General features: G+C 42.7%; 3 protein-coding genes across 3 annotated transcripts; 2 read left to right on the forward strand and 1 right to left on the reverse strand.

Annotated features, from left to right (window-relative positions):
• The first annotated feature begins 1866 nt into the window (after positions 1-1866).
• On the forward strand, positions 1867-7961 carry MBOAT4 (membrane bound O-acyltransferase domain containing 4). Its single transcript, XM_037128938.2, has 3 exons — positions 1867-2023; positions 4609-4833; positions 6981-7961. Exons 1-3 carry the CDS (start codon positions 1905-1907, stop codon positions 7942-7944), a joined length of 1308 nt encoding a protein of 435 aa, XP_036984833.2. The 5' UTR covers positions 1867-1904; the 3' UTR covers positions 7945-7961.
• Positions 7962-15322: 7361 nt separating this feature from the next.
• LEPROTL1 (leptin receptor overlapping transcript like 1) lies at positions 15323-26490 on the reverse strand. The gene is made up of 4 exons (XM_037128813.2): positions 26261-26490; positions 20646-20721; positions 18269-18455; positions 15323-17611 (listed from the first exon to the last, which is right to left on the reverse strand). Exons 1-4 carry the CDS (start codon positions 26274-26276, stop codon positions 17495-17497), a joined length of 396 nt encoding a protein of 131 aa, XP_036984708.1. The 5' UTR covers positions 26277-26490; the 3' UTR covers positions 15323-17494.
• Positions 26491-29203: 2713 nt separating this feature from the next.
• Positions 29204-42751, forward strand: SARAF (store-operated calcium entry associated regulatory factor). Its single transcript, XM_037128875.2, has 6 exons — positions 29204-29476; positions 33606-33784; positions 37161-37578; positions 39373-39502; positions 40142-40296; positions 41950-42751. Exons 1-6 carry the CDS (start codon positions 29377-29379, stop codon positions 41973-41975), a joined length of 1008 nt encoding a protein of 335 aa, XP_036984770.2. The 5' UTR covers positions 29204-29376; the 3' UTR covers positions 41976-42751.
• The last annotated feature ends 28510 nt before the right edge of the window (positions 42752-71261 follow it).

Here is a 71261-nt window from a genome sequence, read left to right on the forward strand (position 1 = left end):
GAGCAAAGGATAAATAGATACGGATATAGACATACATATCGGGGCTGGCAAGTCTGAAATTTGTAGAACTGGACCCACCAGCTAGAAATTCAGGTAAGAATTGTTGCAATCTTAAGTCCAAAATCTGCAGGTGGGAAACTGGGACAGGGTTTCTATGTTACAATCTTGAGGCAGAATTGCTTCTTCTTTGGGAAACCTCTTTGCTCTTACAGCCTTCAACTGATCTGATGAGGCCCACCCACTGTTTTACTCAGTCTTCTGGTTTAAATGTTAATCTTAACATTGTTTGTCCAAACAACTGGGCAGCATAGATTAACTGAGCTGACACAAAATTAACCATCACAGCATGTTTATATAAAGGACCATTTTATTAACATTGGGTACAGTTTCTAGGGCTTACAAACTTTTCAGAGACCTACAAAATGATTGAGACCCCAAAATAAAATGTACCAATTTCAAAATCCAAAAAGAAAAGTACAAGTGGGAATTAACGAACATTTATTTTAGTGACAAAAAGCATAACTTTTTTTCCTAACAAATCAACTCCAACTCAATTCTTCTGTACCAAGCAACTATATTTAATGGAGAAGGTTGCATTTTAATATGTTTGATATGATGTGAGCTTACTGATTGCTTCGGGAGTCCTCTATTCCCCTTTAATTTTCCACTGTTTGTCTAGGTCTTTACACCATCTGTGACCTGGAATAAACTATCCATCTGTTTGGAAACATCCTTCCAGAGCCAACTGAAAAGCATTCTCACTTCTCTTGCTTCTGAAAAATTCCCTCTCTCTACTGACAATTGCTTCTTTATTTATCTGCAACAGCAGACTCATGACATCTCTAGTTCTTTAATGCAAGTATTTGTTGCCAGTTCTGTCTCCCTGGAAGACTGAGAGCTACTTGAGGGCAGGGGCCATGTCTTTCTTATTCATCCCCCCATTTCTATTATTCAGCACAGGTCTCCCAAGTCCTTGCCCTTAAGATGCTTTTGTACCAGGTTGCACTCCCCCCTGAGTGCAACCTAGTACAAAATTTATTTGAGGCTGTGTGCTCTTGCACGGGTCTTTGGAGATGAAAAATGGCCAATCATGGACAATGCTGTAAGGTGCTGGGCTCAGAAATGGACTCCATTAGCCAAGATATGGCCTCTTGTTCTTGTCTTGCCTCTAAGCATGTCTCCTGTATTTCTGCCTCTCCCTTAAAGGGAGAAGATTAAAGAAGCTTCTCTTTAAGTGTTTCCTCTCCACACTTTTACTTCCTTAAAACCTTTTAAACTTCAACAAGTACTTACTGGGTACATAGTATGTGCCTGGCACTGTTCATACAACAATGAGGTTGTATCCTCACAGAGCTCACATTTGCAGTGGGGGACAGGCAATGAGCTAAGTGAGAAATAGGTTTATAAGGACTGGTGGCAGAGACCATGGGGGAAAAGCAGCATAAGGAGGACAGTAGGGGTTGGGAGGAGGGATCGTCCCACCCTTTGAAAACCCACCTCCCTTCCTCATGGTCATGTTCTTGTCTCCCCTGACCCCTGGTCCACAGCTGGGAAGTAAGATTTTTCTTTGACTTAGAGAAGAAAATATGACAGTCAGGTGGCTGGAAAGACAAATATTGTGGTATGTAAACTAAACAAAACCAGAACTTCTGAAAGCAATGTTTTTAGTACAGGTCATTACAAAGTAATATAACCCCGCATGTGTTTTGGTTTCTATGGTGCATTTGCTTTATCAGAAAGCTAACTTTTGTGCTGCTATCGCTAGTGCTTTTATTTGCCTTTTGCTCGCCTAGGTCTTGCCGACCCTTTAAAAAAGGTCACAGAGAGCCTGGCTGAGGATTCTGCCGTAGGAAGGCGCCAGCTAAGGACTCTGGAAAGGACAGTATCTTTTGTTCCAGTTCATAATGGCTTGGCCTCAGCTGTTTTTCCTCCATCCTGTCTCACTTTATCAAGGGGCTGCCTTTCCTTTTGCACTTCTGTTTAATTATCTCTGCAACATGGATTCATTTCCCATTCCTGCCAGGTAGGTTTGATAGCTAATTTTGTTCCTGCATCTCTGAATGCTAGCAGGTCACAAAGCACAGACTGGGGTGCAGATGTGAAGATTAAATATACTGGTTGCTTTTAAGTTATCGCTGCCACTGATTATGATTACTTGATCATAGAAATTGGCATCATGTCTGTATTGGCTCAGCCAAAGTTTGATAGGTTCACATTAAATGGGAAAGTAGGAAAGGAAATGGGGAGAGCTGGATGCTGGGTGGTACAAGAATGCCCCGGATGGACGCATCTACACACCAACCGTGTGCCAAATATGTTCATGAACAATCCTAATTTCATGGAACACTATCATTTTCAATAAAATTGTTATTAAATATGTAGAACTGTGATTTTTAAAATGCCTACAAATTTTTTTTTTAGAGAAATGAAGTAAGTCAAAGCAAATTTTGTTAGATTAGCTCTATCTCAGTCTGGGGTTCAAATATGATTGTCACTAGGGAATTTATAACTTGATTGAAATGATTTCCTTATAGCTAATAAATTCAATACAGTAGAGACAGTTTCTTTCTCTTTTTTTTAAGATTTTATTTTTTAGAAAGAGCAGAAGGGAGGGAGAAAGAGAGGAAGAGAGACATTGATGTGTGAGAGAAACTGGGGATCTGGCCCACAACCCAGGCATGTGCCCTGACTGGGACTCGAACTGGAAACCTTTTGGCCGGCTCTCAGCTCACTAAGTCACAGCAGCCAGGGTATACGGTTTCTACCTTTAAAAAAATGTAGTGGAATATCCTTCTGTAAAGTGAAAATCCGTTGCCAAAGGGCTACCTCTGAACCACTTATTTTAGAAATTAGGATTTCACATATGGGGGTGTTTCTAAGTAAGATCTAGCTGTACCATAACTGGCTGATGGCCCCTGTCTTCATTCAGGAGATGGGGATGCAGTTGTAAAAAAAGCTTTCTGTTGAGGAAGAATCACAAACAATAAAGCAAAACAAGTGCAAGGTCAGGGTAAATTCCCATCAGATTCAGATTGCTGGCTGTGGAGTCAGCCTGGTGGTCCTCACTATGTGAGTATGCTTGTTTGCATGAATAAACTCTCTCAAGTTTATCTGTAAAATGGAAATAATAATACCTATCTTAAGGGGTTATTATAAGGACTCGATAAAAATATTTCCTATAAAGGGATTATTAGCACATTGCCTAGAATGAAATAAACACCGAAAAAATCATGCATTGCGTATTGTACAGGTATAGACAGTTCACTGTTTACAAATCCCCAGGGCAGTTGCCTCTGGGTAGATCATTGTCTGGCTTCCATGTCTGCTGCGTAAGGAGTAGCTGTTCCCCTTGTTTTCCGGTGGCAGGAATGTGAGGGCTTGGATGAGGGGTGGCTGAGCCCAGCATAGGCTCAGAGAAGCACAGGAATGGCCCAGGGCCTGTGTAATAGATTTCACACTGGAGCAACTGCCAGTCTCCCTCAAGAGAGAAATTGTCACCAGGGCATGTGCATCGCTGTGCCACGCTGCCATAGCGGCGTACGCCACGTGACGTCGGGAAAACATGGTCCTCATCGACTCTGTTTTCCTGTCCCCGACTAGCCAGTCCGTGTTTTGCACCTTTTCTGAACTTTTCATTCCGATTTATTAATTTGGCATGAATTAAAAACAAATGAGCCTCTTTATACTGTGAAATCTCCCAGGCCTCTGCAGATACTCCGGGCAACTCCTTGCTTAAGAGGGAGGCCTGCTCCACAAACCACTTCATTCATTGATGTGGGTATTTACAACGTCAAAAGCCATGAACTCGTGATATCTTTCAGTTGCTGCACAGAGGATTACGACAGATACAAAGAGTTTCTAATTGAGTTTTCAAACACTTATCAATGGAAGGCACTGAGTCTTTTTTGTCCTCTTGGAAACAGCCCAAGGCAATGCAACCCTGTGAAAGGGCAGAGATTCATCTTTTATTTTTTGGACTTTAAATAATTTTTAGTGTTCAGTTACAGTTGACATACAATATTATATTAGTTTTGGGTGCACAACCCAGTGATTAAACATCAATATAACTCACTGAGTTAGAACCCTGATAAATCTAGTACCCATCTGATTGACACCATCCATAGTTACCACGAAATCATGGACCGTATTCCCCGTGCTGTACTTTACCTCCCTGTGACTGTTCTGTAACTACCAATCGGTACTTCTTGATGAGATGACGTTCTAGAGAGATTTCCTAGATCCTCAATGTCACACCACTAGATGTGAAGAGGTTGCTAGTGGGAAACCTTCCGGACCTGTCACCTGCGGGATTGTTAGGGGCAGGTGTCCTTCCTATTTGAATGGTGAACATCAAAAAGAGGTTCCCAGGGACACTAAGGCAGGAATCAGGATTTGTTTCTTGAGGTAATTGTTCACAAATGGACTCTGGCTCTTTCTCCCTTGGTTCTTCCCTTCGGAAGAACAAAAGGAAGATTTGGAAGTGATAACGGTAAGATTCATTAGGTGTTCTGTGAAGCCTACTTCAATTGGGTAAGCCAGAGTGACATCTGAAGCGACTCTGGTGTCGCATGGCTCTAAGTCAGCCTCACGTTGCACTTTTTCTTCCAGGCACTTCTTCCTCTTGGCCGGAGGAGGCGTCCTGGCCTGGGCCGCCATGGGTCCCTTTGCCGTGCTGGTCTTCATCCCCGCTCTGTGTGCCGGGGCTCTGATCTGCTCCCTCGGCCCACGGGACGTCCACAGGTGCACTTTCTCCTTTCAGATGAGCTGGCAGACACTGTGTCACCTGGGACTGCACTACACTGAGTATTACCTGCAGGAACCTCCTTCTGAGAGGTAAAGCAGTCCCTCAGTTTTGTTGTACTGAGCTGACCAAGGGTTTGTTTGCACCCTGGCGAGAACTGGGAATTGAGTTTGAATCTGAATTCTTCCACATTCGAACAGTGTGACTAGAGCGAGTCACTTAACCTCTCCTGGCTTCAGTTTCTTTTTCTGAATAAAGGTCTGTGTGCTCATGGGGGTGGGGGTATAACAATACCTATCTTGCAAGACCCTGATGTTAGAGATAGTGAATTAAATGTAATTATATGACTGCTAACTACCACATGTACCTACAAAGCACAGCCTGGCACTTAGCTATAATTACCATTGTGCCAGAGAAGGGGGTTGACCCGGGAGTCGCAGGGCTCGCAGATGAGAGTCTTGCCTGGCTGTGATGAAGCACAGTTTATGAACCTCGTGTGGGTGGTTTGAACACACAGCCAGCAGCCTGCCCTCTTCTTTAGCAGGACAGGGAAGGTACAGATGCAGCGCAAAACTTTGCTGCCTTCCAGAGGCACCTGCTGTGCAAGAAAGAGTTGTGCTGCTGTCAACGAGACTCAGCTGTTCTGTCCTGGCAGAAGGAAGAATGTCACCCAGTCTAGGAAAGAAAAATCGGGCCCTAGTGACAGCCTAGAGAAGGGTTTTCATGAATCAGCAGCATCACCAAGATTGGGGGAGATGCGATCATGATGACGGAAGGAGGCCTATGACAGGGTCCCTCTGTCACCACAATTGATTTGGGTCCATGTGGTCACTCAGAGAAGTGGGGCTTTGACCTGTCGAGGTGAGTCACCTCTCTGACCCCAGCCTGCCATTGATTCACTCACTTTCCCATTCTACCAAACCTAGAATCCTTTGCTTCTATTTCACCAAAGCTTCGGGGTTTGCTTTTTTCCAGAAAAGGCAAGATGGCAGGTAGGTGGGGGAGGGGAGCACTGATGGGGATGCGATGGATGAGAGTTTCGGTAGGAGGAATAAGTCCAGCAGGATCTGACTGCCCAGGAGGAAGGCTGAGCCAGAGCTGAAAGGGAGGAGGGACTAGTTTGCTCTGCCATCACAAAGAACCACAGACCAGGTGGCTTCACCAACAGAAATCTTTTTGCTCTGGAGGCTGGAAGTCCACGGCCAAGGTGTCAGCAGGTTCAGCTTCTTCTGAAGTGTCTCTCCTTGGCTTGTAGATGGCCACCTTCTCCCTTCGTCTGCACATGGTCTTCCCCCAATGTGTGTTTGTGTCCTAATCTCCTCTTCTATAAAGACACCACTTGTATTAGATTAGGGCCCGTTCTAGTGACCTCATTTTAATTTACTTTCCTCTTTAACACCCTACCTCCAAATAGTCACGTTCTAAAGTACTGGCGGTTAGGACTTCGACATATGAATTTGTAGGGGACACATTCAGCCCTTAACAGAAGGTGAGTGAGCAGGGTCTGGTGGCATTTGGAGGTTACTTTGCTTACTGTTAAGTCAAGTGAAAAGGTCAGTTGTCCTTAAATCCCCAGACGCACAGTTAGAAACAGCCGTGATTGGGAAACATGCTATTTTCTCTCCAGAGGAGAGCACTCCTAATTGTAGAGTATGTCACTGTAATTCTCGTTTTCTCCACAATGATTTTGCCAGCGGGATCTTCTCTGCTTTGTGATGGTGAAGCCAGGACAGTCAGGTGATTGGTTAAGAACACACCTCACATTGCTAAGGACTCAGTGCACACCCTGACCCTCCGGCCTGAGTCACAGTCCCCCAGCGTGAATCCCTGACAAAAGTCAGGGACTGGTTCGTTTTTAAAATCTTCAACTTCCTATAATCTCTTCACTACTAAGCTTTTGTTTCTTCCATGGCAAATTTCTCCCAGGTCCCTGACCCTAATCTTTGTAAGCTAAGCCCACTAGAAATATCATTATTAGTATTTCCCCACAATATTCCTTGTCATCCTTCTGTTCACCTCTCTGGCTAATGATTAATTTTCCCGTTTATCTTTTGACCCTGCCTGGGGTAGCCTGTGCTTCTGAATTAACCCAGGAGTCTTGGTGGGGGCATTCCAGGAGGTGAGGTTGGTCTTGGTTGTTCAGAACCTTCCATTTGCTGCGAGGCCATGTGCGAGGGGCTGGAATGGGATAGAATAAACATGGAATGTTTTTTACATCAAAAAACCACATCTCTTTCAGGTTCTACATCACTCTGTCTTCCCTCATGCTCTTGACCCAGAGGGTCACGTCGCTGTCTCTGGACATTCGGGAGGGGAAAGTGAAGGCAGCGTCAGGAGGCCTCGGGAGCAGGAGCTCTTGGTCTGAGCATCTGTGTGAGGCGCTGCCCTATTTCAGCTACTTGCTCTTTTTTCCTGCTCTCCTAGGAGGTCCTCTGTGTTCTTTCCAGAGATTTCAGACTCGTGTGCAAGGGTCCAGCTCTCGGTGTCCCAGGCACTCTTTCCGGGCTCTGGCCTGGAGGGGTCTGCAGATTCTGGGACTAGAGTGCCTAACGGTGGCCGTGAGGGGCGTGGTCAGTGCAGGAGCGGGACTGGACGACTGCCGTCAGCTCCAGTGCGTCTACGCCATGTGGGCCACAGTGGGGTTCTTCAAACTCACCTACTACTCCCACTGGCTGCTGGATGACTCCCTCCTCTGTGCTGCGGGCTTTGCACCTGCGTTTGGCGAGAGCCCCGGCGAGGAGGGATACATCCCTGATGCGGACATTTGGACCCTGGAAACAACGCACAGGATATCCCTGTTCACGAGAAAGTGGAACCAAAGCACAGCTCGGTGGCTCAGGCGCCTCATATTCCAGCGAAGCAGGGCCTGGCCAGTGCTGCAGACATTCGCCTTCTCTGCCTGGTGGCACGGCCTGCACCCGGGGCAGGTGTTTGGTTTCCTTTGCTGGGCGGTGATGGTGGAAGCTGACTACCTGATTCACGCCTTCGCCAGGGGGGTTGTTCGGTCCTGGCCGGCGCGTCTGCTCTACAGAACGCTGGCCTGGGTCCACACCCAGCTCATCATTGCCTACGTAATGCTGGCCGTGGAGGTCAGGAGCCTCTCCTCACTCTGGTCGCTGTGTTATTCTTACAACAGTGTCTTTCCCATGGTCTACTGTGTTTTGCTCTTTCTGCTGGCGAAGAGAAAGCATAAATTTGACTGACCTTTTCCCCCAGCCTTCACCTCATACGTCCATGAAACAGAATTTAGACAGTGCTGGATGGTGTGTTGATGATGCAGATATTTGAACTTTTCCCTAATAAAATTTTTTTAAAAACTGGATGAAGGTACCAGATGTCCGGCTCTAGAAATTTGTGTGTCTACTTTGACAAGCTATGATCCTGGTACTGAGGGTCCACAAAAGAAAAAGACGGGACTTTTTCCCCTTAGGGGTTACCGTGTTGGTGTGGGAGCAAAGTTAAAGTAAAGCAATACATACAAACCTGAGGGGCTGTGAACACACGGACACCCACAAACTGAGTGTCCAACCAGCGCGCCTGATCCTGGAACGTGAGTTTAGGCAGACAACAAAGCAATTCCTAAATCACATGATACTGGTTTGCAACACGAACTGGAGCTCTTGTCCTGGCCCGCATCTTGGCCCAGGCAGGTTAGTATTTTGAACAAATCACGCCTGCCTGCTACAAATGCAAGGAAGGGGTCAGCAGCCTCTGTCCTACAGGCAGGAGGCCTGGACAAGTGAATTAGGTTCTGTGAGCCAAGTAAGCACTAGAGGCGAGCAATCCATGGAAACAGCCCCAGTGCGCATCCACCTCCTGACCCCTGGCCTCCTACCTTTTCTCAGTCAAACTACCCTGAAGAAATCCTCATAGACCCTCAGCAGACCTCAGCCAGTTGTTTGGAGGTATTGTGTGAGATTCTAGTGATTGAGAAATCCCTGAAAACAGGATAAACCACAATAACCGAAAAGCTCAGAATGCTGGCAAAGCCTCATTAGAAAATATTTAAGCCACAAAACTTGCCTTCCTAGGAGGACTAAGGAACTGTAGATACCATTCGTGTCCTGATACGGCATTCCCTAGTAACCATTCCATGAAATCTTCAGGTCATCTCTTGACCTATCACTTTGGAAAAGCCAGACTCACAGGGCACCCCTGTCCCCCTGACGCACAGGCAGCCACTCACCTGTGCTGGCCTTCCTCTGTGGCAGCAGCCATGACCAAGAGGCAGCCATGGCTCTCAACAGATAACCCCGGCTTAGCAACCCACATCTCTAACGGAGACGATCTGATCGTGGTGTTTTGTTCCTACCCATGGTGTTTTTATGCAGCAGGCACTGGGAGAGTTCACTGATACACATCCAACCTGTTGACTCACCAATCCTTATGCAATTCCATGAGAACATGGAAAGGGAGGCTCAGATGGAGAGTTTTAAGGAGTTTGTCCTGGCAGGTATCAGGTCTTTCAAACTAGGAAGGTGACAAGAAAGCCTGCTTTAAAATCTGCCCAAAGGATGCTACGCAGCCCATGCACCTGACCTGCTGGGAGCGATGAGCTGTCTCTCTGGTGACCTCAGAGGGCCTGGCAGCCAGCCTGTCCAGCCTGAGTAAAGGGCAAGGGGACCAGGTTGATGGGGAGGCAGCTTCTGTGGGGGTGAAAAAACAGACTGGGGGTGCTCTACAGTGACCAATAGATTCTGGGCTTTGCTATGGCCAATTGCTATAAAAGTATAAATGGCAGTCACTAGCAATTATCCTGATTAAACTGCTGAGTACTAGACTGCAGACTGAAATCACTTCCAACAGACTCCATGTCTGTAAGAGCAGATGGTGTGAAAACTTGGTTCTCTATCATTTCAGGGCTTGACAGTGAGAGGTGAAGGGGTAGTGATTATATTCTATGAAACCTTTCTCAACTGTGCCTATTTCCAAAACATCTCAAAAGAAATGGTCTAGTCAAATGGGTATTACTACATTAGTACTTGATTCCTAACCACTGTTGATTCTGAGGTCAGCGAGGCTGCCCTGTGGTGAAGTGGCCAGAACACTAATCCTGGAGGCAGAGGGTCTGCGTTAGTAGGGCTGACCAGCTGTGACCCCAGCCATTCCCTCTTTAGGCCCAAGTTCACTAGTGTGCCCAAACAAGAGATGGGTAAAATGTCCTTTACTTTTAAACCTGAAGGCATCATGACTGTGTAAAGTGCTTTGTCAATTTTTCAACACAGAAAAAGGTAAAGCATCTTTCTCCCAACCTGCATCTGTTTATTCAGGAAGAAATAAGTCTGCTTGACTGCCTAGGTTCTTTATAAAGAACTAGTATATTCTAGTTCTTACATTATTTCCCACCATATAAAAAGAACAAAGGGATTTTTGTGGCTCATTAAAAAAACCAAAAGAAAACATACTTCTCTAGCACTAATAAAACATCTTTAACTACCCTCTCTCTTCTGACTAATAGTTTTAACTTCTCAGTCTATATTTGGCAGCTAATAATTATTGAATACTGGTAATATTAATCTGCTTTGGGCCTTATGTCCTGGAACAAAAGAATAGCTAGAGATGCCAGATTATCTCTAAGGAAGTATCTTCCTCTCACTTGTTTTTTGCTGCATCTGTTTTTTAGAAACACCTGTTAAGCTACATCAGTCGAGTTACATATTTCTGTGTTTCTTCCTTGCAGGGCATCTGTACACTTCGTGTAACACAGGTGTTTCCTTGGTTTAGTTGCATGGCCAACCTGAGCGTGTTACATCAAGTGACTGAGATGAACCCGCTACTGTGATGACATGTGGGTGGCATTTCCTGGCGTCCTCAACTTACTGATAGGATATTTTCTACAACTTTGTTTCTAGGTTGTTTGAAACTTAAATTGCGTTTTCCTAGAGAAAGATCATCTGACTCAGTGTTATTCCTACTGGGTAACACATTGTAATGATCTGAAGTCAAGGTCATATTTAGGATAGGAGGAAAGAACAAAGATAATTTCCTCATTTCTTAGATGATAACTGAACCTAAGCACATATGACTTTTAAAAATTTTCCTATTTACATAGCTATGTAAGTGTGTGGATTTTGTTTAGATCTTGATTCAAATAACCCGACCCAAAAAGGACCATTTGTAGGGGAATTTGAACATTAACTGGATATTATAGCATTATTTTAATTTTTTCAGGTGTAATTACATTGTATTTGTTTAGAAGGGTCACATTTTAGAGATATACCCAAAGATGAAATGTCTTAGATTCGCATTAGGTAATCTGAGGTATGGCAAATGGGGGCACACGGATGAGACAGGCAGGACACACGTTTAAAGTTGCTGAAGGTAAATGATGGCACATGGGAGTTCAATACATTCTGCTTTTGTGTTAACTTTGAAAAGAAGTTTGCAAAAGAGTACTGGGTACATTTGACAGATGTACCAATTAAGGAAATCCCCTTCCTTATCTTATGAAAACTGTAAAAATCACTGTGATAAGTATCCTCCAAGATAACCCCCAGTGATCCCTCTTCTCTTCTTGGTATTCGCGTTCTCCCACATTCAAGCAAGTTGGTTTGTGTGACAACAGAGGTGATGGCATGCCAACTCTAAGATTATCGTATTTTGCTGTGTATGATGTGTTCCTACGTACAATGTGCACTCATGTTTTTGTGCATATTATACACGGGATTGTTTTACCCATGAATAACATGCATCCTTATTTTTCCCTCAAAAACTTGGGCAAAAATGTGCACAATATACACAGCAAAATACGGTAGTTTACAAAAGACAGTGCAGTTTACCTGCTAATCTTTGCAACTTCACCTTTTGGCATCTTCTTCACTGCAGTCTATGCACCTCTGACCTAGTTTCGATCTCCCTAAGACAGTTCGGTTTCTGAGCTTTTGAAATTGTGGTTTCCTCCATCTAATGTTCACGCTCAGATCTAGTTATGGCTGCTCCTTCACATCACTCATGTCTCTGCTCAAATGACACCTTCCCAGGAAGAACCGCCTTGTCTAAGTTAAACCCCCTCTCCACCTCATCGTTCCCTTCTCCTCTCCCTGCTTTGTTTGCTTCATATTTTTCACAAATTGACATCACAATTTTTAACTAAAGTTAAATCAGTTGAAGGCCCAGATAGAGTTTCCTAAACAGGAACAAGACCATGCAAACACGCTTTGTGCTTCAGGTTTGAGAGAATATGCTAGTACCTGACATCGGAAAACCTGAAACACCTGGGGACACAGTAAAATGAGTCCGAGACCTGTACAGTGAAAACTACATCTGCCAAGAAAAATTAAAAACCAAAACAGAGATATAATGTGCTCAGTTGAAATATTTACTAAATATTTCAACGAAATATTCAATATTCACTCAATATTTACTAAAGATGGACACAATACATTCCTTTCCACATGCTTTTTTACAAAATATTGACACTTTTCCCATTGAGTGGTCTATGGCTGTTTCCTTTGACCCTGGGTGAGGGGTGGGTAACTTTTTGACTAGCTTGACCACTAGACTAGAGCACACGGAAGTGATGCTATGTCACTCCCAATGTATGTATGTTATAAAATTGTCACACGCTTGTGACTAGTTTTCTTGGGACATTTACTCTTAGGAGTCCGGCCATCTGTTGTGAGGAAGCCAAATTTCCATGGTGAGTCAGAGGGTCACAGAGGGCAGAGGATCAGGGGCCCCTGACCCCCATCCTGGCTGAGCCCCCAGTCAACAACCAACAGCCATTTGCCAGCCACATAATGGACCCATCTTGTGTGGCGACCCACCAGTCCCCAGTGCAGCCACCTCAGCGGACACCACAGGGAGCAGAAGTGCACCTTTGCTGTTAAGCCCTGCCCAGACCGCGGATTTGTGAGCTAAACAAACGATCATTGGTTTAAGCCAACAGGTTTTGGGTGGCTCGTCATGCAGCAATGGATAACTTGTTCAGATTTCAATTATCCTCCAAACTGATCTACAGATTCAGTACAATCCCAATAAAAATCCAAGAGGCTTTTTAAAAATAGCAGGTGACAAGCTAACTCTAAAGTTTATATAAGTGTACCAAGAACTGAGCATAGACAATTTTGGGGGGAAACAAAAAAGAATAGGAAGGCTTACTATAAATCTATAGTAAATTCACACTTACATGGTCAATTAATCCTTTTACAAAAGTGCCAAAGTATTTGAAAAGGGAAAGGTCAGTCTTTACAATAAACAATGACAGAAGTGAATATTCACCTGGGAATAAAAATGAACTGCAACTCTCATTTCATACAACCCACAAACATAACCGGCAGTGAATCTTAATATTTAAGAGGCAAGACTACGAAACTTCTAGGGCACAGAGGAAAAATTTTCATGACCTTAGACGTACTCAAGAAATGCATAAAACTCATAAAAAGTGGGAACTACTTTTAAAAGAAAAAAATTGGTAACTGTTAAATCTGCTGTCTCAAAGACATTACAAAAGCAAAACACAAATTTCAGAGTGGGTGTAAACTAACTAACTAACTAACTAACTATATATAAAATATCCAACACAGGAAGGACTTTACAACTCAATAGGAAGAGCCCATACAATAAAAATGTGCAAAAAATTTGAACACATACTTCACAGAACACACTGCACTTTTTAGCTATTATAAACATTCATGTACGAGCTTCCGTGTAGGTATTTTCAATTCTCTTGGGTACATATGTAGGATTAGAATTGCTGGGTCATACAGTAAGTATTTAACTTTTTGAGAAACTGCAAAATGTGTTCCCCAACAGCTGCACCATTTTAAATCCCCACTAGTAATGTAGGAAAGATTCCAATTTTTCTGCATCCTTGCCAACGAATTATGTCTTTTTTATTCTAGCCATGGCAGGGGGTGTGAGGCGACATCTCACAGTGGTTTGCATTTGGATTTCCCTGGTGACTAATAATGTTGATCATCTTTTCACGTCCTGACTGGCATCGTATCTTCTCTGGAGAAACGGCTATTGGGATGCTTTGCCCATTTCTTAATTGGGTTGTCTTTCCACTGTTCAGTTATGAGTCATTTGTATACTTTGGATACTTAATCCTTATCAGATATATAACTTGCCAATATTTTCTATTCTGTAGGTTGTCTTCTCACTTTCCTGAGAGTGTCCTTTCGAGTACAAAAGGTTTACTTTTTTGATGAAGCACAGTCTAAGAAACCATTGCCAATCCAAGGTTTACGCTTATGTAAATTTCGGACTTTCATAGTGCAGCTCTTACAATGTAGGCCCATGATCCATTTTGAGTTAATTTTTTCATATTGTGCGATGTAAGGTTCCAACTTCATTCTTTTGCCATGTGGATATCCAGTTGTCTCAGCAACATCTGCTGAACACACTTTTCTTTCTCCACTGAATTGTCTTGGCACCTAAAGTTGACTGCTTTAAAAAAGTAAGAACAACAAAAGCACTGGGATGCTCGGGGGAGCAAAAGTTAAGGAGATCTCCAGGGGAAGTCCCCCATACTTGTAGCCCAGAGGTGAGGAAACCACTGCCAAGGTCACAGATCTCCTGCATCTGGTTAAAAGCAGGGGAATGAAAATCTCATCTGCCCCTGAAAACCTCTCATCTGCAAAAGCCTGCACACCACCGCTGGCAGACAATAAGTATCTTTTGCTTTCATTCAGGTTTCCAATTAGCAAATGTTAGTTCTTTTGGAGTTCAGCTTCAGTTACCTGGAATATTTATTTTACAGGATATGTTCGATCCCTGGGAATGACAGAAAATTAGGAGGTTTGCAATAGACTAAGAGCTTCCTAAACTTCCCCAAGAGAAACAATACAGGTTTATATGGGAGGTATATGAATTTGCATTTCCTACCAATTTTACGTATCATAAGGCTTCCTGAGATTTGAAACATACATATTACTTAACAGTAATGCTGCATGGCTGCTTGTTACAGTTGTTGCGTTGGTCGAAAGTTATCTGAAACTTATGAAATCTAGTCACATTTCATATAAATATTCTAGAGTTACTCTAGAAACCTGGACTATTCTGACAGTGTCCTCCAAATCATACAGACACTAAGAACCCATAATCTGAACTTTATACAGTAGATAATGAGATTAGAATTAGAATAATTTGGGAAAAGAGTCATGTCTGATAAAAGACAGTAGTACTTTTCTCTGTTCACATTGAACTGCAGATTTTTTACTTTTAACTGCTTTTAATGCTTGCAAAGAACAAAATACTCCAATAATAAATGGTGATAAAGATAGTAAAATATGGCAGTCATAAAAAAGTTCTAAAATTTAAGAACAAGTACAACCCTGACTTTAGATGATCAGTAATCTGTTTATGTCAACAAAACCTTCTATGGCTTTTCTAAAAAGTTGGGTAAAAATTCTACTTTCCTAGATTAGCAATCTTTTACTATAGCTCAACACTGCAGGGCTTCCTTGTAATATTTATTACTATGGTGTCCATTTCATGTTGGAAGTGAAACTCCTGCAAGTCTATCATTAGAGCTAATGTCACATTTTCTTTGTATCATACTATTAAATGGATAACATACTTCGGAAACTGAAGTGTGTAGCACATTTTCATTTCAAAAACACCCACAAACTAAAAATAGATATTTAAAATTTTTATTGTTTCATCACCAAAAGTTCTGTTTCCATAGAAGAATGGCAATGAAGTATCAGTGCACGTTCTATGGAAAATTCATACCTCAAGTAACCAGCCTAGAAATCAAAGACAGCACTATGTCAGGCCAGTGTGCAAGATCAAAACCACAATGCTGCCAATGCAATTAGTATACAGAAAGACTATGCGCTGTTAGAAAAAGAGGGTGTAGCTACGTGACTAAAACTGTTGCAGTGTCCTGCACTGACATTCTAGAACAGAAAACAGGGAAGGACCAGAAAATGCACTTCCTGCCAAAACAAAACAAAACCCCAAACCCAGTCCATCACAGGCCCTGAGCTCCCAGTGGTTTTACCAGCTAACTCACGTGGTCCTGAACCTTCTTCCTCTTTAAGTCTCAGCATGGTGATGTGCAGACACTTCACTCTGCCTCCCACCTCACGGCTACAAGCAACAACCTGGGTTCGGCTATAAAACCTGTGGCCTTGAGGCACCTTCAGTAAAAATATGAACCAGCCCAGAGTTTGTTCCCATTTTCTTGAGAAATACACTTTATAAAATAACTAAAGCCAGCTGTCATGATTACTGAGTTTTGTCTGAAGGCAAAACAATGTTTTATGTAACTATACTGAATAAACATACAAATCTATGTCCTTAACAAAATACTGCCAGGCCAATTTGAACATTTTCGTAACTAGCTCCTGAAAAAAGTATTGATAATTGTGAGCTACAAATAATCACTACAATTTGATCTGCCTGGTTATTGGGAATTTGGGGTCAGGTTTGTGTTCGAAGCTGCTGTACAGCTGGATTTGGCTGCTTTGCATTAATTCACACAATAAATGCCATTAAAGAGGAAACGGCAGCTCTATCGCGATGAAATAAAAATGAAAACAACTGAGAGGTATACAGGAAACTTGTCTTAAATAGTTTTAAATAACATAGGATGAAATCCTAGAGAGTAAGAACTACAATCACCACAGTCTAAATCTTAAATTGTTAACGCAGGAATCGCCTGCAGGACCAGCAAGTCGCTCGTCGATCACGTCAAGGCCTGTGGGGCAGAGGGCACGGCGGTGCCTGGTGCAGCAATTTCTCTCCAGGTGGGTCAAACACCTCTAACTTAAAGTGTTATTAAATGACACCAGAAAGTTATTTTACTTAACACAGACACTGTATAAAATAAGTTAAAAGCAGGGAAAGGTTTTCTGGTAAATATGATGCAAACATAAAACTTTCCCTTATCAGTAGTAGTTCCATGAATGACCATTTTACCCACGGTAGAACATGAAAGGCTGACAGAGGATCAGAAATTTCCCTTATAAATAGAAACGGGATTCAAAAAATGCAGTTTCAACATTGTTTCTTCCCACAATGCAACTCTTTAACTATCTGCAACTCTTTATCATAAATGTAAATAAAAATCGTATCTTAAAAATCTGTTTTTACACCCTTACCTTAAAGTTCAACAAAAAATTCCTCAAACAATTGAGAAGAAAAGCACTCTTTTGTAGCAATTCCATAAAATAATTTTCAATTCACAAAACACCTGCTCACTGGCAAAACCAGCAACCCTTATGGAGAGTGCGGGCATTAATACCTGGCCCTTCTGAGGTATAAATGCAGCTAGATTGGCGCTGAGTATATAATCTATAAGGTATGCCAACAGTCTAAATGTTTGCATAAAATTGGGAGTGATGTCATCCTGACTGATTGAAAACTTACTTTGTAACTTTTTGTAATAATGAAGGTTAAATAATTTTAAGAGAAAAGACATACTTTAGCCCAGTAAAGCCAGAAGAAATCTAATTTCTAACCAATGTGAACAGTTACTACATTTAAAAAATATGTAACATTGCATATTGATTTAAAACAAAAAGTGAACAAGGAAAACACATACATATTTAAATTCAGCAGGACACCACAAAAGCATACTATAGGTAAGTGTGAAATCAGTCAAACTTTCCAAAAGAGAAAATCCTTTTAATCCTTTAGCAAGTCTCTGTGGAAATAGTACGCTTACAATACAAGTGAGAGGGGAGCACCTAGAACACCCCGAGAGGCTTGCTACGCCATTCAGCGGTGCTGCCCCATCTCCTGTGTGCGTGGATGGCCAACCAGTGACGAGAAGTCCACCTGACAGCAGTTCCCCAGTCTCTTTCACCACTGCTGCCAGCTGAAGTCATCATTGCTTCCAAAGACCAAGAAAAAGCCCAGTATAGTTGCAAAGATGACTGTGTTTCCTGTCAGAACAAGTGCACAAGCTCCCCACTCAATCTACGGAAACAAGATATAAATACTCGGTTAACAGACATAGGAAAACCAAAGAAAATGAATAACAAATCAAGGCTCTAGTATGCCAATCATAATCTAAAACAATAAGATTTATAATAGTAACTCTCACATTATTGAGGGAAGTGAATCTAAAGTTTTATTTAAAGTATCACAGGTGAAAACACAGTCATGTACATTCTTTTAAAGGGGTAAGAGTGATCACTCTCTCCATAAGAATGGTGGCCAGTCCCCCTTCTCTGCTTCCCCGGAGATGGAAGAGTGAATCTGGTTGGGGAGTTTGAGAGGAAGAACTGAGCGTAAATAACCCGCCTTCTCTCTTGTACTTTCCCACCTGTGAAGAACCCTAGATCTCCCTGGATCTTCATGTTTGGAGCTGCCCAGGGCAGGCCTACGGTTGTTCAGCACCAGGCTGATGAGCTGTCACGCCCAATTCTGACAGCAAAGTATCAGTGAGCCAACGGTGCTGCAGACCCGAGCCATGCTCTCCAATATCATTTTTACCAGTTAAAAATAACAAAAGTTTTTTTTAAATCTCTATCCTCCAGGCTCCCATGTCTTTTATCTCTTTTTTTATGTCATTTTAACAAAAACGTTTTCCTGAGAAAAAACTTTACATTAGTGAAGAATGTATTGACTTACCAGGTGCGCTCTGGCAAATACAATAGGGAGTCCAAAAGCTGAGACAACGATGCCTGTTGTAAGAAATATGGCAAGTTCCTTACAAGCATTACTCATAGCATCTGTATCATCCACCAGTCTTCTCGCTATGCAGTATGGGATAGGTGAAAGGATGTAAAAAAACAGAACAAAGAGGGGCCAGTATTGGCTGGAAAAAGAAAAACAAGTTAATGTAGTTTTTGCTATGCCACTTCCCTACACATAAAACATGCTAAAAAAAAAATAATAAGGACCAAAGGAGTATTTCAATGTACAGAACATGATCTAGCTTAAAAATAAGCTATAACCTGAACATTACAACAAGGAACATTGAGAATCATAGCATTCCTATTGTCAATTATGATACAACTAGTGAAAGATTTCTTATATTAAAAGAAAATGCTTTAAAAATTACAAGAGTTGGACCCAAGGCCCTAAACTGAAAATATTTTTTTAGGTTATAAATAAAGAGACATATGGAAAATGGGGATATCATAGTGAGTTTTAAAATTCATAATTCATGCCCTTAACTTCAACGGTATCCTGCCTTAGCACAGAGCTGGAACCCCTCCGAGCTCTACATGGGTCACTAGGGACCCCCCAAAGCACCGAAATCCAGAGAGGGAAAATGAACTGAAAGCAATACTGCAAAGTTTCAGCCAGAATACAGAATCTGTCACAACAGAAATAGATGGCTTTTAGTTTATAGTCTTGCTATTGGAAGCCCATTTCCTCGTTATGGTAATATAACTCTAGTTAAGGTAAGAAGGCACCACTGGGGGGCACTGTGAAGAGTACAGGGGGCTGCTCTGTGCTGTTTTTGCAAATTCTGTATAGAGTTCGTAATTATCTCACAATAAGAAGTTAAAAAAGAAGAGACAGACTTTAAAATTACCATAAATAAAATGCACATTAGAGTGGAGATCTGCATATACTCACAAGCTTTTGACAAAGATTTATCTATGTTTTTACTAAAAATCTTTTCTTAAATATTTCGAGAATAGAAAAATTACAAGTGAACATACGTTTAAGAAAAAAAATTTAAACAGCAGAAAAGCACAAAAAATGAAAACTCGAAGTTGCCCACATATCCCGTTTTTTCTTTCTAACTCTCCTTTTGAGCTTTTGGTGGATCCTTCCGTACTCGCATACAGAAAAACTTTAAACCCAGACGGCATTTTTCAGACCATAAGACGCGCTCCTGCCCCCCTCCCAATTTGGGAGGAAAAGGGGGTACATCTTATACCCCAAGTATTTGTAGCTTACCTGGCTCGCTGTGGGGGGTTGGAGGTGCAGCAGTCTATGTTATTAAATATTTTGCCACATTTTTTTTGCTTCAAAATTTTTCCCCACATTTTCCCCCTCTAAATCCTGGGTGCGTCTTACAGTCCAAAAAATTCAGTAAATGAATCACTGTACTTTTTCATTCAACGATACAGCCTGAACTTTATATACCAGCGATTATAGCTCTTTCTCATCCTTTTCAAGACCACCTCATGTTTCCATGGATGGATGTACCATAATTTTACCATTTTCTTTCTGCTAGACCTTTAGGATGCTTCCAGCCTTTTCTGTTCCTGTAAAACGAGGCTGCCACAAATACCCATACTGTCCCCCAACTACACATCTCTGCAAACACCTGCAAGTAAATTTGTGTGAGAAATTCTAAGAAGTGGAAAGGTGAGTTTATAGGAAAAAAATATACATTTTGAGAGCTGCAGGCAAACTGGTCTCCAAAAAGACTGCTCTTCTTTGTTTATCCTTCTACTCACAGCACAGGACACTGACTGTTTGCCTACATCTTTTTTATTTTTGCCAATAAATTTAATTTTGAGTGAGGCTGAGCATATTTTCATGGACTTATAAGCAATCTGCAGTTCTTTTACGTACTTGTTGAAAATATACTTTCATTTTCCTTGTTTTATTTTTCTATTGCGCTGTCCACATTTTCCTTACTAATTTATCCTACTAACTTTTAAAATTCCTTGCTACCCTAGGGAAAGTAACTGCTTATACAATGTATTTTCTTAGTTAACTTCTCTTGACTCTGCCTATGGTATTTTTTGCTGAAAGGATTTTTTGACTTTCTTGCGTTTAATTCTGTCAGCAGGTGCCAGTGGGTCTGGGCCACCGTGTGGTAACAGGCTCAGCAGTCCTTTAGGAGCAGCAGTCCAAAGTCTCTTTCGCATCTTGGTGCCCTAAAATATTCACAAATTTTAAGTAAAGACTTTTTAAAAAAGTGCTGACCTTGGTAAATGAACATTTCTCAGGATTGCTTTTACAGTCACAAACATTTTTTAAGCTTTACAAGTAGGAAAATTTTATCTTATTTATGCAAAATGACAAAAATTTTACATACTTGTATATTGGAAGGGCACATCCAAGCATCAAAAACATCAGCCCAATTGCTCCTCCAAAGGACAAACTAATCAAAGCTGCAAAACAAAAAGTCAAGTAGAAATACTAATTAAAGTATTATTACTATTAGCAGTCTGAACATTACTTATAATCCCAGAAGCAAAGAGCAAAACTGCACAAAAATACAAATGTATTAAAAGTAAGTTATCTTTCAAAGCCTGAGTTTCCTAGTCTCAGAATAGGGCTTCTGTAGCATCTTCAAGGCAAAATGAAGCAATAATGATTTTCAAAGCCCTGACCTATGGCTAGCACACCACCAAATTCCCTTTACTGGCTCCACTTCTAATGAGTGCCTCAATCTGCAAGAGCAACGCTCCCCCAGACATTAGCATTACAGTTACTCCACAGAATATTACAATTTTGAAAAGCAGTATACGGAGAAACTCTGCACTGTCGGCTTTACTGGACTTTAGAATCCCCATCCTCTGGGAAAATCTCTCCCACTCAGCTTTTGCTTCTTCTTTTTTTAGATTTTATTTACTTACTTTTAGAGAGAGGGGAAAGGAGGGAGAAATAAGGGGAGAAACCTTTATGTACAAGAGATATGCCTCTCACACGTCCCCTATTGGGGACCTGGTCTGCAACCCTGGCATGTGCCCTGACTGGGAATTGAACCCCCAACATTTTGGTTCATAGGTAGGCAGGCGCCCAATCCACTGAGCCACAACAGCCAGGGTAGCTTTGGCTTCTTATACATATGTATACTCCCAATATGTACAAAACTGGTACGAAAAAAGTATCCAAAATGTACAGGATATTGGGTACATCCTTCTGTGGTATCACTATTTTAAGACATTATCACAAACAACAGATCCATTCTAAGTTGAAATATACTGTATATTTTGGACTATAATACACCCCCAAAAAACATTTGGGAGGAATTATAGTTGTTAATGCTGCTGTTGAGTTGTTTTACATTTCCACTGGTGAAATATTATGTTATTTATATTATTAAATATTTTACATTTTTGCTTCAAAATTTTTTTCCATTTTCCTCCTCTAAAACCTAGGTGTGCCTTATGGTCTGAAAATATGGTAGTTTCTTAGTTTATACACACATACAAAGTATTATATTTTACAAAGTATTTTCACATATATCAGTGAATAGGAACAACTTTCTTGAAGAGGCATAGTTAATCAACGGCCCAGAATTAAGCAAAGAAATGTGATCAATTTATTTCTAATTCTATATAGCCCATATTGCTGCAACTGCATGCCTAAGAGAATAACATACACAGGCCAAAATTAACTGTAAAGGGGGTAAATAAACTCTGAATTAAAATGGGCATAATCAAGGAAACCCATTGACGTGGTAGCTTGGCAGATTTAGTTTTCATTTAAAGCACTGATGTAGGTCATGTCAGCCCTGAACTCTTAGTGCTCAAAGCCATAATATTTTCAGTTATGGAAATAAAGGAGAAAGAAATATTTAAACTTTTATTTCATGGCAACTGAGGAAGTTGACAAGGGCATGCAATGCAAATGATCAGGAAAATACTGAGTATGCCATCTGCTTCGGTCAGTCCAAAACAGGTCCTCATTTCATTTTCCTTATTTGCCCTGTTTGCATCCCCGGCCACATACCAATCACAGCAGACTACTTACTAACCCTTGTCCTCTGCACTCTGGTGACACCGGCCCTCTCTCCTGTTCTAGAAATCGACAGGTTCCCTCACCCATATTGCACATGCTTTGTCACCTACCTCAGACACTTCTTTACTCATTCATTTCATTAAAAAATATTTACTGAGCACCAAATATGTAGCAGGTGCTGGGGATGTGTTAATAAATGAGATGCGGCCTTCTCACACTCGGGGAGCCTGCCCTCCTGTCCTACTCCTTATTCTTTCCTCCAACTTAATTTCTACTGTTCTTTCAGATTGCAGCTCAGTCATTTCTCCCTCAGTAATGTTTCTGCAAACCTACTAAGAGTAATTGTCCCTATCTCTCATTCATTCATTCAATCTCTACTAAGCACCTAATGTATGTCACACACTGTTCTTGATTCTGGAAATAGAGCAATGAAAAAAAAATATCAAAGCTCTTACTCTCATGAAGCTTATATCCTAGCCAGAGAATAATATGATTTTTTAAAAAGGCAGCAAATAAATGTTAAGTGCTATAAAAAAAATCATGCCTTGGCTGGTATGGTTCAGTGGACTGAGCACCGGCCTGTGAACCAAGGGGTTGCTGGTTCAAGGCACATGCTTGGGTTGCAGGCCAGGTTCCTGCTTGGGGGAGCACCAGAGGCAACCACACAGCGATGTTTCTCTCCCCCTCTTTCTCCCTCCCTTTCCCTCTGTCTAGAAATAAATAAATAAAATCTTTAAAACACCAAAAAAAAAATCAGGCAGGGTAAGAGGGAAGGAGTGCTGTTCTAGATACAGGAGGCTGGGAAGGCACCTCTGAGGAGGTGTCACCTGAGCAGGGATCTACAGGAAATGAGAAACTGGACCACGCGGGCGCCTGGGGGCGCATTCCAGGCAGAGGGACCTGCACATGCAGAGGCGCTCCTTCCACTCTACACCCACCCTCTGTTCAGCTACCACAGCTGTCACTTACATTGATTTGTATTTGTCTTTCCTTTTGTTCATTTCACAAAAGTTTTCCTGTTGTTGATGCTCACGCCCCACTCCTAACACTCAATATTAAATACCTATAGAATTAATGAAAGGAGCCAAAGGGGTGGGCGGAAGAAGGGAAGCGAGCAGAGAGGATGTGGAGGGGAAGATGCTGTGCCCTGAACTGAAAGTCAGGGTCCCATCTCCTATCAGCGTCCTACTAGCTGCCTAAATAATTACAATTGAGTGTCAGTTCTTTCTTCTATGAGTTGGACTAGATCCGAAATGCAAATATTCTCTGAACACTAAAGATATTTGTTATAAGGCATGCTGAAGAAGTAAAAAAACCCATCTCTACTTTTTTAATGTAGTTGACAAAGAGCTAGGTTCACCACTATAGATGCTATATAATATATAATAATACCTTACTTATTCAGAAGTCATTTACCCGGAATATAGCTTAGAATCCTGGAGGAAAGGAAGGTCATTAAAAGAGACAAAATGCATGTCACAGAGACTATACACTAAAGCCAACATTCTTTATACACAGACCCTTTGGCTCGTATTCAGAGGTTATTTGTTCATGTTTTGTAATACAATTAGTGTGTGAATTTCAGCATAATAAAACATTTATTTTAAAGAATCATCCATGCTCATTTATGAATACATTTCAGTAGAAAATCATGTACCCTGAACAAAATTAAGTAAAAAGTAACTTTTCTTCCCAGCAAAGATGTTACCTATAATTTATGACATAAAATTTTGTAAGTTTCATGATCTTGCTCCCCACACTGAAACAAATGAAAAAGAGATGAGATGAACTGCTTATAAGCAAGATCTGTCCTCTTGACAGACCACCTGACAGGGAGGAGACTGAAAATTTTTTAAACCAGGCAGAAAAATTCTCAAAAAGCATACCAGTGTTTGGTAATCTGGGCCAAGAGGCCAGTAGCTTTAGGAGTCAGTCTCTGAGGGTTAACTGTCCTGTGACAGAGAACAATGATTTCGTTCTTACCATCAGAAAGGAAAGAATCTAAATTCTTTGAGTATACTCTTCAAAAGGCAATGAAAGACAACTTCTTTAATAAACACAAGAAATTAAAGTGAGCTAAGATTCAGGTGTCAAAAATAATTTTATGTGACATCTCACTTCCCAGTTACATGGGACCAAAGCCTATGGGGTTAAGTCAATTGGTCAAAAGTGCTTTCCCAAGTCTTGTCAAGTTTCTCCAGTCTTATGAAATTAGCAACTAGGTTCATTTATATACAAATTTCATCATTTGTGTATAAATGCTTGTCCTAGATGACACATCAGCAAGACAAAAATTTATCCTGTAATTGAGTGATGCAACATTTGGAAACGAAACTTAGATGAGTCTGGTTTCTCTTCCCAAAGCCTCTACCCTAGGGACGGAGCAGCCCAATTTCCCCAAACTCTCAAGAGACAGGGTGCTGGTTCAGTGATTACAGAGAAATTACAGCAATAGAGGGGACCAGTTTCCTAACCTAGGCATTACCAGAAAAATCCATTATGTAGCAAAGGGTCTCGATAATAAGTAATGAACTCCAATTGTAGCAACACTCCTTAATATAAACAGGCCAACAAGAAGAAAATATCCTGATAAACAATCCTAGTCATAATAGCTATTACTGAAACCAAAATTGTTAAGTACAATTCCATCTGAGACACTTCCGCCCAGTAAATATTTATCCTGGTTTACAGGAAGAAATTACAGTTATTTTAAGAAAGAGACTCCTGCATTAATGAAGAAATGGGAACCTGGCAACATCCTAAAAACCACAGCCGTCTACCATAATGCCTTTCACACAAGAACTTTAAAAGGTCTATTATGGTTCAAAAGGAGATTATTAAGTGCTTCAGCTGCACAGACGACCACGTTTTACAGGGGAAACAAAATGTCTTCAGAAATTAAAAATAAACACGAAACAGTAAAAGAAAAATGTGGCTCTGGGAAAGATGCTCAAAGGTTCTCCATAGAGGATATAAAATACACACAAAAAAACACTGCTATCAAAGTTTTTCACTTCCTACTTTGCTGCCCCTTTTACAAAACCGCAGGTCAGGAAATCAGTGAAGTTTGTGGTCAAACTGAAAACGCTACTCATTGGCATCGGTTTCTAATCACAACAACAGAACTACCAGTTGAAAAGAACGCAATATTCCTATATTCCTATTTCTAAAGAAAATAATACACTCAAACGACGAATTGTTCCTTAAGTTTTAACATTATTTGATCTTTAAAAAAACTCAACTAAATAAAAACTTTCAAACGTGAAAAAGCCTCAACGTGCAAGGTGGGAAAGGGCAGAAAACAGGAACACTTTGGAGTCGCTTAGAGGGTTTTAGTCTACAGCACAAAACGCATCAAATCAAAATGCATGGTTTAGGAGCGCGGAAAGCCGCGAGCGCCGGTCCTGAAACCGATAGTGGTCGCCGAGGTTTCGGGACGAACCGACCTTAACCCTTCCAGGGCTAATCCTTCCTGAGCGACTCGATTCGGCTCAGCACCCTGAGATCGCATTTGTGCCTTTAAGTGGGAAATGACACTGATTTTCCGTAACTGGCATCTCTGGTCATCTCAACCCCCTCAAACTCCACACTCTGCTCCCCTCTTTCTCAAATGCAAACTCCTGCAAAAGGAGTTGCTGCGGGACTTTAAACGGACCACAGACCACTTCATTCTTTGCACGGGGGGCGATGGGTGGACAGAGGCTGCCGAGATGAGCTGAAAGTGTGGTCTGACGCAGGAGCCGCGGTCCTCTCGGTCCTTTCACGGAGAGTGCCGCGCCCCGCGCCCCGCGCCCACCGCGGCACCGGGAGCGGAGGCGGGGGTCAGGGGTCGGCCTCAGGCGCGGGACCCCGCAGCGCGTGCGTGCTCCGGCCGGGGCGGCGGCGTGCGGGGGCCGCGTGGGCCCCTCCGCCCCTGCGCCGGGCGGCCACTCGGCCCTTCCGCGCCCTGCATCCCAGGCCCACCTTTGATGCCGGCCATGGCGGTAACGTCCCTCCTGGCTCCGGGACCCGAGGCGGCGGCGGCTGCCGGGAGACTAGAGACGCGCGGCTGTGCAGCCACCAGACAACACCCGGAAGTGCGCGACGCAGCACTTCCGCCGGCGGCTCGCACGGGCGCAGGGGTGCGGGGGGCGCGGGGGACGCGCGGGACGCGCGGGCTTGGGGCTGGGAGGCCGACCCCTTCCTTCGCTTGTCAGCTACACGGCTGATCGCCGCCCACGGAGGCTGTCCTCCCCAGCCCCGCTTCCGGGGCGTGACGGCGCCATCCCCCTGACGCGTCTCGCGGTTGGCGGAAGCTCCATTCTGAAGCTCCTCCGGCATCCCGAGATGTCGCAGAGTCTTTGATGAGCGGGGATCGCCAGTAGCCTCCGACCTTCAGAAGGCGCGGTGTGATGTCTTTGGGGGAGAATTTTGCGATTCTCGAGGCGCATCCATTTCTTTCTCCTCCCAGCCTTGTAATAAAGTTGAAGTGAGGCTAGTTGGCTGGTCTGCTCGTGGCTCCTCGGTGTCCGACTCAGAACTAGGGCTCTGGTGAAACCCACCTCCGGAGAAAGCAGTGGGACCTAATAAAGGGTGGATTTAATACAAACCCAGTCCCTTGGGAGTCTGAGAATCGCCGGGTTTTTTGGGGGGTAGTAACAGGGCTAGAAATATAGGGAAAAAGCAGAGGTACAAATACACTCATTTTAACTCATCGTAGAAATTACTGAACATTGACTATGTGTTGGCACAGGGCAAGTCACTGAGGTCACCGAACTGGGTACGGTTTGTCCTATTCAGGAGCTTCTAGTTCAGTGAGACAGATACAAAAAGCGGGAAATTCAACAGTGATAATTGCTAGGGTAACGGGTGAATGGTTCTATGAAAGCCTTCAATTTAGATCAGTCAAAAGAGTTCCCGGAGGGAGGAGCAACAGAGGGAAGTACAGAAATGTCACTAGAGAAGAGGGAAAAGACATCCTGGGGAAGGAATTGTGTGTGAACCAGGTGGGGGTGATGAGTTTGGGCTGGGGACTGTGGGAGTATAGTACTTGGTCCACTGGAGGTCTGTGGGTTTGCTGGAGTTTAAGGTGGCAGTATGGTTACAAAGCAGGGTCCTATAGAATGAGGCCGCCCTCTCCCCATTCTGGGCAGTAAGAATCTTTTGAAGGGTTTTAAAAAGATACAAATGGAGGTGGGTAATGTAAAATTTGAATTTAAATCTTTTCCGTCACTGGACTAAGATAAGATGGGGTATTGTAGCATCCACCAATGCAAGCAACAAATGGTCAGAAGCTTTCAGGAGTTTAAGATGGAACTTTATTGGCCAAAGTTTTACCTGCGCAGGAGCGAACTCTTGAGGTGTCCGGAGACATGGTGCCAAAATGGCTGCAAATAAGAGTCGCGCCTGGTGCTTACAGCCTAGGGTTTTTATTGGGGTGAGCAAGCAAGCAAATACAGAAGCAGACATAGCTGTCAGCAATTGGCTATCTCGAGAGAACATACATGGCTATGTTCTCTGCTTGCAACAATGGATACTTTTCTGCAAAGACAAGGTCATGCACAAGGCGGTTATCTTTTTCAGCACTCTTTGTACTTTCTATCTTCCTTGCTGAGACGTCTGGAGCCTGCCTGGGGTTCTTCTGGGCTACTTTTATCTAATTCCGGGCCTAACATTCCCCCCTTCTCTTGTTTATGAATCAAACCGTTGATTCGGTCTCGTCCCCAGGTAGTATGGTATATGGCTGAGACAGGACCATTAGCTTGACTACTTCTACCCATTCTCTGATGAAGGCGAGGATCTTGTTGAGTATTATGGGCCCAATAGTTAATAATAATAATATTAATAGTGGCTCAGCTATGCCTGAGAGTAGGGTGGTCAGCCAGGGGGAGTTTCTGAACATTGAGGCATACTAGCTGGAGTCATTGTCTCGTTACTCCTGAGTGGTTGGCATAAAAACAGCATTCTTCTCTTAGTGCTGCACAAAGTCCCCCTTGCTATCACCTATAATTCCAGTTCTATTATTGTAAAAGAGCAGTCAGAAACCAAGTTTTTCAACCTAAAATACTTTCATGTCTTTGCTCCATACTTGCACTGTCCCAACTCCGGGTACTGTAAATCAAGAAAGAGCACACATCTGTGTTTCAGGTTGCTGGTACTGTCAGCTGTATCAGGCAGGATCTTTAGTTAAGCCAAAGTTATGTGGCATTCTTTTACGGTCTACTGGCAAGAGTTCTTCTGTATCAAATTCTAGTCAAAGTCTCTCTTGTTTTCTAGGCCATGTGGCCAGAGGGGGCACCCAAAGCCCTGTGGGCTTCTTCTACTTAGTTTTGTGTGTCCTATCCCACTTCAATGTAAGATGCCTGAGCACAGGGACCTTGGCTGTATCCTCCATGCGTAAAACAGTACCTGACATACATTAGGTATTCAGTCTATATAAGTTGAATAAATGAATGAGAGCCTCCTAGAATTGTTTCCTCTGGCTGATTCTTTATTTAGGCAGTAGTTTCTCCTCCTGATATTTTCTAAGCGCTTACTGCCACCACGCAGAAGGAATATGTGAAGGCTCTGAGCCTTTAAAACAAGACAGTGTATTTCCATGTTATCTTTTGGTTGAATTCTCTGTGTAGCCAACTAGGTGCTGAAAACAAAGTTGAGCAAAGCACATCAACTTCCCAGGGAAGGTTACTGAGGTTTTGGAGATGCCTGACTTGGCTGAGTACATACATCTTAGATTTCGCATTGCAATGGTTTCACTCTTCCAGAACATCAGCACCTACACGGAGAATCTCCCAGACAGCAGCCCTTGGCCCGGCCCGTAGATTGCGTCACTCCTTTCGCCCCGCCCTCAACCGCTGCGCCCGGTCCCCCGCCGCCTCAGGGGCGGGGCCGGCGGCGACCACTCAGGATCCTAAAAGCGCCTCAGCGGTAGTGACGTAAGGCAGGCTCACGGACGTCCATAGCTGTTGCGACTGTCGACCGACTGTCCCTTTCTCGAGGCCAGCGTTCTTGGCGTCCCTGTGCAGCTGCGCGCGGATTTCCACAGGTCTGATTCCAGTCCACGAGTGCCTGGCAGCCGCGCACCATCTTCGCCTAGTGCCATGGCCGTGGCGGGTGGGCCGGGCGCGGATAGACGCTGCCCTTTCCTCGGTCTCCTTTTGCTTCTGATCGTAGGCCCTGCTCAGGGCTGGAAAGACCCAGGTGAGTGCCGTCTTCACTTGCCCCTTCCTGTCGCCTTTTTACATTACGAGGCCCCGTGGGCGACGATTTCTGTTCGCCGCCCCGCCGCCCCTTGAACTTTTCCGCCCTAATTCCTCTTTTTCAGCCCCTTCGCTATTCATCTGTGCCCTTCTGGCGCCTTCTCGCCTCCCAGGCGTCAGCCGGGAGAGTGGGGACTGTTGCGGAGTTGGTGCAGCGGGTGGCAACTCAGTGTTCCTAACGTCCCCGCTTTCACCTTCCTCGGCCACGGCCCTGATCCCGGGAGTCTGGCCGGAAAGCTCGACGCTCACCTGCGCCTCTCGCTTTGTTGTCCTGACTGTCTGACGTCTCCGACTCCCGCTGTTGTCATGGCTGCCTGTTGCTATGGCTGGCAGTTGCTTTGACACCTGCAGCGTCTGAGTCACACTCGTGGGACAGGGCCGCAGGCCGGTAGGTAGGTGGGTTAGCAGATTCATGTTTACGTGAACCGAACTCATGCTTCTTTTTCTGACCGTTCCAGTGAAGTACATTGAGTTACGCCAGCTTTTCTCATTGTTTTTCACCGTACTCTTGAACTTAAGAAATATTTTCATCTTACTATTATTTTTTTTGTGATGGGACATGATAAATTATTTTTAGGGAAAAGTTTCTTTTATAATACTAGAAGTTTCTTTTATATTACTTTTATGTTACTAGAATTATCTAAAGAATTTTTAGGGAAAAGTTTCTTTTATATTACTATAAAAGTTTCTTTTTTATTACTTTTATGTTACTGGAATTATCTAAAGATTTTTTAAATTTTTTATTTATTTATTTATTTTTAGAGAGGGGAAAGGAAGGAGAGAGGGAGTGAAACATCAATATATGGTTGTGTCTCGCGCGTGTCCCCTACTGGGGACCTGGCCTACAACCCAGGCATGGGCCCTGACTGAGAATGGAACCAGCAACCCTTTGGTTCGCAGGCCTGCGCTCAGTCCACTGAGCTACACCAATCCAGGCTATCTAATGAATTTTTTTATGGGATCAATAATATTACTTGTAATTAATATATATATGTCTGTATACAGCACAAATATACTGACTTCCTTTTAATAAGTGATGTGTGCTATTAAATTAGAATAAAAATTATTTCAAAACATTTAAATTTTTTTTGTTCTGAGGAGCAAAGATGTTAAGGCCTGGTGGAAAGTGTACCAATATCACATATTTGTGATTATTGTGATAGGTGATTTGGTGATAGGAAATGCCTATGTTTTTAAACTTAAGCAACAGGTTTATTTCTGTAGTCTCTTATTTTATCCTTAAATGCTGAAGTGAGAGAGAGGTGTATTTACAAGTACTTGAGTGATCCATTTGATGTGGATGTTTTATTACTGCTAAATAAAATGCCAAGTTGGATTTAAATGTCTGCACATTTTCCTTATGTGGTCTTAGAAAGTTGTATATAAATAGACATTAATTAGAATTATAATTTAAAAACTGTAATGAAAAATGAATTAGTTGAGTCCTAACGAATTCTTAAATATAAAAAGGAAGTTTACAGATGGAGACTCAGGGGAATAAAAAAACAACTTTATTTAATACTTAAATAAGATTCAAGTATACATTTCTCTGATACATGATAGAAATGAACAGTTCTAGTTTTTACTTATTTCTATGGTACGTGATCTGTATATCACATTATGTGCCTACTACCCGAAGTCAAATCATCTTCTGTCACCATATATTTGGCTTCCTTTATCCTTTACTATTCTCCCACTCTCTTCCCTCTTGGTAACCACCATGCTGTTGTCTGTCTGTGTCTATGAATTTCAGCTGTTGTCTGTCTGTGTCTATGAATTTCAATTTTATATTCTACATATGAGTGAAATTATATGGTTCTTAGCTTTTTCTGACTGGCTTGTTTCACTTATTGTAATATTCTCAAGGTCCATCCATGTTGTCGCAAATGTCATTCTGCTTCTTAAGATTTTACTTATTTTTTAGAGTTGGGGGGAGGGAGAAAGAGAGGGAGAGATCCACCTGCTGGGGATCTGGCCTGCAACCCATGCATGTGCCTTGACTGGGAATTGAACCAGGCCCCTTTGGTTCACAGGCCAGCGCTCAGTCCACTGAGCTGCACCAGCCAGGGCGGTATTGTTACACCTTTTCTTATGGCTGAGTAGTGCTCCAAATAATACAAACCACATCTTTATCTATTCCTCTGTCGAAGGGCACTTGGATTATCTTTGTGTCTTGGCCACTGTGAGTAATGCTGCAGTGAACAGAGGGGAGCATAAATCTTTGTGAGTAACTGTTGTCAAGTTTTTCAGGTAGATAGCAGAAGAAGGATTGCTGGGTCATATGGTAACTCTAATTTTAGTGTTTTGAGGACTTGCCATGTTGTATTCCATAGTGTCTGTACTAGTTTACATTCCCACCAGCAGTGAGTGAAGTTTCCTTTTTGTCCACAGTCTCTCCAGCACTCATTCACTTGTCTTGTTGGTAATGGCCATTCTGACAGCTGTGAGGTGGTAGAGGTGGTATTGCATTGTAGTTTTGATTTGCATTTCCCCAGTAGCTAGTGAAGTTCAACATCTTGTCATAGATCTGATGGCCATTTGTATGGCTTCATGGGAGAGGTGTCTGTTCAGGTCCTCAGCACATTTTTCTAATGGGATTGTTTGGTGTTGAGTATCAGAGCTGCTGAATTTTTAAAGACATTTCTTCATTTTCTTTTTCTAGCCTGTTGAGATGTTGGAAGCTTTTCTAATTCTTTATCTTTTGTATGTGACCTATTTTCCCCTTTTCTTCTGGCAGTTATTGTCTCCAGTGCTCTAAGATTTCCCTGTGAGAGGCCTTTGTGCGGTTCTGCTTTGAGGCCATTTTCTTTTACCATGACGGCTCTCATCCTTTGGTTGTGGGAGCTTTCCTTGAAGTGTATCACTGAAGCTTGTTCCATCTGATTTCTCCAGCCTTTCTTTCTGGAACCCCTGTTGGCTTTTTAGAGTTCCTGAACCAGTCCTGTAATCCACCTCCCTGCCCGCTTTCTGTCTTTTTGCTCTGCTTTCTAGGAGATTTCCTTACCCTTAACTTCCAATAGTTCTATTGCATTTTTCATCTCAAGCTGCCATGATTTTAATTCCCAGAAGGTCTTGTTTTGTTCTCTGAGTATTTCCTTTAAAAATGATTGCTTTATATCTTTGAGGATATCATAGATTTAAAAATATATTTAAAAAATTTCTTGTCCCTATATAGTTTCTCTTTTCTCCAGCTTGCTTTTGTGGTTTGTTTGGGCCTGGTTATAGTATTCCACGTTAGGGACTTTCCTCATGCTTTTAGTAATTTCTTGGCTCTCTGCTCGTAATGAAGGGTGTGAACCCAAAAGCGAGTTGGAAGCTATCATTCTATGGTTGGTGCTTTTGGACTTTGAATTTTACTGTGAGATGATCTGGCGACTGTAGGGTTACTTGGGTGGTTCTTTTTTGGGAAAACTTCTGATGTTGGTATATTTAAGTATTTTTTTTAAGGAATTTATTCATTTTTAGAGAGAGGGGATGGGAGGAAGAAAGAAAGGGAGAGAAACAGATGCGAGAGAGAAATATACATTGGTTGCCTCTCACATGTGCTGTGACCCCACCCTGAGCAAGACCAAACCCATAATCAAGGCTCGTGCCCTGACCAGCAACTTTTTGCTTTGTGGGAGGACACCCAACCTACTGAGCCACACTGGTCAGGGCGAAAACTTTAATCCATTCATCTGCTGACAGACATTTAAGTCATTAAATATGCTTCAGGAACATTGATGTATATTTTCTGCCATTTTAATTAACCACTAATGTGCAGCAGGACATGTCAGGATAATGAACTTTTTGGGCCTATTTTGCAAGATTTATGTAGCACTTATGATATAGAAGCAGTTTGGGAGGTGAGCATCCAGCCTGAAATGAAGGGAGGCCTTAACAGTGTGACCACCTGAAATTTGTGCGAGAGACTGAATGCAGTTGGTACAGCTTTGGGGGCTGTTTCATCTTCACTTAGTCGTCCTCAGAAGGCGAGAATGACTGCGTATAGATAGAATGACAAGAGTTTTGCTAGGGCGACTTTCGGTGTTTGCCAAGATGTTTACTCTGCTCTGTTCTTCCTGTTTCAGACAGAGTATTGTTGCGGGACGTGAAAGCTCTTACCCTCCACCATGACCGCTATACCACCTCCCGGAGGCTGGATCCGATCCCACAGCTGAGATGTGTCGGGGGCACCGCTGGGTGTGATGCTTATACGCCGAGAGTCGTTCAGTGTCAGAACAACGGCTGGGATGGTTACGATGTGCAGGTAACATTCATTACATTGATGGCGGTCTAAATGGAATTGTTGTTCAATAAAGTGTTTATTGGGCCATTATCAGTAATTTTGGGAAGCACATATAGAAAAATCTCAGGTTAACCTAAACCATGTAAATATAAATAAGTTGTTCATTCTTCAGAGGAAACAGCTTCCGAAAGAAATGAACTGATTTTAAAGCCTGGAAGTATTCATTGTGATTTTCATTCCATAACTTCTTTCTAAGACAGTAGTAAATTTTCAAAACTCTTCGTATACTCTGGGAGAATACAGGATTTCTGCTGGTTGTCATTTTTTTTGTCTTTCTTCAAAGAATACCAACCTGCCCTTAAGAAATAAAGTTAAGGTGGTAAGGGGTGGTAGTCTGTAAACAGTGGGTGTACACGTGTCCCTTCTGTGCTTCAGACACTTGATTTTAAAGTTGTTTTAGAACTGAGGGCGGCCACTTCTGAACAGAAACATTTCAGTGGGCTTTATTTGTTTTGTCTCTGGGACTCTGGCGTTTTGTACTTAGGGTGGACCATCCTCTGGAAGTTCCAAAATGTGTTATTTAGAAATGGAATAGATTTTATTAAATGAATTCAGTTAAAATTAATACTAATATATTTTTACTTTGTACTCTGCCTGCTTTCAAAAAGGATTTAAGGCAGCTAATCAATCATTTGCAAGAAACCTCTGTTGATGGTTCCCCTTCCATCAGTGTGGTCACCTGTGTGCATGGTCTGTGCAGTGCAGAGAGAGTGTTTATTGCCTGATAGTTCACATCATTCTCCCCCAGTGTTGTTAACTGAATCACAGAATCTCCAGGTTAAAGAAGAATCCCACTCATTTTACTTTTATAGTCTTTAAAAAAAAGATTTCATTTATTTATTTTTAAATGGGAAGGGAGAGGGAGGAAGAGAGAAACATCAATGTGTGGTTGCCCTTTGTGCATCCCTCAACTTGGGACCTGGCTTGTAACAGAGGCATGTGCCATGACTGGGAATTGAACCAGCGACCTTTCCGTTCACAGGCCGATGCTCAATCCACTGAGCCACACCAGCCAGGGCAACCTTTTTTTCTTGATGGAAAGAAAAGATGCTAATGGTAAAGGCATTCATTAAACACATGAAATTGTACACAAAAATGGATTACTAAAGAAACTTCCTAGTAGAAGAGCTAAGATACACATTCAAATTACATGTAGGTGCCAACAAAGTGTTATAAAGTCATGTCATTTATAACATTGGAGGGACTGGGGAAGACTTAGAGAAGGTACGTGCTGTGTTAGGAAGGAAGGGCGAGACTTTCAGAGCTGAAGAGGTGGAGAAGGGGAGAGCATGAGCAGAGACCCGTGGGCGATACCATACACTGACTTACGTTTAGTAGCAGGAGAGAGCCTGCTCTGATTCCAAAAATTTAATTTGGCCACTTTTAGTATGCACTATTAAGTGTGTATTAACACTTAACATGAAGTGAAAATTAACATGAAATACCAGTAGAAATTTAGCTTTCTTTATTTACCTAAATCAGCAAGCTTATAAATCTTCCTCCAAATATAACTATTTAAAAAATAAAATGATATAGCGACAAGAACAAGGACATCAAAATAAAAAAATTGCATTATCCAAATGTAATACTTTTGGGCTTCAAAGGACACCATCAAAAAAATGAAAAGACAGCTACACAGTGGGTGAAAGCTGCTCAAATCATGCATCTGATAGGCAACTTGTATCTGGAGTATAGAAAGAATTACTACAACTCACTGGGAAGACAGCCAAGTTTGAAAGTGGGCAAAACATCTGACTGGACATTTCTTCAAAGGTAGCAGATGACCAACAAATGCATGAAAAAATGTTCAGCATCATTAGCCACCAGGGAAAAACAAGTCAAAACCACTATAAGGTACCGGTTATCACCCAATGGGAAGTTATAATCTAAAAGACATAATAACAAATGTTGATGAGGATGTGTAGAAACTCTCCTTACATTGCTGTTAGGAAGTAAAATAGCGCAATTTGGATAACTGGCAGTTCTTCTAAAGGTTAAATGTAGAATTACCATATGCCCCAACCATTACAGTCCTAGGAATATGCCCCAGAGACTTGAAAACATGTCCACACAAAAATTTATACGTAAATGTTTGTAGCAGCATCATTGATAATGGCCAAAAAGTAGAAACAACTCAAATGTCCATCATGATGAATGAATAAACAAAATATGGCACATCCCCACAGTGGAGTGTTATTCAGCCATAGAAAGGAGTGAAGTACTGAAATGCTGCAACATGGGGTTAACCTTGAAAATACTATGCTAAGTCAAAGAAGCCAGTCATTTAGGACCACATGAAATGTCCAGAATAGGGAAATCCGTACAGACTGATTGGTGGCTGCTTCGGGCTGGGAGATTTGGGGGAAATGGGGAGTGACTGCCGATGGATATGGGATTTCTTTGGGGGAGCAATAAAAATATTCCCAAATTGATTGTGGTGATAGTTTTAGTATATTCAACTGTGGGAATGTACTAAAAACCATGGAAATGGGTGAATTATATGTGAATTATATCTCAATAAAGCTGTTATAAAAATGAAAATGGTGTATCTGAAGTTTGAGAGAAGATAATTTGTTTTCCTCTTATAGAAAAACTTACAGAAAGGCAGTAGAACCAATCAAATCTGTTTTAGCTTGTATCTCTTTAAATGTTGTTGAAGAGGCATATTACCTATTCAGTTCAAAATGTAGTTATAGAATTTAAATTAAACCTGGGCTTCTTTCAAGTTGGAAATTTTAGAGACTAGTGTGGATTCTTTTTGCATTTTTTGAAATATCTTAAAAAACCTTAAGAGAATTACTTATAGTATTGGACCCTGGAAAGTTAGTCCATGGTTTTAAAAAATTTGTGTAGAAAAGTTTTTTCTCAGAAGGTTATATACTATCTCTGACACTGTATGTAGTTATGAGATCTTCACATATGATGCTGATTTTTGAGCCTCAACATTAAAAATACCCATTTTGAAAGAAAGCATCTTGAACAATAGTGGTAAAAAGTTGACATTTAGAATACTTGCTGAAATGCGTAAATTAGGGAATACTTAGTATGTACAAAGTAATTCCTACATCTATATGTAAAGAATAAGGAACAGCGATAAAATGAGCAGTCAGGTACCCACCGCCGAGCTGAAGAAGTAGAACATTAACGTCATTGGTATCTTGGAGGCTGCTAGCTTCCCTTCTTCCATTGTCCTGAATTTAATTTATCATTCCTCATTTTGTACAATTTATCATTGCCTCATTTTGTAGTTTTATGACAGCTAGATAGCACAAGTGATATATATGAAGAGAAAACAAATCTTTTGGTTCTAATAACCCACTTCTGTTCTTTTTCATAGTGGGAATGTAAGACCGATTTAGATGTTGCGTACAGATTTGGAAAAACGGTGGTGAGCTGTGAAGGCTATGAGTCCTCTGAAGACCAGTATGTACTAAGGGGTTCCTGTGGCTTGGAGTACCACTTAGATTACACAGAGCACGGCCTCAAGAAACCGAGAGAGTCTGGATGGAACCATGGCTCTAACGCCTTCTCCGATTATTATAAAAAGCTGTACACCTCAGGCTCCGGTGGCGTCAGTGGATTGGTTACCATCGTGGTGTTACTTGCTGTTGCCTTTGGAGTTTATAAGTTGTTCCTCAGTGATGGTCAAGATTCTCCTCCACCATATTCTGAGCATCCTCCAAATTCACACCATTATCAGGGATTCACCAGCGCAGCAGGACCCCCTCCCCCAGGCTTCAAGCCAGGGTTCACAGGTATGGTCTGCCTAGGCGGCGGCGGTAAGGGGGGAGATGTGAGGTATGGATCCGTGCAGTTTCTGAAGTAGAACATGGTTGCACAGGGAACCAGGGCAGATTTGTCTTCTCGTTTTATTTTTCACTTTAAACTTCTTTTGCCTCTTCTGATCTTTTCTCTATACAAATATTTGTGATTACTATTTTAAGGGTGCACGATTAATGAATTGTAAATCATCTTAATCATTTCTGATCAGATTTGGTAATAAGTATTTATCTTAAACTGTCGCACACCATAGATAAATATTTATTCAAGTATTATAGACCTCAACATAAAAGATAAAAAAATAAGCCTCTAGTTAAAAATGTAGGAAAATATTTGTCATGACCTTGGGATAGGCAAAAATTTCTTAGAATATAAAAAACACCAGCCATGAAGTAAAAGATGGATAAATTAGACTTTATTTAAATTGATAATGTCTCATAATCGAAAGAAAACATTAAAAGAGTGAAAAGGCAAGCTATACACTTGAAGAACATATTTATAAGACCTCTGTCTGACAAAGGACCTGTATCTAGAGTGTATAAAGAACTCTCACAAACCTAAGACAGACAATCCAATTTTAAAAATGGACAGAGGACTTGAATAGCCATTTTATAATAAAAGATGATATCCAGATGTCCAATAAAAATATGAAAAGGTGCTTAGCATGATTAGTTTTCTAGAAAATGAAGATTACAACGGTAGGGAAGCCATATTAACCACTATAATGTTTACAAAGACAGAGTACCGAGTAGTTGACTGGAACTTGCTGGTAGGAGTTAGAATGGTAAAACACTTTGGAAAACGGTAGGTATCTCCTAAACACATGCCTACGCCATGACTCAGTAATTTCATTCCTGGATTCATACCGAAGAGAAAGTATGTGCACACAAAAAATCGTGCACAAGAGTGTTCATAGCAGTTTCATGCCCAATAGCCAAAAACTGGAGATAGGATGTCCATTAACATTATAATAAGACATCATGCTTTCTTTTAACCCCATGGAATACCACACATCAGTTTTAAAAAGCCCAAAACCTGATAGGTACAATAGTAGGATCAACTCTCATGGATAAGATGTACCAGACACAAAAGAATACCTGCCATATGACTCTATTTATAAAGAGTTCAAGTATGGACAGAACTATACAGTATGGTGAGAGAAGTCAGAAACACCTCTGATGTGGCTGATTATCTGTTGGGAATCGTTAATCCTTTCTAGCCTTCTGGGTGCTAGAAATGTTCAGTTGATGTGGGTAGTAGTTAACATGCATGGGTACATGTGTACAAACTGTTATGCTTCACCTGTTTGATGAGCACACTTCATGTGTATTATTCATCAGTTAAAAAAAGAACTTCCTCTGAGCAGAAGATACTTTTTTGGTCCCTTTAAGACTGGTCTTCCCACCAGATACGAGCATCCGGCTGTCTCCACTTGGATTTCTCCATTATATAGCTATCACTTGGAGTGTTCAGAGATGTTTATGATGCAGAAAGGAAGTAATTTGACAAGTGGGAGTCATCATCTAGTAGCTCATCTTAAACAAGGCAGTGTAACCCTATAGGAAGTCCCCTTCATCCCAAAATATATCCTTAGTTATAAACTCGTATTTTACAAATACACTTTTTGAATACAACTTGTTTGTAAGTTGAGAACTGAATACTATTAAAAATAGTACAGCTGAAATAATTGAAATTTTCCTATTATCTTTGGTTCTGTAGGCTGCGGTTTGTTTAGACGAGGATACGTAATAAATTGTCTTTATCTCTAGGACCCTTTGGTGCAACTTCTGGTTTTGGCAGCGCTTTCACCAGACAACAAGGACATGGAGATTCAGGACCAGGTTTCTGGACCGGCTTGGGAACGGGGGGAATCCTGGGATATTTGTTCGGCAGCAATAGGTAGGCTTTGCATTTATCTCACTTGGGCTTTTCTTTAAAGAGCTCTTTGTTTTGCTTACAATTTGACTAGATTTAGTTTTGTTAAGGAAAATAAATTAGGGTGACATTGCCCTTTTAAGTCAGATTCTTTGGGGATGGGGGAAGAATATATGCCTTTTTCCATATTGTGTATGTTATTTTCTTTCATTGTGTTTTTCCTTCTTGTGTCATCCTTATAGATAATATAATACAGGAAAAAGATTGTTTACTTGATATTTGAGTAAGAGATTAGGAAGAAATAGCACAATGTTTGGGGAACAATTAGCAGTTTGGTTTGGTAGGCGAATGGAAGAAGCAAGGCTGGACCAAACTTGGAGCCAGATTTTGGAATGTCTTCAATATTATCGGTAGTTTAAGTGTAGATTTTACTCAAGTGCAAATTCAGAAGGAAAGAGCCATTTCTCCATTTCACTTCCTTCCCCTATGGCAATGATTGTAACAGAAATATAGAACAGTATTTGTTTCATATTAATCCTAATGTACCAGAACAGTGAAGAAAAATTACTTGATAAAGACTTTTTTTCGATAGCTTAGGGATTGGAAGGTATTTAAAAATGAAAGGCACAAGAAGGATGCCTGACACACTTTCTGTCTTTATAGAGCGGCGACACCCTTTTCAGACTCCTGGTCCCACTCATCTTATCGCCCCTCATACTCCAGCACGTGGGGTAGCCAGGCTTACTCACCGTTTCGTGGAGGCTCAGGTTGCTCTTCAGCATGTTCAAGTTCAGAGACAAAAACCAGAACAGCATCAGGTAAGAGCAAAAATATAGAAGTTCCTGTCACATGGCAGTACAGTGTAGAAATAGTTTTGGAACTTAGGAAGATGATTACCTATATATTCAACAATCATGGTTTTAGTTAATATATACACCAGAAATACTAACAGCATGATTAACTGAGATTAAAATATAATTTAGACTCATTCTTTCCTGTCACTTCTAAACATTCTTTGAAAATCAAACAAGAATTTGGTTTAGACTGTTACCATTAACCAAGGTTTTATCTAAAACCTTCCTGGATGTTGGTTTCCATATCTGTTTAATTCTGTAATCGGGGGGTCCTTTAAGCTCTAAGATGGAATTTTCTAGGTAGAAGTTTGAACTTTTTAAATTCAGCAAAACTCAATAAAAATGTATTGAGCCATACTTTAAATAATTGTCAAAAATTTGATTATAATGGTTATTGCAGTTTTTAAAAGGATGTTTTGCAAAAAAGCAAAGATACTAAAAAACAAAAACTGCTGGGAGTTAAACACCCAGGTAATTAGCAGAGAATGGGAGGTGGTGGGTAACGAGGCACTAATGGGGTGCCGTGGATTGAGTTTGTTTTCTTCAGCAGGGGAAGTTACAGAACAAAGATTAAGTCTTGAAATTGGTACAGTATATCTAAATATGTTTTGAAATGTAGGAGTGACATTCTCATAGTGCTGCAGTAAATGTGAATTAACAGTCAGTTTGAAAAACTGTTTGCCATTCCTAATTGAACATAAGCATATCCAAGACTCCGCAGTTTCACTCTCAGATACATAGCAACAGAGGTGCCTGTGCTTGTACACCAAACAGTAAGCACAGGAATGTTCACAGCATCCCTGCTCATCACAGTCTCCACCTGGACTATCAGAAAGTGGACGAATAAACTGAGTTATGTTTATAACATGGAATACTGTGCAAAAGTGAGAATGAATAAACAGTTGTATCCAATAATGTGGGTAGTTCTGCCAAATAAAAATAAAAACTAGACACCAAAGAATATATACAACAATGATTACAACATTCATGTTTAAAAACAAGCAAAACTAACCCATGGTGTTAGATCGTATGACAGTGGTTACTTTGGGGAGAAAAGGAGAGGATGATATACAAGTATAAAAATACAACTACATAGGACATAGGACAAAAGAGAACATCAGAAAACATTACCAAATAACCTAAAGGGAAACTGAAAAAAACGGAGGCACTTTTCAGGTGGGAACACTGTCATTCTGTCACCTGTCGGCAGGTGCGCATGTGGGTGCACTGGGACGTCAGAAACTCCCCCCACGTTTCTGTATTTACTGCTGGAGCAGGGCACGGCTGGGGCTCCGCTGACCTACTGCTTTTGGCTTAGACCTTGAGTGTTGCTGGTGCCACATTGGCGCCACCATAGAATGCCTCTCCTTCGGTTTGCAGGACTAAAAGTTCTCTCGGCAAGCAGCAGGTTCGGGAGACTTGATGATTGCACAGTGGGGGCTGTGTGGGGGAGGCGCTGCAGTGTGTCTGTCCTGCACGGCCTGCTCCACCAGCACCCTCGTCCTCCTCCCTTCTCTCTCATTCATTTGTTAACAGTAATGTGTGTGATTGTTGCGACTTTATAAGCAATTCCAGGGCATTTTAAAAATTAATATAAATTTTACTCTTCTCATTTAGGATATGGTGGTACCAGAAGACGATAAGAAAGTCAAAGGTTGAAGTCAAACACTGGATGCAAAATTTCTGATATTTCATCGCTTTCTCTTAAAAAGCAGAGTGCTGCCAGCTAACAACTGGGGAAGGGGAATATTAAAAAATTCCATGGTGTTTTGTCTCGTACAGCTTTTTGCGTTTTATCACTTAGTGAGATTAAGAGTTGATAATATGACAAAATCCTTGTGTAGAAAATTGTGTTAGTGTAACATGCTGATGTTTATTACAACTTTTGAAAATGGTGATTACTGCAGAATGCTGAAAATGAATTGTTGGATTTCTAATACCTGTGATGCCATGGGTAGCATTAAGATGAAGGCTTCATAGGCACCGAGTAAAGAAAATTTAAATCTGACTTTTGTTCATGAATTATAACTTCATAGAAACAGTAATATATTTGGTGTTCAGTATTTGGTGCTTGCTGTTCTTCAAACATTTAAGCCAAGCTTCAGACTACTAATTATACTAATGTGGTGAGTTTTGGTCACTTTGAGCTCAGGAGCTTTGAATCCTTCAGTGGCGGGTGGGGTACAGGTGACAATTATCTAGAAAGTATCTAGAAGGTTGCTGTGAATGATCGTGTGCTCACAAAAATTCTTGAAATCTTCCTTATTCATTTCTTACGAGGTAAAGTTCAGATGTTTCTGCAATGGTCTTTAACAGCAAAAGCATGCGGTTCTCTGTGGAATCTGAAATATTGTAGCAGTCTGTCTCAATTACATTAAAATTACAGAACAAATAAAAACGAGGTTTTATTCTTTTTTTATCTGCTTTGGACATAAATCCACGTTACTGTTTTAAACCACTTTTCCCCAAGGTGAAGGGGTTTGTGCAGAAGTTCTGTCTCCCTAGACAATGATTTCCCACAGTAGTATGTTGCCTTAGTTACCAACCATTTGGTAAATGTTTTCTTTTCTTTCCTTTAAAAGATTTCATTTATTCATTTTTAGACAGAGGGGAAGAGAAGGAGAAAGAGGGAGAGAAATATAAGTGTGTGGTTGCCTCTCAAGCGCCCCATGCTGGGGACCTGGCCTGCAACCCAGACATGCACCCTGACTGAGAATCGAACTGGTGACCCTTTGGTTCATAGCCCACTGAGCTCCATCAGTCAGGGCTTGGTAAATGTTTTTTAAAAAGTAATTTAGAAATGGTGTGCAAGGAAGCCTTTGCTAAAAATTGCTTTTCAAAAAAAATTAAATATTCAAGGTTCCAAAATTGCACAATCTGTCTTGGTTGAGCTATGTAACCTGAAAGTCTCATTTTTACCATTTAGGGAACATTTAGACTCAATCTCACTTATAAAGTGAGTCTAATGAACAAAATAAACTAATGAGCAAAATGGAACCAGAGGCGTGGCATCATGGAACAGACGGACGCTGTAAAGGGGGAGCGGGGAGGTGGGGACCCGTGGAAAGAAGTGTAGCCGTGCTGCTGCTCCCTGTGGCCACTCCTCTGGGTGCTACAGAATGCGGTCTCTCCGCCTGGCAGGAATCTCTGTTAGCTGCTCTGGTTATTCCAGAAATAATACATCATACCCAGATTTTTTTCCACAAAGCATAGATGCGCTTTATTCTTTTAAAAGCTGCCTAGTATTCATCATATGGATATAGCATAATTTAAGCTGCCCATTCCTTTATGGTAAATGCCATACTTTCAAAATTTTTCCTATTTTCAACAAAGCAACGATGAACATCCAAAGATGCCTTCAGTACATGTGTTTGTGTCACTCTACAGAGACAGGACGGACCCCTTCCTGAACAAGAGAGTCATTTTTGTAGCTGGGACCTTTAATACACATATTTAGATTTGTAGGCTGTATTTCTAGAGGGATAGGATCTGTGCTTAAACATAGCGCACAGACTGAGCTTTGGATGTGGATGTAAGAGGAGCTTACCTTTGACAACACGGCCTCCCGTCTTTCTGCAGGGTGGACACAGTCACTCTGTGCAGACACAGTTTTGTGCAGGGAACACCCTTTGTGGTTCTTAAGTAAGTTAGTACACAGTAAGGAGCCATCCACTGCTCTTGGGGAATTGTATAATGGGACTTTAAAAAGTGGCTTGATGGAGGCCAATTTTTTAATACCTTTAATATGTAGAGATCAAAGTTTGCTTCAGAGCAAGTAATTCGTTCCTTGGAGACCAAGGTGGCTATTGGGAGATAATGTATAAATATTTTTCACTTCTTAAGAGTAGCTCATGACTACTACGTTCTGGATGGTTAGAGATAGCTTTCATTGAGGGAGGGCAGCATGAGTTTAGACTGCGGAATCTTGCTTGTTACCAGATGGTCTTAGGGGAAATCCGGTTTTGAGCTAATTTGTGGCTGTCTGGATCTGGAATTGCCCCAGATCTTACAACAGGGCACAATGGGTGCGCTTTGGAAAGACTGCTGAACATTTAGGTCTCACACCAGAGAGCTGTAATCTGGAGGGACTCCACTGTGGTCCGTACCTGGGTAGGGATTGAAAGGAACAGTGAGAGGAATATGGCAACAAATATGGTAACCAAAAGTTTGGTCTGCAGGTGGATGGGTCAGATCTTCAGATTGCTGTCCAGAAGGCATTGAAGAAATATGTTCAGGTATTCTGGACAGTGTCCTTGGAGTACTTGAGTAAGTGGTGGCAAGAAGAGAGGTCCTTTGAGAGGCAGAGTGCCTCCAGCCAGCCAATCTGAAGTATTGGGGTTCTGGCCCAGTGTAGAAGAAACAGATGCAACCGTATTTGTTCCTCAAGATGATCAAATAGACATACTGGTTATGCCAATACAAAGTTCAGTGGACATATTAGTTCATGTGGATAAACTGTTTATTACTAGAGTCATTTTGGTAGCTACATCTCTCTACTACTTCATGTTGAGCTTCGGAAGATGATTTTAAAAAAGCCACTGTTTATAGCCAGGAGGCTCACCACCATCCTGCATTTGTGCAATGGACTGAAATGACGACGGCAACAAATCCCCAAAATCTAAATTCAGGGATTCCCAGTTACACTCACTAAACATCGTTTTTCTTTTATCGATTACAAAATATTTGAGTTGTTGATATCACTACAAATACTGCTAAATCTTATACCTATAATAGTGTTAACCAATGGGTTTCGGATCGCTGCTTTCTGGGAAATTATGGATAACTTTGAAGAGCAATAATGGATTTTATTTTCCCTGACATAGAACTTCTAATGATATCTCCTGATCAAGAATTTTATAAAATATCCTGTCACAGAACAGAGACCCAAAATTTGAAAATACACGTCTCTGTGATATTGGTTGCCACTTTCTAGATTTTTCTAAATTCATTTTCTCTTTCATCACTAGAGGGCAATATTGCTTCAGAAGTCAAAGTTAGTGGGCCACAAACACTTTTTTTTTTTACTTTTAATACTTAGTGGGTTGTTTATGCGGTTGTAGGCCTACTAGGTAGGTGATTTGCTCCCAGACTGTTGCCAGAATATAAGGTTTGCTCATCAAAGTCGTTACTCACACAAGATGTTGCTAACACACCGCTAGAACCAGTGTGGTCTGCCGTCCCTGTTCTCATGTTTTCTGTCATGTAGAACTTAATTCTTTTCTCTACATGAGGGTATATCCAGATTCTGTTGACTTTTCATATTTTCCACTATGGCCATTCAGGTTCAAGCCACCATACCATCACCTGTCACCTTACAAAGGTCTACTCTGACTACTTGCATTAGTTAGGATAACCCAGGTTATTCTGCATAACAAACAGTCCCCCAGATCTCACTAGCTTAATCACCGCACAGCTCACACCTGACATATTAAGTTTGCATGGGCTTTAGCTCATCACAGGCAGGGATTCTGGCAGATTGAAGCTTCCTTTTGGCGTGTTTGCAGTGACTGCTGCAGAGGGTAGTGCATGTGGGGAACCATGCACTATCCTTTTTTAAAGATAATCTTTTATTTTTAAAAAGATTTTATTTATTTTTAGAGGGAAAGGGAGGGAGAAAGGGAGAGAAACGTCAATGCGTGGTTGCCTTTCATGTGCCTCCTACTGGGGACCTGGCCCTGCAGCCCAAGCATGTGCCTTGATTAGGAATTGAACAGGTGACCCCTTGCTTCACAGGCTGGCACTCGATCCACTGAGCCACACCAGCCAGGGCTCATGCACTATTCTTAAACCTTCTGAAATGACATGTTACTTCTGCTCTTCACTGGCCAAAGCTAGTCAGATGGTTATTCCTAACTTTAATAGAGTAGGGAAGTACAATCCTAGCATGGGCCTGGGAAATGAGGATCTACAATACTTGGTGATCAACAGTAGTGAAACCAAACTACTTAAAATTTCCAACTCCCCATCTCTGCCTTAGGGCTTTGCACTTTTCTTGCTCTGTTGCATTCCCCTCCCAAAGCACTTATTATCTTCTAATTTATATAATTTATTATTATTTTTCTACCCCACCTCCCTAGAATATAAACCCCACAAGGGCAGGGGTTTTGTCTGTACTATGCTGTTACCCGCATTGCTCAGAGCAGTGTCCGTCTTGCAGTGGGCATTCAGTAAGCACACAGTGAGTGAGTGAATGAGCCATGAGTCACATACCAGTTTGTTCTTACACCATAGTCCACCAGACACACTTTGGCCAACAAGAGAGGAATGATGATACACATGAGAGAAACTAGTTTCTATGGTTCTTCAAAACCAGTATACTTTGGAAAGTCTTTGCAAGTAGGATGTCTTACCAGGAGGATGAGTTCTTTTGGAACCGGGCATTCCTGAAGCATGATAACAATACACAGATAGACAATAGTGTCTATTATCTTTACAGTCAGGGTCACACATGCAGTGGTAAACAAATAATCACTTATTTTCAGTATGTGCTGTTATGGTCCCTTCAGAGGCAGATGGGCCCCCACCCCAAGTGAGTCTTGGATGTCCAGACTGATAACACCTGGCGTGCACAAAAGAGTGTAAAAAGGTTTGTTACTTACATAATCGAAGAGTCGCAGGAGAGGAGGGAGGGTCTCTGACTCAGGTTTGCAGTGGGTTTAACTGTGATTAGGGCCTGGGCCTGGGTGGGAGCTCCTGCCAGAGCAGGGGGAGGGGGCACGCAGACCGTCCCATGGGTTGTTCAGGTGTGGCGGGGGCATAAGGGGACGAGGGAGGGGTGAGGCTTAAAAGCTGTTCCTCCTCCTCGGTGGCCTTAGAACTGAAACATCAGCTCTCCCGTGGGACTGGACTTACACCACCGAATTTCCTGGGTTTGCAGCTTGCTAATTCACTTCACAGACCTTGGGACTGGCCAGCCTCCATCCCAACACTATCTCCAAAAATAAGGTGAAACTAAAAAAGCAATTGTTTTTTTTAAAAATTATTTTTAGAGAGAGGGGGAGGGAAGGATAAAGAGAAGTAGAGAAACATCGATCAGTTGCATCTCGTGTGCCCCGACCTGGGACAAACCCGCAGCTCAGGTCTGTGCCCTGACTGGTAATCGAACTGGTGACCTGTTGCTTTGGGAGATGACACACAGCCAACAGAGCCACACCAGTCAGGGCAAGAAGCTATTTTATTTCCTTGCTTTTCTTTCCTGCTCTACCCTGTAAACTTGGGCACAGGAGGGAAGAACATTCGAGGAATGGAGAGGTCTGATGGTTACCTTGATTTCAAAGAATCCATGTGAACTTTTTTTCCTGCTTAGGGGGACAGAATACAGTGTGTGCGCATGTGTTTTCAAATTAAGTTTAGTGTCCGTTGGAAAAAGTGTTAAGATCTGAAGCGGCCAGACATCTTCAAGGGCATCAGAAACACCCACTGGGTAACATTTTGAGTTCCAACAGGACCAGCTCTTTAGAACAGGATACCTCTTTTGCCTTCACTTAAGAAGTAGCTGAGCATGGCAAGGTATGAATTCCAACCTCCGTTTGTAACAGTGGCTTTCATGAGTAATCTGAAAAAAGTATCCTGCAAATTCCCCATCCTGCGCTCCTTGGGGCCATCCGAGAGTCCCTACTTGCAGTGGCCCAGCGCTCTACCTTCCTTACATTGGTTCAGCCTCTTGGGAATGGTTCACAGTCAGGGGACCTTCTCTCCTGTCTCCACTGTCTTTTGTTCTTGTTCCCTTCACTTCTTTCTTCTTCCTGTCTGGGCCACTCTCCCTTCTCCTTTCAAGCCATTATCGGGCAGGCCCTGGGGTAGTTTAGATGACGGGTTGGTAGTGCGTGCAGAGGGCGGCAGGGGGGAGGGGAAAGAGGGGAGAGTAAACTCTTCTGGCTGCACCTGTGCCTCCCCACTTCCAGCCACCACTGATAACGAACTGCTGGCTCCAGCCAAGGGAGTGGAGTCCTCTTTCCTTCTCTCAGTCTTTTCTGAGTCCCTAATCTGCCCCTCTCCCCTGCTGCTCTTTGTGATAAATACTTGCTCTCAAAACTAGAGTTCTGTGCCCTGGCTTCTGTGGCTCAGCAGATTAGTGCTGGCCTGTGAACCAAAGGGTCGCAGGTTTGATTCCCAGTCAGAGCACATGCCTGGGTTGTGGGCCATGTCCCCGGTGGGGGGCACACGAGAGGCAACCATGCATTGATGTTTCCCTTCCTCTCTTTCTCTGTCCCTTTCCCTCTCTAAAATAAAATATTAAAAACAAACAAATGAAAAAACTAGAGTTCTGGGAGGGAGTGAGAGAGGAAATAGTAAGGAAACGGCAGGGCTAACCGGAAGGCATCACCAGGACAAACCCTGCTCCAGGCCAGACATGGGACTGGTTCCCCAGACTAGTCAGGTCAGAAGGTGAGATGCCCAAAGTCACTCTTTTGCTGTGCTCTGCCTGGGGGCCAGGGCGGGGCCCCGGGAGGGGAGGTAGGTGGGGCCCGGTTTCAACTCCCTGCTTGGCACAGTCCCAGGCTTTTTGCTTTATCAACATGTGCACATTAAAACCCAATTCTCTAGATCAGTCTCTTTTTAATATATTTAAAATGGCCGAATCGAAGGGACATCACTGTAGGTCCTATGGACATTGGGAAGATTAATAAAGGCATATTGTGATTAACTATATGCCCACAAATTAAAAAAAAAGAAGCAGCCCAATTCCCTAGATTGGCCAAAGTGTAAATATGCCCACCTATCCCGGTCAGCTGCCCAGCAGCATGTTCATACAATGCTCCGGTTTTCAGTAACCGCTTCATGTCTGGTCTTTGGGAATTTCTATTACTTTCTTGTGCGGTTAGCTATACATTCAAAAAGATTTTTTTGTTTGCTTCCTGGCATTCCTCTGTGTTAATGGTGGGAGGTGTTTTCAGAATCTTGAGTTCTATTAATAAAGCCAGAAATCTTCAGTGTTCTGTTTAATCTAACGAGGGCCTTTGTCTGTACCACATCATCCCAGCCTCATTTACATGCATATCACACACTTACACAGATGCACGGTGTATAAGCACACACGTACATATGCATGTATTCTCCCCTCTGTCTTCTAGTTTCTAGTCTCTGAACTGTGGAAAGTTTAGTAGATTCTTAATTATAAGTGATACAGTGTAACTGAGCTTATCAAAAGCTGTAAGTCCTGAACTTAAATCTGTTGCATACAATAGACTCACTATTAGTACCCATGTGTAACTTTATTCTTTATAGGGTCTAAGTAAAAAAGTAGAAGTTTGGTCATAAAGGAATACAAAATCAGAGGGATCATTTTTACTTTATTTTGCCATTTATTATCAATAGAAACTTTGCAGGAAGTACAGTGCAATGCTTAACACCTGTGTAGACAGACAAGTCTGTGTGCAAATCCAGCTTTTGCCAGCCTGTGACCTCGAGCAACTTACTTGACCTCTCTATGCTTCAGTTTTCACATTTGTGAAATGAGTGTTAAATGTTATGAGGGTTAAATGGATCTATCTATCTATCTATCTATCTATCTATCTATCCATCTATTGGTAGATAAATAATGCTTGGCATATAGAAAGATCTCAACAACATGTTAACTTTTGCAATTATAATTATTTATTTTTATGCTTGAAAAAACTCAAACCCATTTAAAAAATCTCTGAAGGCTTATTATGCATTAAGTGGAACTATATGAAATTATCAATGACTATAAGTCAAAAAGCATCAAATATTGGCAATTTCATAAGGTTAAACATAATACTTGCTTTAAAGCATGACTCCTATTTTGAAATTGTTGGAGGGAGAAATATCAGATGGGTGATACTTTGACCACAGAAAAACAGACCTGGGCTCCATCCCTGGCGACAGACAGAAAAGTCCTCAGGTGTTGATTTCGTGCCCAGTTGAATTCCCCAATGGTTGGGCATTTAACTTTATTGTAATTTGGTTATTCAACTTGAACTTTGCCTAATTTAGGTACAGTTTTGCTAGTAAGTTAAAGAAGAATGACATGTTTTAGTGTATTGAGCTGGCCTATGTCTTTGAAACAAAAACTCCCATTTTGGAAGTGATCATTAAGAACAGGAGCCAGCCAGCTGGTTAGCTGCCTGGGGTTCCTGGCTAGTGAGCTCCTAAGGTGGCCTGCTGAGTGATTAGGAGAAAGCAGTGTGAGTGAACTTATGGTACTTCCAGGTCTGATCTTCTTGTTAACACTGGACATCTGATTGGTAACTGGAGAAGATAAAGGTCCTGCTGGGGGCCCACAGGGAGCAATCCATAATTAGAAGTAACATCCAATGCCAAACAGAGAGCTGATGCTTTAGGGTAGACGAATAACCTCCTGATAATGGGACTTGGAATTTAGCCGGATTCCTGTCACCTTCATCTGTAATTTCACTTGTGCTTCACTAACAAGAAAAGCAGCTCATTGGACAGAAACCCCCCCATGCCCGAGCCTCTCAGATGCCGTCTGGTTCCCTTTGAATCCACCCCTCTCTCAGAGATGAGTCATTAGGTAACCTCTCCAACTCAGTTTTTATGAATAACATAAATTAGAAGATTAGTAACAACAAAGTCGGCTATGGGAGAAGGTTGAAATGTATGTAATGTGATCTCAAGACTTGGGCTCATCTAGCTTCTTGGCTAAATGTTGGCTCGAATGACAGGCGGGTATTATGTGCACCTCCAAACCTATCACAACTGTTAGATGCCAATGGGCCATGCGTTTTTCTTAAATTCTCCTTGAAAAAAATCATCCAAGTCATCTGTGATAACTTTTGTAGTGAAGATAAAAGAGAAAACAAAACTAGACCAACCCACGATCACTCAGAAAATGCCATCATCAACACCTTGGGTGTGAAGAAATGCAAGTGAGTGGAAAGAATACTCAGCCTGGGGCAGATATGTAGGCATATGAGTTTCATTAATGGGAGGGCGCTTCCCTGGGTAATAGAAGGGAAAGGAAGAAAAGTAGTTGCAGATCGAGGCTCAACGGCTAAAACACGAGACCCTTGGCAGGATGGGCTCTGCGTTCTTCACGAAGTGTGAGAGATGACCATTGGCTGAGGATAAGAGGGAGGACGGGATTTAGAGTTTTAGCGGAGAGATGAGGCAGGAAATAATAATGGCAAGCGGGAGAGAGGTTTAGTAAAGAAAGTTAGGAGGATTTCTGGTGTGGTTGAATGTGAATTTGAGATTGGTCACTCCGAATTTGAGCTGTTACGATCCTACTGAACTGGGAGTTTTTCCTTCAGTAACAACTACTGTTTCAGCTCGAGACCCAGAGGAGGTGGGTGATAATGACTCTGCACATAGTTAGGGCTTTGCTTTGAAAGAAGAAGGTCAAGGAATTGGAAGCATTAGCTTCCGACAACCAATGACTGGCTTTCTGTCTCTGGGGATTTCCCTCTTTTGGACATTTCATATAAATGGAGTATGTGGCTCTTTGTGTTTGGCTTCTTTCATTTGTTTTCAAGGTTCATCATGCAGTATGGCATGCCTTTTATATGGCTAGACTGTATGTCACGTTATCCACTCATTAGTTAATGATATTTATTTATTTAAAGTGTTTTCTTTATTTATTTTTTAGACAGAGAGGAAGGGAGGGAGAAAGAGGAGAGGGAGAAAGAGAGGAAGAGAAACATCAGTGTTTGGTTGCTTCTTGTACACCCCCACACTGGGCAACCTGGCCCGGGCATGTGCCCTGACTGGGAATTGAACTGGTGACACTTTGGTTCACAGGCCAGTGATCAATCCACTGAGCCACAGCATCCAGGGCTAGAGATTCTGGTTTATGATGGTGCTGGTGAAAATAGGGACCAAACTCAGATGGAGCGGGTGGTGGAAGAGGTGTTTACAGGGAATCACAGTTCTTTGCCATTCAGCAGCATGGCGCCAGAGCTGGTGGAATTCCTGTGGGTGAAACATTGTCTTCTTTAGAGAGGTTGCCCCTGTCTTTGACCTTCAACTTTAACTCAGTTTCTTTCTTCTTTTTTTTCAGCATTTTATTTGGAAAAAATTTCAATATATTAACAAACAAGATACTTAATAATAATATATTGAAGAGTTATCTACTCTGGCCAATGTTGCTTTATCTGTTACCATCCTCAAGATTATTTAGACATTATATTTTTTCATCTGGAAATATTTCAGTGGATGTCCTTAGAAGACAAGGACTCATCATAGGCAACAAGTCTCCCCAGTTCATGAATGAGAATGAAGGGAGAGCCTGACATAGTAAAAACAGAACAACTGAAATCCAGCTTCATGAGCTCCAACGCTTTATTCAACCTCTCTGAGCTTCAGTTCCCTCACTCATTAAAAGGAAATAATAGTGCCTCTCTTATAGCAGGGCAGGGGTGTGTATAAAGAAAAAGGTGACGTATGTAAAGTACTAGCATAACATAGACACGTGGTAAGTACTCAGGAGGTGGTAATATAATAATAGTGAGTTGTTTTTAGCTGATTTCCTCCGAGCGAAGAAAACACTAACAAACATAGATCTAGAAGTCAGGAGCAGAAGGGGACCCCAATGTAGCAAACTGGATTAAGAGAGGAAAAAGGTGAGAAGGCATTTGGGAAAAAACTTGGATTACTTCCTGTTTTGCGTAGGTGCCATCGGAGTGGACTGAGGGTGTCCCATGGACCCCGCCTTTGCTGTTTTACCATGGTAACCACATCTGTCTTCTTGCGTGCATCTTCCTAGGGCAGTTTCCCACCAATAGCTGTTATAGGTAGTTCCAGTAGGCTGTGATCCTTCCGTGGGCTTTTGAAAATTATTTTCAGAGACTGCTTCCTCCAAAGATTAAGATGGATTTTGACTTAAATCCCTTAGACCAGGCGTGTACTCATATGCTTTACGTGAGTACGTTTGTGACTTCTCTTCTACACAGATCTTTATCTCCATTTCCAAATCAGCAGGAACATTGGGCCTTTAGGCCTGGGACCCTGGTGTTATTCAGCAAGATAAACTGTTCCTTTCTGCGTGAGTAGCTGATCAGAATTTCAGTGGCCCTCTGTCTCACCCTGCTTGTTAAAGATGGCAAAACAGAAATGTAGACTGAGTGATTCAACTCACCTCATTTATTGGAATGAAATCTTCCAGTCTCTGGATTCACTGAAAGGGCACAAAGATCCGCTTTTGCCTCTTTCTTCCTTTGACAGTGGGGTATGCTGAGCTGTGCCACCGGGGATATTTCCCATCCTTCTCTTCCATATTCTCTTGGCATCTGGACAAAACCCCCCTGTATATATATAACCATTTAGCTCTCACAGTGCTTTTATTTTTTTAAAGATTTTATTTATTTATTTTTAGAGAGGAAAGGAAGGAGAGAAGGAGAGAAACATCAATGTGTGGTTGCCTCTCATGAGTCCCCTGCCAGGAACTGGCCTGCAACCCAGGATGTGCCCTGACTGGGAATCGAACCGCGATCGTGTGGTTCGCAGGCCCGTGCTCAACCCACTGAGCTATGCCAGCCAGGGCTCGCAGTGCTTTTATTGGCTGCATGTTTACCCTGGAATTTAGTTTGCAAACCAGATACCAATGGTATGCATATGATTATCCAGACTGATTGATGGATTGATTCAGGCACTTAACAAACATTTATCAAGTGTCTATATGCCAGGTATTAAACTGCTATGAAGCATCACCTTAGTTTGAAATAAAATTGAAGGGGATGGCAGTAGATTTTTGTTTTGTGTGCTTGAATTGTCTAGGAGATTACGTGGATTCAACAGGGCAGACCTGTCTGAATTTGAACTAGTTGGAGAATGGTATCTATACCCATGTAGGCCTAATTATTGCTACCTGTTGCCTGCTTTCCAACATATGGATACCAAGATGCCTTCCTGGGATGGACCGTAGCAAATAAAGAAGGTGCTGTTACTGCTAAGGGTTCTTGAGAAGTGGTTTTACATGTGGATACTGGGACTCTCAGGTACAACAGATGGCAGGTTGTCATCACAGACTGAGTGTATAAATTGGGCAAGGGATGAATCACAAAGATTTCATCACTGGGATTTATTTTCTACCTTTCTTAAATGTAGCTCCAAAATTTCCTTTCCATCAACTATGGGTTCTGTTTCAATATAAAGTTCCTGTAATCCTGCAATGCCATCAAGCCTCTGCATTGTGGGAAGGTCTTGGAGTTGAGCTTTCTTTCTAGCACTAAGTGATCTCTAGTTTTCTTCCCCCTTCTGGACACATGGGAGGAATACTCTTCTTCAACCCTTGCATGTGACTAGTTTTGGCCAATGGGATGTAGGTGTCAGACACTGCTGTGCTAAGAGTGTATGTCTAAAAACAGACTAGCTGGGTTGTGATGTCATGTAAATATTCAGCTTTATTCTATAATGTCCAGTTTTGCACTCCATAATGATTGCAGTAATTTATACTTTGACCAAGGTGATAAGAAAGGGCCTATATCTCCATATTATTACCACTTTATAAATAATTTATAAAATTTTACCATCCAATGGTTATAAAATGGTCCATCTTTTGGTAGAAATTGTTCTTTCCATGATTACCAGTGAAATGACAACCCTTCATAGATCTATTGGCCATGTGGGGTTCACTTTCTCTGAACTGTTTGTTCCTTTCTGTGGAGATCGTGATTTATTTATTACCACCTGAAATAGTCTCTCTACATCTTGGTAACTGTCCCCATTCACAATCCTTTCACAAGCATGATGTCAGAAAACTCGTGTCCCCAGGCTTTCTTGCACCCAGGGCATAACATATTCTCTAGATTCTTTCAATCAGACGGGCCCATCCTAGACATAAATTAGAAGTCAGCAACGTAAGTGGCATCCTCAGGGTAACAGCAGCTGCTATAGCAGATAAGTCTCATTCTTAGCACTGAAACACAACACACAGTTACTTCTCACTCATATTGAAGTCTGACGTGAGAGTTCTTGGTGGAGTAGCCTTCTGTGTGGTCTCTCAGGGACTTGGGAAGTGTAAGAGGCAAGGGCCGTCTCTAGAAGGTTTTTACAGGCTCCTTCTGGAAGTATACACTTCTGTCTGCATTCTACTGGCCAGAACCCAGGCACATGCCACACCTAACTGTCACAGAAGTACAGTCTAGTCATAATTTTGGTAAGTGCATAGAAGTCCTGCTACATGGTGGAATTGATTTTTTTTGGCTAGCATGGGGACAGATGACTGGTTCTTTGGGGAAAGTGAGGGTAGAGCTTCTTAATGTTCAGCCTGGAGAGGCATAAGGACTAAGCAGTATGGCAAAGGCAGCTCGTCGGAACCCCCCACAAAGTAGGTGGATGTTGTTCCTGCCCAGGCGGTTTCAGTGCCTGGAGTGCTGCCCCTTCCCCATAATCCTATTGGCTATTTAATATCCTTCAGCAACTTTCTTTTCTGTGTAGACTCATCTGAGTGGATTTCATGGGTGGTAGCTAAGAATTCTGATGTTGTCGTTTCTTTTGGCTATTCGTATTTACCTTTGAGACTGGGCCTCAGAGAGTGTCTCTACTGAACTAAGTCTTAGTGTTTACTGCTCTGTGCATAATGGCCTGTTAGCCCTTCTCGTGTTAAAACAAACCAATGCCCACATGTGTACAGAAGCATGTCTACAGAGGGTCGGCTCTGCCAGTTTCAGGCCCAAAGGCACCTCTTCCTAAACCAAATCAGAACAAGAAAATATCCATAATTTATATGCGGTTAAGGGAGGACGATCTAATCTTTCTTTCTAATCTCATCTAATGTAAGTTTATTTGGAACCTCACTGTTGTCATTTGTGTCAAAAATGCAGTCCTAATTCTGGAAGGTGCTGCTGCCTCTGCTTCCCTCCTTGTTGGGAGTCCCTTCAGGCCACCAGTGAAGTTGTGACAAATAGCCAGGAATCTAGCTGTGTGATCTTGGAGATCAACCAGGTAGAGAATCAAGACTGACGAAGAGATCTGATTAGTTTTATATGTATCCCTGGGTTAAGGGAGAGGGGAGAGTTGGATGTTTTAAGGTGAAGTACAAATCCCCTAATAACTGAGGCTCTTCAAAACCAATTTATCTTTTTTTGGTTCCTGTTGGACTTAAATGACAGTTGACCGGTTTAATAATGCCACTGGCTAATTCTTGCAGTTTAGGCTCTCTGCCAGTCACCACTTTTGAGATTTGATTTCACGAGCAGATTTTCACTGATTCATATTATCATTCTCGGTTGCTTTCAATATTTCCCACCAGATGGCTCTGGTCTCTCCGTGTAAACCGCTGCCTGCAGCCTGCTTCCGAGTGGGGCTAGCCTTTGTGGGTGATTCCCCTCTGCCCACTCAACTTCTTCAGACCTTTAAACAAACCACGTTGTATGTTCGACAGCATCTTCTTTCTGTTGTTTCTTGAAACATAGATCAAGACTCGAGTAATAACCCCCCAATTTATTACTATTATTTTTTGATGATGCCAAGTTATTCTCTACCACAGTCTCTGTAGCGAGTTGTGGCCTGGCCTCGTACCCCACACCTGAAGCTGGCCCACTGGCGCCGCCACAAACAGGGGGCAGATGTAACACCCGTGCGTCAGGAGCTCACCTGTATGGTTTAGGAATTCCTGGGAGGGTCTGTGAACTCAGATTCTGGGCTGTTCTGTCTTTGTAGATTCACTATTTTACTGGACCCAATGAAACAAGTCTCTTCTGAGGGTTTTACGGTGAGGAACTGGGAAGGAGTATTCAATTTGCCCATATCTTTAGTCTCGTGTGTATCTTTTCACTGTTCGTTGGCTCTGCGGGTAGCAGACAGAAGTGGAAGCAAATTTCAGCTAAGTCCAAACCGTCGCTCTGAACCTCATTGGATTCAGATCAGTTTGGTGATGTGACCCAGCTCGGTCCCTAATCGACTTCATTTCTTGAAAACAATCCTGATATTATAGCTATATCTGTCTGTGTGTAATAAGTAAGTGATTAAAAATTAACTTGAGTTTTCTTCTGTTGCAGACTCAACTTGAAAGAACGAAAGACACTTTCCCATTTTCCATCCTTGAATTACGCTGGTTTTTAAGATCTGGGTCCATTAGAAGCGGGGTTTGTTGGCAGAAAAACACTGGGGAGTATAAGAGAAAGAGGTTGGCGACCTGGCAAGCTGAGTCACTCACTCAACAGATACTTGTCGCTGATGTGTGCCAGGCACTTTTCTAGGCCTTGGTTATGTATCAGCAAATACGGCTGGAAAGGAGTCTGCTCACATGGGATTTATATTCTCCTGGAGAACATAGGAAACCAACACAGCCCACAAATCCATTGGTTTAGGGCAGTGATCAGAGCTATGAAAAAGATATGACGGGCCTGTGAGACAGAGTGCCAGGCGGAAGGTCTTGAGTGTCATGAACAGTGGTCACCAAGGGACTCTCCCTGGTGGCTGTACTTGGCCCAAGGGGGGGAGGGAGTAAAAGTGCCTGTCGTTGAGCACACAGGGCACACATCTTGGGGCGATCATGGGGGTGGGGTCCTCCTCTTTTTGATCATACAAGCTCCATGGGCTCTTACGCTCTTGTGAAGGGGGGAGTATCCTCCGAAATGACAGACACTGGGCCTTATATCACCTTTGGAAAGTTGGGTCTCATTAGATTTAATTTAAAAATTAAGAAAGTGGGCATTTCTTATGACATTTCTTTCCACTGGTCATGAAGCTGCCTAAGTGCTGCCTTGGGGTCAGTCAGGCACTTGACCTCAGACACAAAAAGTTCCAGGGATTCGAAATTTAATATTCAGCAGCCATTTCAACAAGAGTAAAAAAACCTCATCTTTAAATTTTTAATCTAAGTGACTGACGTGAATGTGGGAAGACCGTGTGAAAACAGCGTCAACAGGCTTCTCCAGGCGAGGACAAATAAGCGGTCAGATCTGGAGACCTGGTTTTCAGAGGGTCTCCGCAATCCTCCTTTTGGCTGTTGTCATTGCTCAGGGTGATGTTCCTTCCTCCAGGCCTCGGCGGTCTGGGCCTCTCCGCTTCCTCGTGCTTCGTGGCCTGGTGCAGCTGCAGGCAGTGAGGTGTCGGCAGAGGCTTCTGAGGCCCAGAAAGCGCAGGCCCCCAGTTCCCGTGGGGTGAGTGACAGGTCCCGGGTGATTATGCCTCAGGGGCCTGATCCCGCCCCAGGAACCAAGCTCCTGTGAGGCGCTGGCTCGGAAAAGGCCACAAAGTGCCAGGAAACCTGCAAGGAAAGTGACGTGGCATCTGCTGTGAGCACACGGTGCATCTGCCAGAGTCTGTTTGCCACCTGCTTCTGCGCTCTCCGCCGACTGGGGCGGGGGCGGGCGCCCTAGGCCGCGAACGCGGAGGAGCTTGCGAGGCGGCCCTGTCGCCAAGGAGCCTGTCGGCTGGGCCGTTTTTTTCTCTTTCTCATAAACATCTTGGCTTCCTCGAGATTGATCAAAATAGTCAAGTTTGTGCGCGCCCTTTGAAGGTAAGCCAGGTTTTTGAGTGGGCAGGTGTTGTTAGCTGCTGGAGCTCGTTGCTAAGGTTTGAACCCAAACCAGGAAAAGGGTGGGAGTGGAGCAGGGCAGGGTGGGAGAGAGAGAGAGAGAGAGAGCAGCTGCAGGGGGAGGCAGTGAGTCAGCCGGAAAGAGCCGCACTCCTCCTTCCGTCCTGCCCACACCTCTGACAGTGGCTCCGGGTGGCCAGCCGGACCTCGCAGGCCTGCCCCTGCCAGCGCTCCAGTGCCCAGGCCTCCCCTGGGTTTCTTTGGGCTGCTGAGATCCTCAGCGAGCTCTGCCAGACCTTGGGGGTATAGATGGATGGACCCCAAACCCCCTCTTTTAAGCGAATTCCTCCTTCCCTACAACCTGTGTAAAGGAAACCTTAAACCAAAGCCTAACCTGCTCCCCTGCTTGGGTGGCTGCCTTCCCTTTGTCCTTTAGCTCTGGGCTCTCTGTAGGGAGACAGCAACCCCCTGAGCATGTGTTTCCTACTCAAGGTCCTCTGTCCTCTTGGGAAGTCATCTCAGTCACTGGAAGGCATTTGGCTTCGCTCCAGTTGTGAACACATTTTACCGGGTCTACAGCAGGCTACAAATATTGTCATCACCAGGCTGTGGAGTGGATTCCTGGGTGATTTCAAGGCACGCAGGTGCCGTTACAGGAGAAATCCACTCTCATTTCTGCAACCCTCTTTCCAAGAGAGGGAAGATTGGAGTGACCGAGGTTCGGCCGTGGGGCGCCCGGAGGGCTCTTCCTGTCTGCCTTCCGGGAGAGGCGGCTCAGCTCTGCCACCTGGCATCTCTGCGCCTCCGTTTCTTCACTCGTCAAATGAAGAGATTTGTAAAAGGTGAAACCATGTCCACAGTCCCTTCCATCGCTGATTTGCACTGCTCTTCCTTGGCAGGTGGGATTGGCAAGAGCCTGAGAAGAGGTCCCCGAGCTTGAAAGTTTGCAGTGGTGAGTGTGGGGACAGCAGGCTTGGCCGCGGGGGTAAGCTTATTCGACTCCAGGGCTGATAACCCTGGAGGCCGAGCTGATTGATCAAGATGACAAGAAACCAGTTCTGGCTTGTGTGTCTCAGTGGACTGAGCACTGGCCTGTGGACCGAAAGGTTGCTGGTTAGATTCCCAATCAGGGCACATGCCTGGTTTGCAGGCCAGGTCCCCAGCTGGGGGCATGAGAGAGGCAACCAGTTGTTTCTCTCACACATCATGTTTCTCTCCTTTTCTTTCTCCCTCCTTTCCCCCCCCTCTCTCTCTAAAAAAAAGATAAGAAACCAGAAGTATCCTTTACTTCTCGTGCCAACTGAAAATTTCATATTAATTTTCCTAAGGCAACTCATATTTTATTCTCTTTTCAAATGTATTTCAATGAAAGAAAAATAATTTGGACAATTTTGAGTAATTTTTTCTTTATTATAGTAAGCACTTAATGAGAACCTGTTCTGAGTTGAAAACACACACAGAAAACAAGTTATTATTATTATTTTTAACTGAATGTTCTTCCCCTGAGTGATGCTGAGCTGGGGGAGTTGTAGGGGTTTGGGGGGAGGGGGAGGGAAGTGGGGGGATGGAGGAGCGGTTGGGTGGCACTGGGCTTTAGGTTCTAAAGTCTCAACAAATTCCAAATATTCAAGTTTTTACAATAGCAACGGAAGTAGCTGCCCCAAGTACCCAATTTGACCAACAGCAACAAAATTAGTAATTCCTCAAAAGAAAAGGTAAATATATTTTTTTGCCTGATGTTTCCAAAGCTACACAATGAATTTTTGTTTGTTTCTTTTGATTTATTTAAGTCACACTGAAATTGTTTGAGATTTTCCAGACAGGGCAGCACACCTCTGGTGTCTGTCCTTATTGAAATAGAGTTGTTGGCTTCCTAAGAGTGGTGGCTGGTACAGTGATGGAACTGGCTGGGTACAGAAAACACATAGTTGTAACTAGTTTCAGTTGTAACTGGTTGCTACGATGAAAACCCTAGGTAATCTATGATAGCTGTCATGCTATGTCTCTGGGCTCTGACCTTGGCTTTCTAGCACCGGACCACGTACGACGTGTGCTGTAGGAGCCGTGCAGTTCTGTGGGACCGCATATTTCAGCGACTTGTGACTTCTTTCAGAAAGAACGGGTGTGGAGAGGACTATTCACTCGTGGCTCCGCATAAGCTACGCAGAGCCCCCATTGCGACCAGAGCCCTCGGCTGAACTGCTGACGCGGCCGTGGGAAAAACGGCTGCGCTGTGGCAAAGGCCCAAGGACAGGGAAGGCGTGGGACTCCTTCGAGTTTTCTCTTCCACCTCCAACTTTTCTATTAAATCTCTCGTTCTTGTTAGACGTTTGTTGAAACCATGAAAATTATGTGGGACTATTTTATGCTATACATACATACATCTATATATTATACATAATATATATAGATTTCCCATTTTCTTATTTAAGTAGAATCAATAATATAATATATAGAGCTACTATATCTCCACATAATATTAATTATATTAATAATATATCATATATCACACCAGCAATTGTTAATCACACATTCATTATATCAATAATTATGTTATATAACAATGATTAATTAATAATGCGACTAGATTAGTATAATCAATTCTATATTATAATATCAGTCATTATACAATTATTAATTATATAGCTATTATAAGTGTATATAATTCTATCATATTCCATGTTATGTATAATATATTTATACATTATTATATAACATAAGTATATGTTAATAACATATAACAATTATTATATAACATATATTATATATGCTATATATAATATATATAATATATATAAATCTGTTCATAAATCTGTTTTTCTCTCTCTTTCTCTCTCCAGGGAGTTTTAAGTCTTTTACTGCCGGGGCCAGGGGGCAGAGAGATTATTCTTACTGATATAAATAGGTGGGTGAGTGTGTTAGAGAAACAAGAAGACTTCTTTGAAGATTACAGCAGGCTGATGGCAGAAACAAGAGCGAGCCCTTGTGTGGGGTCCACCGTAGTCTGAGAACCTAGGACCCCTCCCTCATGTCCTGCCGCGGCAGCCTCCGTCGAGCTGGGCTCTTCAGTTCTCAGATGACATCCTTCGTTGGTGGGCCTCAGAGAGGAGGCCTGGCATGTGACCCCACTGGGTGCAGCTTCTGGGACATCCGGATGCCTAAAGTAGAGCTTAAAATGAACGGGGGGTATCAGCAAACCAAGGCACTTGGACAGGTTTTATGGGTACAAATGAGGAAATGATGTTTGCTTTTGACACCTCCTTGTGTTCCCTTCTGCATCTCCATCCATCCCTCTCCCTCTCTGGGAAGCCTAAGACCTGTCTTCTCAGGTTCCTGGCACCTCCTGCTGTCCTCTAGCTGTTTCCTCATCCCGACTGTCACCCTCTCTCCTGCTGCTATAGTAGTGGTCATCCATATATTTCTTCCAACAGGTCAGTTCTTGGTCTCCATTACCCATTACACTGAAAACAGACATTGGACCAAACCTCTCACTGTCAATCTGGGCTCTGATGTTTCGAATGTCAATGCACATGCTGCTCTACACTTACTTCCTGTCCTCCCTTCCCTATTTGTCTGATAATGGTAAGGTCAAGGAGAGGAAGGCGCTAACTGCTGGTTTTCTCCCAATATCTCTTCTCCCCCTTTTTTGTGGTGATTGAACCCCTGATTTTTAGTGCAGCACATTGCTGCTGAGAGTATTCACATCAGGGTATGGTTTTGTGACTACACTCTTGCCAAAGGGTTACAAATGGAAATACCGTCTGGCAGATTTGAGAACCTTTCTTCATCTTGCTGCCCGGAAGGAAGATGCTGCCATCTTGGACCGTGAGGTCAAGGCTGTACCTGGTGGAGCAACAAGATAGAAGGAGCCTGGCTTCAGACCAGTGTGGAGCAACCTATGACTTGGGTTGCTTGCCTAGATTTGTTGAAGCCACTGTTAACTTTTAAAAAATTGTTTATTTCTTTGTTGATCACTCCATACTAACTTCCAAGTAAGAGTGTGCGATCTAACAGCAGCTGTGTAGATGGCTTCCAACCAGGTCAGTTACGCAGGACCCTCGGCAATGATCTTTCACCATTTCCCAGACTGCATTTCCTTCCAGGCTGATGCTGATGTGTAGAACACAGGAGAGAGTGTGGACATGTAGTTACATGATTTAATCCCTGGTTGACCAGTGGGAGAAGCAAAAGTCAACAGACCCCAGGAGTCCAACTTCTTCTCTGAATTTACAAATCAGCATCTACATGTTCATTCTTTGCCTAAGTCACAAATTCCCCCAAACACCTCTTTTGACGTCCTCCTCAAAGATGGAGCCAGCTAGTCTGCATGTAACCTAGACTTGTACTACTGTTTTCTTTTTTGGAATGGGTTTTTTTCTTACCACATAGTCACTGCTGAAAGAAAGGGGATGTACCACCAGGCCAATTAGCACTGGGTATATGCATCTCGGCCTTACTTGGATGTTATTCTGATTTGTGAAGTCGCAGATGCAAAGCAGTCCACAGTTCTGTCCTTTACCTTTTCCCCATCCTGTCTGGCTGTTGTCTTCAGCTTTTTAAAAATTTGTTAATTTAACCCAATTCATTTCTACTGGCTACCTTGATGCCTTTTTCTCCGCCCTCAAAAGATTCCCATTGAAAGCCCCCTCTGATTAACACTTGTGTTTGAGGTTGGGGTCACCTGCTCCCCCAGTCCCCCCTTACCCTGTTGCTCTCCACTTTCCAGGTAAGCCATTTAAACTGAGATTTAGGACCCCAGTGAGCTCTCGGAGGTGAATGGAAGGCAACGAAAACAGCTTTGAAAAGATCCAGGTCCTCGTGTGAGGCTGGAGTGTGCTGGGAAACACGCCCTGTCTGTGATACTTCCTGTGAAAGGTTTGGGTGACAGAAGAAGAAAACAGGTCAGGGAGGGGAGGTCTCTCCTGATTGGAGAGTACGAGCAGCGGCAGAACTCTGAGCGCCGGTTCTGAAGTGTGACCGTGAACATTATTCCAGCAAAAGAAGAGGAAGCTCTATTTCCCCCTGAAGTATAACTCGTGTGGAATTTTCCGCCATGAAGTTGAAGGGAACGCCAGCTCAGAGACTCAGCCCACTCTGCAGCGGAGGTTGTGTGCTGCATTTGTCACGACTAACATTTTTCTTGGCAGGTGGAATGCCTCTTCTACGTGTTGTGCTATTCAGATTTCCCTGGGGGTTCATTTCGTACTATAATGTATGTGTTCATCCTTGTGAAGGCTTTTCATTTACTTTGATTGTGAATAATCGTTTTCCCCTTATCTTTTTACCCTAAATTGATTTGCATACAAATTTCAGCCAGGAAACATCTATGAGAACATTAATATTATTGCCAAGATTGATTTCTTTGTCTCTGAACCATAGCCTGGACTGCTTCAAGGACACACCTTACCTTCCTTTGTTCTGCCTTTGAATGACAGGGCCATTTCTGAAACTTTCCCTGGGGTGGGTCTCTTCCCTGTATCTCTTACCCAGAGATATTTGGAACATTGTGGTTTCAGTTGTAGACTGTGTGTCCATGAGCATGACTTGTGATTTCAAATCTGTCCTAGGACCATTCCAGTGGCTTACACCGAACCTTTAAGGACAGGCCAACACCAGCTTGGAATTCTTATCTTTGTCAGAAATCTTGAACTGCTGTTGCTAATGGTGTCTAAAAGGCCAGTGTTAAGCTGCTTTTTAGACAATCATCACCTCATTTTGTCTACTGTTTCCCTGCTTTTGAAAACACTCTGGGAAATGCGGAAAACACAGGAACTTTCCCCGAGCGACAGGCAGGACTAAGCACGAATCTGCTGGACCTTAGTGTTCTTAGCCTTTAAGGTCAGGTGACGTAAAAAAATTCTCAACCACAGAAACCTTATAGCAAAAGAGAAACAAACAGTAACAATCTCATCAACATAAGGCTCTTTAAATTTACCTCCAATCTGTATACATTCCAGTGGTTAAAGTGTTGTTGAGAGGTGTGATATACAATTTTACATTCTAATATTTTTCTTCAGATTCCTATTTCAATTTATTTGTATCAATATTACACTTACCATTGACATTCATATGATTCATAGGATGTGATTTTATCAATAGGTCACGTTTTTGGTAATTATTTTCTTATCGTGTGTTTATTGTGTTTTATTTCCAATTAATAGGTTTCTTGGGCTTTAAGAACAAAGGTCCAGAAATGACCATTAAGCCTCAAGCTACAAGTTTACAGCTTAGTCCTGCCTAGGGAAGGAGCTTACAGACTTGAAAATTGTATTCCAAGATGTTAATTAGCAGTAGTTAAAAAAATTTTTTTAAAGCAACAAAACAAAAAACAGACTAGCAATCATTCTGCACTTATTAAAATAACTGTTTCCATTATTCTATATTCCAATCTAGTACTGGTACATATCCATACAATATACATATTTTATAACTATAATTATACTGTACATGCAGTTTGTAATCTCTTTTCATTTTACATTGAACCACATAGAGAGGTTTTAAAATTATTAAGTAGTGAGGATTTTAACAGTGAAAAGCTACTGCAAGTAAAGCTGTGGTCTACATTCCTGTCTATATAATTTCAAAACATTTAGTTGCATTACTTCCTGGTATCAAGACCCAAAGATAATGGCTTTCATGATAAACATACTGTCACGTTGCTTCCCAATATTCAGTGATGCAGGCAAAGTAGGAACGTGCCAGTTTCCCGACATCTTGACACTACTGGGCGTTGCCATCAAAGCTGTGTGGTTAGCACGGAGATGTAGATGCTAACTCTGCTCAGTGTTCAAATAAGGAAACTGCTGTGGTTGGATAGTGAATTAAGTGTCCCAAGTTTCCCTAAAAAAACCCCCGGAAAACAAAAAACCAAAAACTTTTTATTCACTTAATGGCCAAAAGAAGAGATAGCTTTTCTTTGTCTGACCCAGGTCGGTAGCCATAATGCAATAAAGAAATTAAAAACTATCAGATGAATATCCAGTAATGAGCGTTTCGTGTTTATACTCGGCTCGCAGGATTGTGGGGGAGTCAAGGCCTCCGACCGCACACTAGAGGGTGCTCGTGGCTACCGAATAGGTCTGCCGGGTCTCCCCATTCATATTCCTGAGCTTTGTCTCAGGGAAACTGGGCCCGGCACCAACGCACGTGGCCGAATAATTGCTGCTTCATTTGCCCTGGGGCACGAGAGTCTCAGCCGACTTGCAAAGGGGTGTTTACCCTTGGGAGGCTTGTGTGCCTTTTACTTTTCTTCTGGCAAAGCTCTACTTGGATGTTTTCAAGAACAAAGATTTCAAGAGTTTTCAGTGGAGGATACTCTGATGTTCAGACAAAACCCCCGGACCGGGTTCACGCAAACAAAACCTCTGCGGAGGGATCCGTGCTGCAAAAGCAAACGGCAGGAATTGCTCAAGTGCGCGGGAGCTGAGCAGACCTTGGCTTGGGGAGATTTTAGTTGTCACAGCGAGCGGATTGGGATGGGGACTGGACGGGACCGCGGGAAGGCCAACGGGGCAATGGAGGAATAGACACACTTCCCGCCGCTGGGAGGGGTCGGAAGCCAGGGAAAAGGGAACAGCCTTGAGCCGCTGGAGCCAGGTTGGTCATCCTGCGGGAAGGGATGAAGCTGCGGCCCTTCATTATTTGCTTCTCTTAAAAATAAGCAAAAACAGTGGTTTGTCCTGAATTTTGGTAGCCTCTTTCTCGAGGAGTGCAGAAGACAGGACGTCAGGAGCCCCAAGGGAGGCTCTGTGAGGGTCACTCCCCAGTACCGCCTGGTCTGCCAGGCAGAAATCCAGTCCCCTCAAGGGCGGGGCCACGAGGCTGTAAGAAGCAGGTCGGTCTTTCCCTCTTGGGGAGTACTTGACCGTGATTGAGTGGGGTCTTCTGGGGGACTGTCGTCTGCGGGCTGGGGAGAGAGAGAGGCTCAACAGTATCCCTTTCCCATGAACTTGCCTCTTCTCCGGAGCCTTCCTCTTTCGGCGTTCTGTCTCAGTTTCTCTTGGGTTTGTCTTCAAACAAATTCAGGTTTCTCCTACATTAAAAACAAGCAAAACCTCTCAAATCACTCCTCCCTTCACCTGCCGTAGCCTGGAGCAAACTTCCTCTCTGTCTTTCCAACATCAAGAAAGATGGATATTTATAACAGTAAGAGATCTGAAATAACCCTGACTACCTGCTTACATACATCTTGGTTTAGGCAAAAGGTGGACTATTACTCAAAAATTGAAAACAGCATTGAACAACTCATTACACAGGAAAATTCTCCAGATGTAATTTAAATAAAACAATCAAGAATAAACCTGCATATAAACTATGTATGATTCAAGTTTAAAAATATAAATCTCCCGAATGTACTCATAGAAAAATGTCCAGAGGGAGCTAGCCCAGGATGTTAATAGTGTTTATCTCTGGTGTGGGAATGTGGAAATTTAAACTTTCTTCTTTGTATCTTTAGAAACTTTATTTTTTACAGTACATTGGCATTAGTTCTTATAGCCAGAAAAGGGTATGTTGTTATTTATTTTGCTTTCTCCATTTCCTCTGACTGACTACCTCTTGAACCCTTGCATCCCACCTTCCATCCCCAGATCTCTCCTGATGTCATTCTTTCCAGGGTCACAAAGGTCACTTGTTTATTCGATGTAGTGTTTTTTTTTTTTATTTCAACCTCATGGACTCCTACTTTCTTCATCATCCAGACATTTTCAGCTGGGTGCCTACCAGGACCTCAATATCAAAACATCTAAAACGGGATAAATATTGTTTATTTACTTGTCTCAGTCCCTCCAACCCTCTCCCCTGCCCCAACCTAAATCTCTGTCTCACCTTAAAATTTCCCATGATGACGATAATGCTTTGCTTCCATAGCCCCAGACTCAAAAAAAGCAGGTTGGTCTGACTCCATCTTCCTCCTGGTTCCCTTCCCCTGTCTCCTCAGTCACTGAGTTCTCAAAATGCTGCTCTGTGATGTCTCTTTCATTCTTCAAGTCCACTCTCTCCCCTTTTGGGGGTTCTCGCTGCGCCCTGTCTTCTAGTTCAGGTGTTCCCCGTCTGACGCCTGGGCCACTTTGATAGTCTCCTCCCAGTCCGCTTTGTCCTCAGTTTCCGCTTCTCACCAGCCAAGCAGTCCATTGGTGAGAGACCGCAGCCCAGCTCCGGGCAGGTCTCTGCTCTGCATGGAGCTGTCCGTGAGCTCCTCTTGGTCTTTCAAACCCCAGACAGATTTTCTTAGGCCTAACCATTCCTTTCATTTTTGTTTCCTACTTTTCATTCTAAACCCTGTGCGTCGGTCAGCCAGGCCACATACCTTTACCCAAACCCACCTCACCAAAAGCTCGCTTTCTGACACCAGTCAGAGAATCACACATCCAGGAGGGACCAGGCCTAACTCGTCTAACTCCTTCCTTCCATCCTTCTTTCTTGTCCAGGCTCTTTTGGAAAAAAATCCTGCTTGTTCATGACTCTTTCAAATTCGGCACCCAGTTCTGCTTTCAGGGTTCTGGGTTGAAGAGGCCCTTGGCTGGGAAGGGGACTGGAGATGAGGAGCTGAGGTTGGAAAGTGAGGCTATTTGCAGCCACCTCTTTGCATATGGTGCTGAAGAGACTCCCTTGGACAAGGGCACATGACTCCGATTTCCACTCCGGTCCAAAGATGTGGAAACACGTGTGATAGGTGGAGGTGGCCCAGATGAGGAGAATGGGAACCCCAAGAGGAGCTTACAGTAAAGAGAGGAAGAAGTGAGCTACAGGCAACTCTCCCGATCAGGTCTAGAGGTTTAAAGGGGTTAGAATTAGGGGTGGATGGATAGGAAGCCCCCTCTGACCTAGCCAGGCTAGGGTGGGTGGATGGAGAGAGCTGTGGTGGAAATTTCCTTTGTAGTTAGTACTGATGCTATTAGTTAGAGAGTCTGGCTTCTGAGGCTAAGTATAGTCTCCATTCTCCTGCCAAGAAGTGAGAAGAAATCTGGAGTGAGTTGTGGACAATGGTAAATCCTTCTGGAGACTCTATGGAAAGGGATGCCAGGAACAGGTTGGACCTTTTGTGAGGCAAACACATGGAGATGAGGCACATCAAGATCTGGAGTCGTATTTGTAAAGTGGTCCCCACTGCACTTAAAGGCTGGTAAGGCGAGTTCCACAAACAAGTGTGGCCTTCCCCCCGTTAGACTGTAAGGTCTGTGAACTCAGGGCCACGCCTGTCTTTTAACTGTAGTAAACCCAGTGCCTGACTCTTCATAGGCACTTCATCGAAATTTGACAAATGAATGAATACATAAGAAGTTCGATCTACATAAAATAGGAAGTACCATCACCTTTATTTTAGAGTCTGTATTTCTATTAATATACCCCAAGAGCACACTGATGTGTGTGGGTACCGTGTTACACTTGTGGCTGACCCTGATCTTCCTGTGGACTGGTGGTCCTCAAATTGGGGTGTACTTCTGAATGACTCGTGACATTTAAAAAGCACTCAGATATCCGGGCCTAGTGAATCAGAATCTCCTGAGTTAGCAGGCAGGGCATAGGCTAGTCTCTTCCTTTGGGTTTCTTTGGGTAAACCTTTGTTGACGCCTGAAGCATCTACATAGTTTTCAGAAGCATTATGGCTACATCATGTTTAGCTTCCTATGTTTTTGCAGTTAAATTTTTAGACTCCTGATACATTTTATCTTTTCAGTTTTGGCTCATTGCTCTTGCTCGTTAACATCTTTTTGATCATGGTTCTGTCATTCACTATATCAGCTATTTCCCCCAGATTTGTGTCACATGCAAATTAGATTAACTCGACTTCTTTCTCTTCATGTGAGTCATGGAAAAAAATGTTGAACATGAAAGCATAAGGGTTGAAATGGATTAATCAACTAACACCCAGAAATAAAATAAGATTAAAATTTTTTAAACGACATTATTTTTCCCTTCATAAACGCACTTCAGAGGAAAAGAACTTGGGGACACAGTGAGGACCTTTGATTTCTATATCCAGCTCTGCAGTAAAATCTCTGCGACCTTGGGCATGTCACTTACCCTTTCCGGGTTTGCCCGTCTCTGAGGAAAATCTCGGGGAGGAGGGCGTGGTGCTCTGAGCTGAGCCCAGTCCTCTCCTTCTGGGTCGTGTCCCCGGCCCCGCCCCGGTTCCATCTATTCCTTCTTGACCCTCAGCCTGGTGTGGCCCCCATTGTCACCATGCCTGGTCTCACAAGCAGTACTTCCCTCCTCTCAAGCCAAGTGTAGACAGATCCCCTGTTCCATTAGACCAGCCTGGATAAGGCAGACATTTTTCGAAAGGACCTTTCTAATGGATAAAACAAATAACCCTAAGGAAACAGCAAGTGAACTATATAAACAGAGAAATTGGGGATATTACTCACTCGTAAGGGATTTGTCGGGTTTCTGTGATGTGTCAGTCACTGTTCCAGGTCCTGGGGGTGCAGCAGTGAAACCAAGTACTTGTCCTGACGAGGCTATGTTCTGTCGTGGAGGAGACAGATAAGACACGTATAATCAGATACACTAGGTGGTGAAAATGTTTCATAGAAAAACAAAGTCTGGTAAAGGGCATAGGGAGAGTGGGTGGGTGGTTGCTATTTCATGTAGGCTGTTAAAGGAAAGCCTCTCTAATAAGCTGGCAGGGAAGCAGAGATGTGGCGGATGTGGAGTGCTGCGGGGAGCAAGGGCACCGAGCGGGATGCACGCCTGTGAGGTCTAGCAACAGCCAGGAGGCGTGGGAAGGGCAAGGTCACCTTGGCGGGAGATGAGATGGAGTAGGCAGCAGACGAGCCAGGTTGCCAGGCCCTTTTAGTCCATGGTAGAGACTTTGGTTTTATTCTGAGGGGAATGAGAAGCCATTGGAGAGTCTTTGAATAGAGAGATTAAGTGCTCCAACCTAAATTTTTAAAGGATATGTTCCGGCTCCTGTGCAGTGAATAGACTCTATTGGGGCAGCTGTAGAAGAAGAGAGAACATTTGACCATTTGGATCAGGGTCAGGGGTGAGGATGTGGTAAACGCCCTCAGATTGGGAATGTCGGGGAACTTGGAAGATCAGCCAGATGTGTTGGTGGGGGCTGGATGTTTGTGTGTGTGTGTGTGTGTGAAAGTGAGAGGGGGAGAGAGGGAGGGAGAGCGAGCTGTCAAAGGAGAGACTCCATGATTTTTCAACCTAGTAACTGGAATGACTGATTGTCCTTGGTTGAGATGGGGAGGCTTGGGTGAACATGAATTTGATTTGAGGCATGTTAAGTTTGAGATGACTTTTCAACATTTGAATGAGTCAGGGGTTGGTTTGCAAGCCAGAAACCATTACGGCTGTGTCAATGAGGATAGCTACCTCAAAGAAGGGGTTTCAAAACAAAACTTACATGTCTCCATAATCCTAGGTCCTGATATTCATCCTTGGCTGCATATTCCATCTCTCCCTTTCATTTTGCATAAATATTCTTATTTGTTACTTGCTAAGTAAGGCTGGTTTCCCCTTGAAGAAGACTGACTTTCTTCAGCTGTGATTTCGTGCACTTGCCTTTATCAAA

The sequence above is a fragment of the Artibeus jamaicensis genome, unplaced genomic scaffold (genome assembly GCF_021234435.1).
Source record: "Artibeus jamaicensis isolate MK-2021 breed Jamaican fruit bat unplaced genomic scaffold, CSHL_Jam_final scaffold_833, whole genome shotgun sequence".
Classification (NCBI taxonomy): Eukaryota; Metazoa; Chordata; class Mammalia; order Chiroptera; family Phyllostomidae; genus Artibeus; species Artibeus jamaicensis.

What these genes read in the sequence shown, in the direction of transcription:
- MBOAT4 (XM_037128938.2), top strand. Translation starts at nt 1,905, where the DNA reads ATGGCTTGGCCTCAGCTGTTTTTCCTCCATCCTGTCTCACTTTATCAA. An exon ending in TCATTTCCCATTCCTGCCAG is followed by an intron (nt 2,024 to 4,608) that starts GTAGGTTTGATA and finishes TTTTTCTTCCAG; the next exon opens with GCACTTCTTCCTCTTGGCCG. An exon ending in CAGGAACCTCCTTCTGAGAG is followed by an intron (nt 4,834 to 6,980) that starts GTAAAGCAGTCC and finishes CATCTCTTTCAG; the next exon opens with GTTCTACATCACTCTGTCTT.
- LEPROTL1 (XM_037128813.2), bottom strand. An exon ending in TGTGCCCTTCCAATATACAA is followed by an intron (nt 18,456 to 20,645) that starts GTATGTAAAATT and finishes TTCTTTTTCCAG; the next exon opens with CCAATACTGGCCCCTCTTTG. An exon ending in TATTTGCCAGAGCGCACCTG is followed by an intron (nt 17,612 to 18,268) that starts GTAAGTCAATAC and finishes TTGTTTCCGTAG; the next exon opens with ATTGAGTGGGGAGCTTGTGC.
- SARAF (XM_037128875.2), top strand. Translation starts at nt 29,377, where the DNA reads ATGGCCGTGGCGGGTGGGCCGGGCGCGGATAGACGCTGCCCTTTCCTC. An exon ending in TCAGGGCTGGAAAGACCCAG is followed by an intron (nt 29,477 to 33,605) that starts GTGAGTGCCGTC and finishes TTCCTGTTTCAG; the next exon opens with ACAGAGTATTGTTGCGGGAC. An exon ending in GGGATGGTTACGATGTGCAG is followed by an intron (nt 33,785 to 37,160) that starts GTAACATTCATT and finishes TCTTTTTCATAG; the next exon opens with TGGGAATGTAAGACCGATTT.